This window comes from Cupressus sempervirens, chromosome 9 (assembly GCF_028749045.1).
Source record: "Cupressus sempervirens isolate cs-2001-9-10 chromosome 9, ASM2874904v1, whole genome shotgun sequence".
Taxonomy (NCBI): Eukaryota; Viridiplantae; Streptophyta; class Pinopsida; order Cupressales; family Cupressaceae; genus Cupressus; species Cupressus sempervirens.
In genome coordinates, this window is record NC_143126.1 from 794,306,646 (window position 1) to 794,378,734 (window position 72,089).

A 72,089-nucleotide genomic window follows, 5' to 3' on the forward strand; every position below is an offset into this window, starting at 1 on the left:
ACCATGTTATGTGAAAGGAAAAGGATGGATTGCATTAATTGATGGAATCAAATGTGACAATGCCTACTAGGTTGAAGTTCTAAGACACAATCTTCTGAGTGTGGCACAACTAAACAACATTGGATACAAGGTGGAATTCATGAATGGGAAAGCCAAGCTACTGGATAACAAAGGAAATCTAGTAGGGACTGGAAATCAGACTAAAGGTAATCTATTCTATGTAGATCTTACTCAAAGTTCATTTTTTTGGCACGAGTAGAGTAAAGTTGGGTACAACAACTTTGATAACTAGGTTACCATAAGCAAGAAAAAAAGAGTAAAAAGTATTCCAAATCTAAAGAAACCTGATATGGCCACGTGCAAACAATGTCAAATTGCAAAAATGGGCAAAACTAGTTTCAAAAGTAAAAACTACTATACAGAAGAAGTCTTGGAACTAGTCCATATAGATCTTTGTGGACCAATAGGTACAAAGAGCTATAGTTGAGACAAATGTTTCATTTTGTTTGTTGATGATTATTCTAGGATGATGACAATGATGTTCCTAAAAGAAAAATATGAAGCCTTTCAAAAGTTCAAGTGGTATCTAGCTAGAGTTGAAAAGGAAACAAGGAAGAATCTAAAATGACCGAGGTTAGATAGAGAAGGTGAATTCATCTCTAATGAATTCAATAAGTTTTGCAATGAGAGAGGGATCAAAAGACAAGTATTTTCACCTGGTACACCTTAGTAGAATGACATAGTAGGAAGAAGAAATAGATCCATCATGGATTGTGCAAGAACACTAATGATTAAGAAAAATGTTGCAACCAAATACTGGAAAGAAGCAATTGGTACAATAGTTTATACCCTGAACTGAGTTCAACTGAAGAAAGGTACAAATCAAACACCTTACAAATTATGGTATGGCTATAAACCTAATGTCTATTATTTCAAATTATTTGAAAGAAAATGTTATATCCTGAAAGAGGCAAGGAAAGGGAAGTTTGATGCAAAAAGTGATGAAGGCATATTCCTAGGCTACTCCAACAAGAGCAAAGCATATAAATGTTTTAATCTTGCTACTCACAAGGTTATAGAAAGTATACATGTGAAAATTAATGACTTTGTAGAAAAGAGTGAAGAACAAAGTAGCAAGGAACCTACAGACTACATAAACCTTGTTTACTATGAGCTTGAGACTTTCCCCAAGTTACAAGAAAATATGGTCAGACAACATCAGACTGTACCAACCAAGTCACCTAAGTCTGTAGTGCAAACCAAGTTGCAGCTAATACAACTTGGGCAACAATTAGTTCAAACTGAGTTACAAACAGAGGGAACTAAGTCACAAACAATGGAACTTGAGCAAAGATCAGAAGTTCACAAAGTCATTGAACATGGTGAACCAAGTGAAACAAGTCCAAAATCTAGAAGGAAGGTACCTATATTTGCTAAATATGTTAGAAGACATCATGCACCTAATCAAATAATTAGAGATCAGATAGGAGGCATATTGATAAGGAACAAACTAAAAGGTACATGTTTTCTTAGTGAGTTTGAGCCTAGAACTATAAAAGATGCTTTGAATAATGAAAGTCGGATAGAGGAAATGAATGAAGAAATTGACCAAATTGAAAGGAACAATACCTAGACTCTTGTTCCTAGACCCAAGGACAAAAATGTAATTGGTTGAAAGTGGGTTTTTAGAAACAAATTGAACAAAAAAGGTGAAGTGTCAAGGAATAAGGCAAGGTTAGTGTGTAAAGGATATGCTCAAGAAGAAGGAATTAACTATGGAGAAATATTTTCTCTTGTTGCAACACGTGAAGGAGTTAGAACACTACTTGCTTATGCTACACATAAAGGATTCAAAGTGTATCAAATGGATGTAAAAATAACCTTTTTGAATGGAATTCTAGAGGAAGAAGTATACACTAATCAACCTGAAGGTTTCATTGATCCAAATAAAAGAGACAAGGTTTGCAAAATAAACATAGCTTTATATGGTCTGAAACAAGCTCCTAGAGCATGGTATGTAAGGCTACGTGGATATCTAGAAAGGACTAGTTGTCAAAGAGCAAATGATAATAGTAGTCTATATATCAAAGAAGAACCACATAACAAGATATTACTAGCATAAATATTTGTGGATGATATCTTATTTACAAGACATGATGACTTATGTAAATCTTTCTCTAAATAAATGAGCAAAAAATTTGAAATGTCAATGTTTGAAGAGATACAATTATTTGTTGGCTTACAAGTTCATCAAATGAAGGATGACCTTTACATTTCTTAGTCAAATTAAATCAAGGAAATATTGAAGACCTTTGGAATGGAAGATTACAAACCACTTGGAACACCTATTTCTACTGGACACAAACTATCCAAGAATGATGATTCTAAGTAGGTAAATTAAACTACCTACAGATCCATGATTGGGATACTTCAATATGTGGTACCCACAAGACCTAATATTACATTAGTAGTTGGTATAGTTGCAAAGTTTTCTGCAAATCCTGGAGAAAATCATATGATTGTAGTCAAAAGAGTTATGAGACATCTAGAAGGCATTGAAGGCTATGGTTTATGGTACAAGAAAGGAGGAAACTTTGAGTTGAAATCCTTTACTAATGCAAATTAGGTTTGAAGGATTGATGATAGGAAAAGCACTAGTGGAGGAGCATTCTTTCTTGGAAAGAGGCTAGTATCGTGGACAAGAAAGAAGCATAATTGCATTTCTCAATCTAGAGTAGAGGCAAAATATATTGTTGCAATAGTTAATTTTTCCAACATAATTTGGATCAAGCAGCTATTGTCAGGAATGAAGGAAGAAATCAAGAAACTAGTGATTATCTATTGTGATAACACAACTGCAATCAATATATCTAAGAACCCAGTGATGCACATTAAAAAAAACACATTTCAATCAAGTATCATTTTCTAAGGGAATTAGTTCAAGACAAAGAGGTAAGATTGGAATATGTGAACACCAAAGAGCAAGTTGCAGACATATTCACCAAGCCATTACCTAAGGATGAATTTTTGTATCTTAGAGGTAAGATAGGGGTCATTCCTCTATCTAATGCTCACTAGAATATAGATTAGTGATGTATCAACTAAGCTTCATTGAAGAACTATCAAGTTGATGCAAGAATTTTAGAGCATGTTGCATATGAATCAATATACTCATAAGGTACATTGTAAATTCATTGTATAAAGTCTTTGGCATTTGGTGTTGAAGAGGGAGAGATTGATGTCATGTCAGAGAAAAGAATTAGAGGAAGGCATTTGTATAAGAAAAAGAGTTAGAATTTGATAAGACAAAATCTAACTTTAAGATGAGAGAGGGAGAATCTGAGAGGGAGTTCTCTTGGATGAAGAATCAGAATAAAACTAAGGATATTATAAAAAATCATAAATCATTCAGTTGCTCTAATTTTTATTTGCATAATGACATGTTGTGTTGCCATTAATTCCAAAGAGGGAGATTGTTGAAAAAAATCATTCAATTGTATATTGTCATTGATGTTACACAAATGTCAAGCTTTAACTGAGCATAGTATAAGCCAAGCTTAGTTGAGCATCAAAGAAGATTTCAGTATCAACCTAGAAGAAGTCAGTGTCAACTGAGCCTACTCAATCAATGAAGGAAATTAGTGTCAACCAAGCTTGGTCAATCAATGAAGAACAATTAGTGTTAACTGAGTTAGGTTGGTTATCAAAGAAAGTTTTGTATTAACTGAGTGATCAATCCAGTGTTAACCGACTATCAACAGATTGCTTTTGTTAATTAAATGGCTAATACAAGCTAACTAAATGGATGTTAAATGCTTGTATGAAAGGGTATTCAAGCCGACTTGGCATTGAGTTTCATATATATGAATGGTCAAGTTGTGGATTGAAATAAGTAATTGGAACAATGAGAAAAAAGTGAAATAAGAAGAGTATTTGATTAAATACAGAACATCTAAGGAGTTGCAAAGAATATTTTAATTAGGAAGGATCAAGAGGAGAAACTAGAACAACAATCTGAGTATGCAAAGTTAGTTGCTTCAATAATCAAGTCAATCATTGTTACTCTCTAAAAATTGTAGCAGTGAAGAAATCTCTTAATAGAGTTGCCTTAACAATCATTTTGTAAATCCTCTAACAAGGTGTCATCTCTATAGAAAAGTGTCCAAAAACCTCTAACAAGGCCACTCCTAATAGGATGATTCAAATCCTCTAACAGGGTCACACTTAACCGTGTGTTTTTGTAACCTTTAACAGGGTTGGCTCCTAACATGGCTCACTTAAAAGAGTGAAAAGTTGTAACTAGTTACACTGGTGGTTTTCCCAAATTGGGTTTCCACATTAAATCTCAGTGTCTCATGTGTTCATGTTATTTTCTTAATGCTTTATATCTCTACAACTAAGTTACTAAAGGTTTATACATATTAATATCTTAAGATTGCTCTGTTAACTGAGTTACAGTGAATATCTAGTTCTAACCGAGCAGAGAAAGGATTTGGTTTACTAAGTGAAAAGTTTGTATTGACATCCAAGGGACTTGGAATTGTTTTTGTGGTAATTGATTCACCCCTCCCCTCTTAGTTATTGCATTTCCAAAAACATTAGGATGACATATTGGTAACTATAGCTCCACATTAATTATGTACTTGTTCACGCATATTAGGGAATCATTACTTTTCATACTTTTGGATCCTTATTGAAACAAGTGGGATAGATTTATTACCTTACCAACTGTGTTATGCATGTTAATATTTATTCTAAATGATGATCTTATAAGTGATCTTATTAATATGAAACTTGGATACAATCATCCAAGAATCATCAAGACCCTTTTTCTATTAAGATGTTGTCATCCTTCATGCCTTTAGTAGCCACTTCTTGAGTTGTATATGTTTCCCACTACCATATACATCAATTTGATCTTCCACTATGAATGCATCAATCTAGTTCAGAAATGGGGGAGGACAAACATGCAGAAAGTGAAACAAGAAATCCAGGTTTTTGCGAAGGGTTGGAGTCTAATCAAGGAAACCCTCAATATTTTATGCTGCCAATATTACTTATCTAGAGGTAAAAAAATGCATTTAAGCTCTGTACAAAAATAGTCAAAGATTTAGATTTTCTCATATGTATTAATCGATAGATAAAAAGTTTATCCCTTTGTGAAAAATTTGTGTCCCCCAAATAAAACTTCAACAAATTATATCACTATTTTTAAAATTATAAATGTGCCCTGAAGTTTATTTTAACATTTAATATAATTTTTTCTCAAAATTTCTAATGTTCACTCTTGTTAATTTATTTAATCATCAAAATAGAAATATTAATTTTATTGTTCTTTCCATATGTACAACTTTTTTAAAAATTAAAAAAACTTTCCCTTTTTTGTATAATTATACCAATGAATTCATTGACATCGTTATTATAGTTAGGAACACCCGGTTCAAAATGGTCTCAATCCATTAAAACAATGAGCTTGGGCATGAAAAGATTTTTATTACGAGCATAAATTTACGACTCACATGTTGAATAACAAAATTCATTTCATTAGTATAACTTAATAATGTTACACCTCATCTAAGACCGAGGATCGGTCTGAGACTATGCTCTTAAGGCATCTCATCAATTCCATTATGGTTCTGTTGAAACATATAGGGATTTGGATTCAAGTCCACCCACATCCACACCAAACAAGTTCTATTCTCCTCCCACCAACTTGCTATTTACTTCTCTACATTATTGTTCACTCACACCCAGTTGAAGTTTTTTCTCTTTCTTTTTTCTCTTTGTTGAAAAACTTAGATGGACATGGTAAACACATACTAGTATTTGGTCTTACTTCCAATGAGGATGGCATGCAAGTTTTTGACTGAAAATTGCCTTTGCATTTGACAAAGCAATTGGCTTTAATGTTATTCAACACCTCTAACTCCTCTCTCCACTTCACTTCCATTCGCCTCCTTGCAGATGAATGCCGATTTATGTTCTACAACTCTTCCCTAGTTTACTCAACTTATCCTTTTCCAATTCAATGATGAAGAACATCACTTCTAGATGATCTTATTGAGTTACAAGTATAAGCATGTGGATCTTACATTCAATTCATCCTAGTCTAGTCACAATCAATCCACAAAAAATAGTTCACTACAAAGAGAAGATTCACACACCTATTTCAATAATTGTAAAGTGGAAACATATAAACATAGTTGCTTCCTTTTGATGGTCACTATGATCATCCATGTTGGAAACATGCATATGTATAGGCCTTCTACCTTGAATGAGTCAATTGAAAACTAGGATCTACACTAAACTTATTTATGTACTGCACTATTATAATATTATATAATATTTGTCTTTAATAATAACTAAAAATAATTAACTACAAAAAAATCAAATAAGTATGCTCACTTAACTACATAACTAGAAGCAAGTACTTAGGGCAAGTCCCCATGTAATTGCTTAGCTTAATTTGGCTAGTAGTTGTTGCTCAAATAATTTAGGAGCAATTTGTGAAGCTGGTAACCCTATGATCATCAAATTTTGTAGCATATATTTTAGCAGCCATTACAAATAGTATGTTTAAACAAAATTATTATTATTTTTTGATCGGTAAAAGGCAAATGCCCATTGACTATATTAAAAATTAAAATATTATAGTATGTTTTACCCCATTCAACTACAGACACCGGGGAAAAAAGAATAGGGTGATGAAAACCCCTGGTATTGCCCTGGACAGAAGTTCTGTATCAGAGTACAATTGCCCATGTTTGGGACTTTTGGGGGGACATACCCCCCTTTACATTAAGATAAAGAAGACATTCCCTCTATTACATTAACATATTCTGAATCCACTTATACATTCTTAGATTTATTGAATGGTTCCTACTTTAATGAGGGAGTGCCTTTTATGCGGTTTGTAATTTACATAATTCCTTCGTTTATCCTTGGAATCTTTTGTGAGAGGATCTTCTCTTCTCCTTCTTGGAAAATCATCTAGGTACAAAGCTTACATATACAAAAACAAGTGCAAAAGAACTACAATAAATGTTAGGTTCAACAAATCTATTTATTAATTTTGCGAACTTTCTTTTTCAATGATATGACATATTTTTAGGTTTGATTAAGGTTTTGGCTATTAGCTAGTGATGATGCTTGGAGTATGTTAGTGGCAAGTTTTTTGGTTGATGAAATTGACCATTCTAAGATACTTTTGTTGTTTAAAAGTAGTATAGTTTATATTTAGGCACTTTTGATGTCATGCCCAAAAAGTAAGGGCAAAAACACACACACAATTTTTTTTTTAAAATTTAAGATGATAGGGTCGACAAACGTTCATATGATTAACTAAAATTAAAATAACATAACATGGTCAAAAGGTTTTAAAGGTTCAACTATAATGGAACTAGTCATGAACATTTGCTACAACCTTAAGGATGGTCTAACAACTAGCCCCCCCCCCCCTTTTTTTTTTAATTGATAACTTGAACGTCATTATGATTTTTAATCATTTACTTTAGGCTTAGTGTCATTAATGAACTCTTCAGCTTCATTCTAATTACGTTTTAAAGTTTTAATCCAAAGCCTAAGCTAACCTAAAATTTTCTCCAACACACTTATAACCATCTAATTAATTAATTTATTGATTACCATTAAAATTGATGACAAGAATAAATTCAATAAATGTATATTTTAATCTAGATTTTATTGGACTATTAGAAATTTAAGTCCATATTAAAATCGATCTATAAAGTTCGCAATAGTATAAATCTAATTAGTAAACGGTAAAATCGTTCTAATTGAATTGCTTCTAGTTTCGCATTTCAAACCTTTAAAATTAAAACTAATTTAATATTTTAACATCTAAAACACTATTATATACTAACATCCATACCAAAATAAAAATATTTTATCTATCCTAATATTATCTAACGTCTACAATTCTAACTAAGTTTTAATACCACTCTTATTCAAAATTAAATATAAATATAAATCCTAACTAAATTAAATACTACTAAAATAAACTAACAAAATAAATAAATTCTAAACTAACATAATTTTAATACTAAACTAAAGATATGTCAAAGCTAAATTCAATTATAATTATAATAATAATACTAATTACACCACTATCTTCTAACATAACTAAACCCAATACTAACATTCTAACTAAAATCTATGACTAACTAAATTTAATATCACCTAACTACATACTACTAAACTTACTAATCTAAACTGCAACTTACATACTAAACAACAAAAAAAAACAATATATAAAAAAAACATTATACACTACCTACACCTACCCCCTATAACTACCAACCACACTGACCCCTCCCTAGGCCTACCCCCTCGCGCGGACCAAAGCCTGCGCGTGGCAGGCCTGTCCCCTATCCCGCGTGGGGAAGACGTCACGCAAATGGGGAGGGGACGAGAGAGTAAACACGTCTCTCTCCCATTAAAATAAATCATTACCTGCCCTCCCAACAAAAAACAAGGTCAGCGCAAGGGTGGAGAGAGAAATATGGGGGTGGGTTGGTGAGTTTCCATCCCCCCCCTTAAATACTTTGCTTAAAAAAAAAAAACTATCTCCTGCCCTCCTTCATGTGATGCGACCCCTGTACTTGCTGACAGGTGGTAGGGGTTTTCTTTTTAAATTATTAAAATATTTTATGTGATCCGACTTGTATCGTGCAAGTCTTATGGAATTAAATGCCAAAAAGTTTTATTGGTAAAAAAAATGTCAACAAGATTTTCTATATAATATTTTAAATTTCAAAAGTATTTGATATATATATTTTTAAAGATTTAATAATGATGTTTATTTGAAATGCAAGAGAATAATACAGAGAATATTCTCTATGACTAGGAAAATTAGAATTTCTTCCATACATTTTCTAGAGGGCCTTTTTAGACCTGGAGGTGCACATTTGTTTTTGAAAGCCAATTTTGACTAAGTGTTGGCATGTTTTCTTGCTAAAGTTCTTTGATATGCAAGATGAGTTTAAACATTTCTAGAGGCAATATGGAGTTATAATCCTCTTAATCAAATTGATACAAAAACATGCAAAGGATTATAATCCTCTTAATCATATTGATTTTGTTCTTTATGAAACTTAACAAGGAATTATGATCCTATATTCAGAATTCAAAAAGGTGATGAATAATTCTTATCAAAATTTAATTGTATTACTAATGAAGCTTAACAATGAATGTGATAACTTGGTGATCACAATGTAGGATTATTATTACATGCTAATATTCAAAACATCGAATTGAAAACTTCAAAACATCAATTGTCTTTCACTATCACAATTGAAACTTAAAATTTCCCAATTCAAGACATTATCTATCATTCTAATTTCTCACATACATATGCCAAAATTTGGAACCTCATGAGTGCATTGCAAGGAGAATTTCATAATCTTTTTTTTCACTATTATTCATCCTGGTTCAAGGCTCCATCGGGAAAGAACCAGTAAGAAAACTCGATGTCTTTGCCAACATCAAAATCAATTACAACTTACAAAATATTACAATTCAATGAGTTTTCTTCAAGGCTTGCACAAGAGAACTTTTATCAAATGTCTTCATTGCATCAAGGAAAAACATGGAAGAGACAAGAACCAACATGGAGATAACAACACAAGGAGATAAGCAAATAAAACATGCATTCCCACCCGGTTGCACAATAGGTCCAACAATGAACCAATATAGGGAAAAGGTGGATTTTCTCAATAGGAGAAGTCAATCACCATACCTTCACTTAGCCCTTTCGAGGCTAAAACTTCAAGAACTTCCATTCTTTCACAAGGCCCTTTCGAGGCTATATCCACAAGGATTTTTCATTCTTTTCCACATTCAAGAATTCTCAATAACAACAAGGTATGGGATGACCAGTAGGGCCCATACACCCTACCCTTTCTCCCTCCTCTCTTCATGAGAGGAGACTCTACACTATTGAGGTCCAACTAATGCCCTTTTCCCAAGCATGACCACTTCTTCCCTATCCAAGGGTGAGTGTTGCCAAAACATCCCCATGAAAGCCTCTCAAAACACAATCAAAACATCAAGAAGGCATATGAATAACATCAAAAGAAGACAAGATGAAATCCCTCCCAAATCCACCCCCAACACACAAGCAAGAAATGCATAACTACACAATGTCTCCAACATGATTCAAGCAAGATTCAAAACATGAACACACATAAAGAACCATTCATGGAGTGAAGAACTCCTACCTTCATAAAAGAGTTATGGCAATGGTGGTTTGAGAAGAGCTTCCCTTTCTTCCTTCAATCTTCAAGACTTCCTCCAAAACTAGAGGATTGGGTGACAAAAAACTAAACTCCCCCAAAAAGCCTCTAAGTATGGTCCTTGACTCCACTCAGCTTCAAGTAACTCAAGATGGAGGTTTGGTTTTACTAACCCAAGTAAAGAACAACCCATTTTCGAAATCAGCCTATAATAGGGTTTTTAAGAGACCCTAAGAGTCAACCTAGGAGGCTAAAGGGTTGGAAAGTACCCCCACCCATACCCTTACCCATAGGGGTACTTAAATTTAATGTTTCTAAGCCTTTAAAGACTTATTAGGAACAATTAAAAGTTAGGAGAATAGCAAGATCAAATTACAACCTTTAAAGAATTACAATATAAGGTTAGCACAAAATTAACAAGTAGTTTAGCTCCGCTTTTCCGTTGAGTTGTCTCGGCTAATTTTCCTGCACACTCATTGCACACATCAGTAGGTCCAAAACCACATGCATAATGTGAATTACATATTAGAGGAATTATATAAATTAAAGCATCCATTTCTCAATAAATAGTTGTTTATCTAATTCTACTCATATTTCTAACCTTTCAACTTGCATAACCAAATGTATTAGTGTTGCATACATTTTCTTCGTCGTTATACATATTTATAAGCATTAAATGACAAAATCAAATAACTGAAGTAAGCATCACACATCGTAAAAATAGCTTAACAATGTTCAATGTATCCAATGATGTTCTGACATAACAGCATGAGTATCAAAATAACAATGTATCATCGGTGCTAGGATGGTTCGGGGCGAGGCCTCACATTTGAATTATTCAAGATTACTATTTAAACAAAATTATTAATAAAATATATTTTAAGATAATATTTAGAGAAGAAATAGGAAGCAAATAAAAAGGAGGGAAATGAATATATGGAGCCAAGTGTGATTTTTTGCTAATTCTTCTCAATAAGCAGCTGGTACTTAATTTAGTCCCACTAAGAAACTAGCATAGAGACACTTTTATGCTCATTATTAAACACAAAAGAGACTTTAGCAACCACATATGTACATAAGCTAGCCACTCCATAACACGATGAAAACTAAAAGTCATCACAATACCACTCAACTACTAATAATAACATTTACACTAACCAAAATTCCATTGATAAGTAGGAGATGATTTCCACAGCTAGTCAAATTGTGATGTGAATATCAGGATTTAACTGTGTGATTTTGAGTCAAACTCGATGACCCATGTTTCATGAGTAGTGATTCAACATGAATCCATCTCTCATGAGAATAAATGGAACACTTAGCACTCATTGAATCTAGGTGATGCTCAGAGGAGTGAAGCACCGGGACTTCCCGGGAGGTCACCCATCCCAGTAAAATTCCATTGCCCATCTCATATTAATTGGTTGTTTTGTGCTGAAGCATTACTTATTTTTAGGAAGGTGGTTTTCCTTTACAAAGGGAGAACAGACTCTACTCTAAATTTTAATACAAGCTGAGGTTTATCAGAGGTTTTGGATACAATTTTTCGGTCCTAGCTGTGGTGCGGTACAATGGCGGACCCTTACTGGAGATTAGCAGCTACAGGTGAGAGCGGTTTTCTCTTCATGATAGAATATTAGGGTTTTCATCGCCATCTCTGGTAGAAAGGCATGGCTAGGGAAAAGTTCAATGCAATTTCGTCAGTACTCTTAACCTATATGGTTTTAACTTGTGCCTTCGATTCAATGGAATGAGTGATGATATAATTTGGTCAGTAATTTTTGTCTGGTTCAGCACCTTGCATTTCAGTTTTTCCTAAAGGAGATAGGAGATTTTGGACAATGGCTACAAAGCAAGGTCTCATAAATTAAATGTTCTGCGCGATTCACTGTCCAGAGCTTGTTGAGATTTAGTTGAGGATAGTAGTAACCAGAGAGGGCTCAACCTCATCCAATTAAAATTAAAATTTAGGGTTTACGATCACATTGTCAATTCTCATCCTTGCATCCCAGATAAATTATATGATCTTTTGGGTTGTTAGGTTTCTGAGATGCTTCAACACGGTGCCCATGGACTTCCTTCTAAAGAGTCTCCGGGGAATGCTTATGTGATGCGCAAGGATGTACATTGCTTTGAACTTCAGTAAGCCGCATAGTGCGAATCTGGATGCGTACAAATTCCTTTTCTGTTTTTCTATTTTTCCTTGTTATTAATTCTGGACAGTGATTCCCTAGTCGCATTATGGAGAGACTCAGCGTCCAGCACCATCTGATTAAAACTTCAAATTAGGCTTTGTGATCGCATAATTAATCGGAGAAAAATCCTATGAACTTTTGGGTTAGTAGTTTGCATAGTTACATCTGTGCAGAGCCCATGGGCTTTTCTTCTAATTAATATCTTTGGTTCTGGGAGATTTTATTGCGATGGATAAGGATGAACAAGCTTTGAAATTCGCTAAGCTGCATTGAGCCAATCTGAATATTTATAAACATTTTTTCAGGCGTCCAAGTCTTGCGAGACATCTTTTTTCTCAGTTCAGCTTTTACGACATATGAAGACTTTATTGCTCTTGTGAGACTACCAATTTTATTCGCTGTTTGTGTACCTCTGAACATTGGTATTGTTTCTTCGGTTTTGGGTTGCTTCGAGATATGTCTTTAATGGGAAGGATGCAACACCTGTGGCTTAGCTATGCGATAGTTTAAAATAAGTGGGCTTTATTCTTATCGTTCTTACTAACGTGACTGCTCTCACCGATTCATTGAGGATTATTGAACATTTAGGTAGCGTCTCTGTCTGACTTTCTTCTAGAAAGGGGTTTACATTTTGAGCTCATATGAATTTGTTGTTGTCTTGATGTGCAGGTGGTCTGCCACCAGCCGGAGGACTGGACACTCGTCGTGATTTTGCTGGTTATCTGCCTCATGAAAGCTCACAGCCAGCTGGTCGTGACATTCCTGGTTATCTACCTCATGAAAACTCACAACCAGCTGTTCGCGACCTTCCTGACTATCTATCTCGTGATACCTTTCGTGACCTTCCTGGTTATCTGCCTCGGGAAAGCTCACAGCCAGCTGTTCGTGACCTTCCTGGTTATCTACCCCGTGAAAACTCGCAGCCGGCTATTCGTGACCTTACTGGTTATCTGCCTCGTGAAAACTCACAATATGATGATAGAATTGGGCATTCGGCGTCTAGGGCACATGACCCACTAGGTCATCCTTCCGAATCTCTACGATACGGGGTAGTTGTCCTTGCGTTGCTACATTCCAGTTTCATGTTTCAATTGTTTCTCTTGTCTAATTTTCTTTAAAGCTAACATGCTCAAATCTAATGGCAGGTTTCTCCATATCGAGCTGCTGGCCAAAATGCCAGTGAGATTGGTGGCTCTGGAGTTGGTTTAGGTGGGGTAAGTGGTAGTTTAGGTCTGGGAAGTGGTTCTGGAATAAGTTTGGGTGGAATACCTGGATCTGCAGCATCAGCACGGATGATGGCACCGGCCTTTGAAGATCCAGTTCTGATGGCACAGAGGCAAAGTGTGGACCCTGCTCATGCTGGAAGGAGTGCCAGCTCAGAATATTACGCTGCAAGAAAAGATGCATCTTTGCGGTTGTTGGATGGTGCAAGGCCAGATGCATCTTCAAGGTTGCCCGAGGATCTTAGGCCTAATGCAACAACAAATACAATATTTGTTGAGGGACTTCCTCCTGATTGTACTCGAAGAGAAGTTGCTCGTATCCTTCATATGGTTGTATGATTTATTGGTTATGGCTTGTTTACCCTTTTAGTAAGTTATGGTAATTCAGGAATATAGAATACATTTAGTTTAGTTCACTTCGTGTTCATATTATTTTCTTGACCATTGATGACAGATATTTTTCGTCCTTTCATTGGGTTTAAGCAAATCAGAGTTATACATAAGGAACCCAGACGTGTAAGATTTCCGTATACTCCTGAAAACTGTATAAGTGATCAGATGCATTCTTTTGTTGTACATTGGCTATTAGCTGTGTTACCAGGTTGAAATTCAGTGAGGCTATTCATTGCACTTTTGTCATTCTAATTTGTTTCGAAAAATATAAACTATAATTCTCACATACAAATAATTATAAGATATAATATCTTTACAGGATGCATTAGAAGTTATCATCCATATATTTATAAAAGTTATATGTGTTGAAAATGGTAATGTTTGGATGTTCTATTGATCAACCAAAGAGTTGAACGCATGTAGTTGTTAGTAAATACATGATAGAACCTCCCCCATCTAGCTTCTTATGGGAAGTTTCACTATTATCTCTAACAATAAAACTGACATATTAACTATGACTTATCAACTATATGATTTAATATTTCCCAGAGTCTGCCCCGCCTCTCTATTAAATCACCTTTGAAGACTTGATTCAACTAGAAGATACTCTTAGGTCATATACACTAGAATCCATGTTGCATGATATCATTAGCCAGTACTGATCCCCAGTTGTGTAAATGTCTATTCTTGTGTTGAGACATTCACTATGAATAAGTAGTACTTTCAGCCCGTGAGTTGATATAACACACAAGTGCAACATTGCTTGTGAATTGAGTCATGCTTATCCATAAACATATTTGTTAAACTTGGACTTGGCACTTTTTTTGGCAGCATGAAGTTTTCACCTGGACTTAGGGTTTGACAAAAACTTGACAGCACTCTGCAAAATTAAAAATAATTGCACAAAAAACTGAAATTAATGCATATACATAACTGTCAAAGTAATTATGTAATGTTTTTAAATGGTCATTCAGTGTAGATCTTGCTTTTTTCGTAAATAGTTCTTATTTAGAATGTTTCTTTTCAGTCTTTCGTTTCTGTTTTAGAAATTCTGCACGTGATCTCTATTTTAAGGAGTATTCCTCTTCTTTGTTTAATGTTGAATATCAATTGATTATTATTTAATTGTATCAAAACCCATAGGTTATTTTTTTGCGAATACTTAAAATTTGTTGTTTGATTCTAGATTTTTAGAAGATATTTGCTGGTTTTATAATAAAAGTGAAGTTTTCAGAACAGATCAAAGGTTTTCTTATTTTCCGTTTTTCAGATTTAGCTGCAAATTGTTATTGAAGTTCGTTTTGAGAATTGGAGCTTGTAGTTTGTATTCTTTTTGGATTTTGCACAATTTTTATTAAATTGTGGTTCTTTGCAAGGTTGCACGGGTACTTGAGTACTTTGTGAGTACTTTGGGTACAGGTATGGGTATGTGTACAGCTGTTTTTTCAGGTTGCACAGGTACTTGGATACTTTGGGTACAGGTACGTGTATGGGTACAACTGTTTTCCAAAACAGGGGACAGGGTATGTGGGTATGCCTAATTTTTTAAAAATATAACTCTTGATATTATTAGAAAAATCTGAATATATGAGTCACAAGTCATGACATTGAGCTTTCAAAACAAGAAATCTGTAGATATGAGTCATGAATCGTAATATGTACGCTGAGTGTTTAAACTTTAGATGCATAAAAGAGGGCAAACTTCAAATATGAACAAGAAAAATCATAAGTCATATAATGACATATTGTAAATGATAAACTTCTAGTTCTAACTTGAACAGCGAAAATCAGAAAAACTTTGGTAGTTTACTGTTAGTCAATATTATATGAAAGTTTCAAGCTGATTAAATATTGAATTAAGCTTGATAAACAACAAGCTGATAAATGGAAAACTGAACAAAAGTCAGACATCTTAATCTATGTGGCAGTTTTGTGAGGGGGAAAAATTGTGAGCTGATGTGGCATTTCCTGCTGCAGGTTATGTACCCAGGCAAGTACCTGGTACGGGATATGCGTACTACTACCCAGAACGCATACCAGGGGTCTGGGTATGCATACCCATGCAACCTTGTTTTTTTCCTAAAAATCATGATTTGTTGTTTTTTGGTGAATTTTAGAGAATAGATATTGTGGCTTTTGCAACTTCCCTTTTAGATTTGCAAGGGTTTTTCATAAAAAATTGTGGCTAGTTTCTATTGGAGAGTTTTCTGTTTTTTCCCACAAAAAATCCCTGGATGGCTTTCCTGATTTTTTTTCACAAAAAAAATATTGGAAGGGTTTTTTGATTTTGTTTACAAAAATTCACGGAAGGGTTTCTTGAACTTTTTCCTTGATTTTTTTCTGTCGAAAACTCATGGAAGAGTTTTCTGAAGTTTTTCCTCAAAAAACCATGGTGAGTTTTTTCCAGATTTCTGGTTTCACGGGGTTACTGCTCTTTGACAAAACAAAGAAACGGTTTTCTGAGTTTTTCCAAAAAAAATTCATGGTGGGTTTTCTCTAGATTTTTGCATTTGGAATTTTACCATTTTCCGCAAAACAAAGGTTTTTGCTGATTTTTTTTCACAAAATCATGTGTGAATTCAACATCACATCACGAGTTTGGCGTTTTTCCACAAGGTCATAGTATCTTACCAATTTCCTTTTGATGATTTTTGGATAAAATCTTGGTTTCTTGCAGTTTGTTTTGGTCACACCCATGATTTCTAGGGTAAATGGTGTTTTGCACAGTTTTTGACATTTTTTTATGAAATTGGGTTTGCTGATGATTCCTGGCAAAATTGTTGTATTTTCTAAACTGTGAAGTTTTTGAAAGCTGATCTTCATGTCTCTCGATATAGGGAGGGATAGTTTTGTTACCGGACATCAGGTTTGAAGGATTATGGCAAACTTGGTCATATCCAGAAGTTTTGCACTACCTGGGAGGGTCTTAGTATTCATCTTTTAATGTATTCATGGCCAAATGACCTGTAGATTATGTCAAGTTTTTTGTAGGGTAGTTAGTAGAATGACCATTAAGGGAGAGTGTTAAGGTAATCATATAATACTTCTATAACAGTCACTCAATTAGGATCTTTCCTTTTCATAGTTTGTATTTAGAATGTTTCTTTTGGTCTTTCAGTTTTGTTTTATAAATCTGCATGTAGTCTTTGTTTAAGGAGTATTCCTCGCCTTCATTTAATATTTGAACATTAGTTGGTTATCATTTCAATAAGTCTATTTAGATTATTAGTTTATCGTAATTCGAATATTATATTTGTGATATGACCTTCAAACGACCAAATTTAGAAATCTCAAAGTTATAAAGTTCAAACAATATATTTTACTGCTACAAAATTATGAATTTAAATAACGTTAATTGTCAACAAATGTGACAAAATAGCCAGGCACAATCTACATCCTCATTTTTCTCTGCATCTAGTGCCATCATCAGGGTTGGAACTCACCGACATTGCCACTGCTTTTCTTTTCCTCTTCCTTACTATTTTCGTCCTATCAAAACTAATAAGGTAGGGCTTTTGTTTCTCTTTTGCCTTCTTTGGACACTTGCAGATGACCTTCATATCCCTGCTAGAAATTTGGGCAAGGTGGAAATCCTAACGTATTGATGCCTTTTGTCGTAGTGTAAATCTACAAGAATTGTAGGTCATTGTGCATTGAATAGAAAACTTAAGCAGGGTTTTGAGTCTTGACAAAAAAATTTGAAAACAATGAAAGAGAAAACATGAAAGAGTGAAATGGTAGCAGGGAGGGTTGGTAAATTAGAAAAAACAAAAGAATTTGGGAAGTATAACGACATAGAGAGTTGGGAAATAAGGAAAAATAAATATTATGGGCAACATAACAGGGGAAATTTAATTGTTTGACCTTTGGGATTTGTGAAAAAAGGAGAGTAGAAACAAAGAATACACACCTTTGTTAAGTGCACTTTAATGCTGATTTGACCTTAGCAGACCAACCTTAAGACTATTTTAATCACTCATCTGTGAACAATATCTTCATGTTGAAGAACAAATGAGCGAAAAATGATATTTTTTTATTTGAATGTCAATTACTAATATTTTACTCATAGAAGCATCATCATTAGATCAATACAAGCTCCTTACAAGAAAACTCACTAGAAATTAGCTATAGAAGGCTAAGAGGCACTTCATAGAAATCTACTTTTATTTAGAAACCATCTACGTGTTAGAAGTCAATTATGGAAGACTCAGAGTCACCACTTAGAATTCCATTTTTGAAGTTCCAAATTGAACTTGGATCTACACAATGAATATCCATCCGTTTTATCCAATTAAAGCTCAAGCCATTGATAAAAAATGATGGTTTAAAGCTGAAGTTTAGTTTTTTTTTCTTTTGGAAGGCATAGGCAGGTCATGACACAAAACTTGTTAGTTTGATTAGAAAACTTACCCCTTTTTGTGGTTCAATTGCATTCAAAATTTGCAAGGACTTGACTTTGTCTCAATTGCAAGTCATAGTTCAGCTTCTTAGTCATGAATTTGTGAGTCTACATGAATTGTGCAACTTCTCCATTTCTTTGTCAACAAGTACATGTGCAAATAGTGATGTTCACAACTATTTGCAAAACTAAGTAATTGGATCGAGCCTTACTACATCTTCAACGAACAATGAAAGTGTTTTTCGGTTGGTTTGGGGCTCATTTCACAACCTTCTCTTGAACCAATTTCTCTATTAAACCATTGATATAGTCTTTGGGCTCAGACTTGTGGTTGTAATCAAACCTATTGTGCTCATTCACTGGCCTTCAGATTTTGCTCCATTCAAGCATGATAATCAATATGGTCATGTGGAGCATAGTATGCAGCATAGAACTTTTTGAAGGTACTAGTGTGGGCCCTCTATGGAGATAAACTTCTCTCTCACAAGCATAAATAAGTTTTATGTGGATGTTGGGTAACAGCAATAATGCACCTATTACAATTAGAACAATAATGCTCCTGCAGGAGTGTTAAAATAATGAATACAAAAATTTTACATTTAGGTTTTTAATGGATATGAGATGAGTCAAAAAATACCTTCAAAACTTCTAGTTACACATCAGTATGGTTGTCAAGATTAAAAAAAACCCTTTGCAAGAATTGAATCTAGCCTTGTGGCTGCTCAATTGAATGTATTAAGAATATAACCTTACCAAATTGAAATGTTTTCTATGATAAAAATCCCAGTCTAGGTCCAATTTCCCTAGATGATCTCCTCAAATGAAACCTTTTTTCATTTATATCTTCCAGTATGAGGGACAAGTGACACCTCTTCATCATGTTTGCTCTTTGCAAGAGTTGCATCCTTTCACAATTAACATCCTTTGAAAGAGTACAACTCTTCAACCCTTCAAAACAATCAACCTTTCACAGTTATGATCTTTTGAAAGAGCACAACCCTTCATAATTTGTGCCATTTGTAGGAGTCACTTCCTCATTTTCTTCCCATTTCTTTTTTTCTTCCACTTGTTAAAGTAATTATGTAATGTTTCTCTAATGGTCTTTCAGTTAGGATCTATCATTTTTGTAGTAGTTCTTAATTAAAATGTTTCTTTTTTGTTCTTGTTTTAGAAACTTTACATTTATTCTCTAGCTCTTTTTTTTTTTGTAACTTAATCAATCAATTATCATTTCATGGTGTTGGATTAGATGTTGATTTTTGACATTTTTTTCCAATAAATTTCTGGTTTAATTACCTAGAAAATTGTTGAGTTTTTTTTATGGTTATTTTTTCTTCAACATGTGGTGACAATTTGGAGAAGATTTTTTGTTCATTTTTAAAATAAAACTGAGGGTTTTCAGTTTTTGGCGATTAAAAACAATTGTGGTTTTTCTTCATTGTGGTTTGCTGTATTTAGACATTTTAAAGAAAGTTGTGGGTTTTGTTTTTTCTTCAAAGCAAAAGTTTTTGACAATTTTATTATGAAATAATGCATTTTAGACTTAAGTAAAATGTTTTGATGATTTTATAGTAAATCATGGTTTCTTGCAGAGTGTTTTGGTTGCACCAAGGGTTTCTAGCTCAGATACCAATACTTGTGCTTAGATAGTGGAGGCTGAAGTGAATGTGTATAGGTACCTGGAGGCGGACAGGTGCCACCCGGATGCCACCCAGGAGCACCTGAATGCGTCCGGATGTGTGAAACAGACATTTAGATGCATTCGGGTGCCTGTGGGTGGCACCCGGGCACTTCCGGGCACATCCACAGGCTGATGCCCAGTTAAAGACAAAAAAATGCCTTTTTTCACTTAAAACACCAAAAAGACGTGCTTATTTGGCAATTTGCACATTTTATATTTTTTTGTGCCAAACCTTAAAATGTTCCTAATAGAAGGCCTTTCAACGATTCAATCTCCATTTTGTTTGCAGCTGGGTTTACTCTTCTCATTTGGCTTCCATTTTGGCATTTTGAAGGCAACTTGATTATTTCAAAGAGGAATGATCGTAGGGCGAGAGTTGGCTTCCACAAAGGAGTTTTAATTTGAAGTTTGAACTATTTAATTGACATATGAAATATCTTGAATCTTGAATCTTGATCAATGGTGAAGTAGCATATGATACTATCAAATGATGTATGTTTGTATATTTCTAAGTTTCTAACTCTTAAGTTCTCGTATGTATAAGTTTCTTAATTTTTTTGCATATATATATAGACGTTTCCAAATGCATGTGTATCCAGTTTTTTTTTCCCACATTTGAATCCCTCATCCGCTTCAGAATCCTCTTCCGAATTGACAACTTAGGTTTCTAGAGCCAATGACATGCCTGCAAGTGTAATAGAGTTTTTGATATTCTTTCACAAAATTGTGTGATCTCCACATTGCATGGAGGGTTTGATGATTTTTCTACAAAATCATGGTCTGTTTTGTAGCAGCTAGAATGATATTTTTTGGCAAAATTGTGGTTTCTGAGACATTTCATGATGTTTTAATCAATAAAAATTGAAGATTTTTAGAAGTTGATCCTGGTTTCTGTGTTTTTGGACGATGGGAAGGATTGCTCAGTTACATTACATCAGGTTGGAAGGGACTTGGTTTATTTTTGTACTTGGCCGTGTGGAAATGTTTTGTGAAAAGAGTTTGGTTGTTCAGAAGTGCAACCAGGTAGGGTCTCAAAAGCAAGCTCACATCCAAAGTTTTTTGAAGAGGAGGAATTGTGACTAAATGATCTGTACATTATATCTAGTCTTCTACAGGGTAGTTAGTAGAATGACCATTAAGGGATGGTGGCAAAGTAATTATGCAATGTTTTTATATGGTCCTTCAGTTAGAAACTTTAATTTTCGCAGTTAATTCTAATTTAGAATGTTTCTGTTTTGTCTTTTGTTTCTATTTTAGAAACTCTGCCTGTATTCATTGCTTAAGGAGCTTTCGTCTCCTGTGTAATATAATCAATCAATTATCATTTCGCTATTAACTTTTTCTCGATTCACATGCATTATTTGTTTTTCCATTCTCCGTATGGTGATATCCTTTTTCAAATGAACTCTTCTCCCGTTTATATCACATGTTTGAGAATTGCAACTCTTCATTTCATGCCTGTTTGACTCTTCGTTCAACTTAATTAAATTTTAATTACGCAAATTCTTTATTTTTATTTTAGGATTATTTATTATTAAATCCCATTTCAAAAAGGGTACATTATATCATCATATATTGCAGCTTAAAAACAAGCGTAATCATATTTCTGCTCCTGTTGTTCTAATCAGGTTTTTTGGGTCAGTTCTTCTAACATTATACTGATTCGTAGTAAGATGCTCAACTTAAGAGAAGCCAATGTTCTGATTGATGAAATGATCAACAAACAATTGCTAAATCTATCATCACACTGCTAAATCTATTGTCGCATCTCCAATCCTTTATGAACAGAGTCACGGTCAATCTGCCCTTTGTTTTAAATACTTTTAAGGTTCATATAAGGGATTCTACTAGATAGACCTAAATCTCTGGACACTGCTAAAGGTCTTTACTTTTTTGTTATATCCTCACTTAGAGCTGCTTTTGGTCTATTTTCTAACTTAAGACCCCTACCACCCAATGCTTTTCTAACAAACCCAATGCAACATCTTCCTCACAATGAACAATTCGCCCTACACTTATTTGACACTGAGCCACCGTGCTTTATATCCTTTCCCTTATCTTTGCTACCCTTGCTTACTATGCATTGACCAAAAAACCACCAGCACCTGCAAGAAACTCTCTCAGAAAAGGAAAACAGCCAACGAAACATTGTTCTCAAGCTGAAACTGATGTATTATACTGAGGCCCAACATCTCAAAATGCTGGAACACTTTTAATTCCCATGCAAATCTGTAACTCATATCGGGCCTGCAAGAGATGAATTATGCATCAATCCCTATGGACTAGTATAATTCACTGTTGCCATGGATAATTTCACCTTGATTCAGATCTCCATAAGGCAATGCATTAAATGTGAATCAAACACTCTGCTGTGAAACCTCAACAATACTAAAATGTGATCAGTACTAAGGTATGCCCTTCCTAATTAAGCATCAATCCCATATAGACTAGTGTAATTCATAATTACCATGCATTATTTGATGTTGATTGATATCTCCTTGAGACAATGCATTAAATTGGAGTGCACCGTAGTCTGCTGGAAAACCTTTAACAAGACTTAAAAGTTAAATGCTATCAATAATAAGGTATGCCATTTGTAATGAGCAGAGCGCTTTCAGAATTACTGGGTGATTGATATCTCCTTGAGACAATGCATTAAAATTGGAGTGAGACATTGTCTGCTGGAAAAATCTTTAACAAGATTAAAATGTGATCAATACTAAGATATGCCATTTTTAATGAGCAGAGCGCTTTCAGAATTATAGTGGGTGATGACTTAGATGCCTTTCTGGGTCTTTCAAAGTATTTTTTTGATGACTACCAAATATCTAAGGCAGTTTTCTTTCAGGCCTTGCACCTCTTCAACAAAGTGTTTAAAGCCTTAGCTAGGGCCTAGACCCTTTTTAAGAGCATTTTTCACTTTCAAAGTGTCTCCCACTGCTAACAACTTTTTGGAAAATTGAGTTGTTGCTGTCTCAATTCCTATTATTACTGCCTTTCATTCTGCCTCATTATTAGTTTAGAGATTTAGTGTTATAGAATAAGGATCATCACTTCCTACGGGAAGCTATCACCATAATCTCTTAAGAGTCAATCCAGAACCTACTTTGCTTAGTTTCTTTTCTATTTTGAATTTCAGACGTTTATAATAAATTATCGCTAAATATAATTTACTAAAAATCTCATTATGCCTTATTCAATTACACTTCTAATATCAATATGGGTGATTACAGAGGTTCACTGTTGTGATAGTTATCAGTATTACAATTATCTCAGCTTGGTTGTAGAATCCCGTCAAAATATCAAAATATTTTCTGAAAGTAGGAATAGAATTATAGAACAAACGAGTATCAATATTTTCTATGTATATTTTATGAATTTTTCTGTTCTCTGAAAAGCTAAAACAAGATGTCTATATTTACAGGCTGGAGGTGAGCCCTTTGTTCTATGTTTTGTGGAGTTTGCTGATGAAAAATGTGCAGCAACTGCACTAAAAGCTTTACAAGGTACACTGATCCTCTGTAGAATGATATCAATTTATATTTCTTGATATTCTTATCGATTTAAGATTAATTTCTTTGTGTGATCATATAGCTGTAATGGTGGGAAAGTAATGAGTGAGGTATTATTACACTTCCCTATCATGCAGCCACAAAAACACTACGTAACACATTTAATAAATTTAGGAACCTCCAACAATAACATATATGATCACAACAAGCCTCAAACTATTTTATTCATCTGCAACGATGAATAAATATTTATAATGATTATGGGCAACACAGGTCCCATTAGCAATATTGGCATTTAGGCCTTTACAAGTGCCTGGGCATCATAACTATCACAGAAACCTTCTTTTGTTGATCCTTTCTTCTTGTAATTTGCTGATTCTCTCCAATGCAAAACTTGTTCTATTAATTGGCTTCCAGAGTCTTCACGGTCTCCATGTATCTCTTTCTCAATTGGACAAAAGACCCTGGTCTATGTCTCTCTCTTCTTTGTGGTCAAAAGACCTTTGACACATATTTCTTCCTTTAGTATTCCACCAGTCGAGTTGTTGAATTGTTATGAACCTGAATCGTTGCTTTTCATCCTTTCTCTACTATCCACATGTCATCATTCAATTCATTTAACTGCTCATTTTGTATTTTCCTTGGCTCTCTGTCTTTTTGATCGTTTTGTGTTTCTTGTGAACTAACAAGTTTGCAAACTTTTGCCTAATACCATTTTTCCCCTTTTTTGTTAATTATTTTCTTTCTGTTCCTTCTTCTGCGAACTTGATGATGCATAACTTAGCTAGTTTAACTTGGAATTCTCATGAAACAAGTCAATTTGGACCAATCTAAAACACATAAAAAACTGAACTGGAAAAGAAGAATTGAATCTATTATGCATCAGACACGCTGAGTAGAATATTTGTGGGCTAATTTCTCCTGTACCTGGATGCTTCTGCATCAGCCACGCTGAGTAGAATATTTGTGGGCTTTGGCTCACAAAATGGGGTTAATTAGTAGCTAACTTTTGTATTTTGTAAATTGGGCTCACAAAATGGGGTTATTTAGTAGAACTACTCTTCTAGGTTGTAAATTGGGATTTAGTAGAACTACTCTTTTAGGTTGTAAACAACCTACAATAGACCCAAATACTGCTTTAGGTGCAATAGAAGTCTCCTTCGTTTGCCTCTTCTATCTTCTAATCAGTACATAGATCGCCCTTCTCCAGCAAGCTTGTGCTTTCCTCCTCTAATAGGTTGTGGCAACAATGCTCGCGATGCATGTTCACTAAGGGCCCGTTTGGTTGCTGGAATACAACCGGAATAGGAATAGAAAATTAGAATATGATTTGTATTCTTTGTTTGGTGCGTGGAATAGGAATAGGGAATAGGAATACGTATTCTCATTTTAGCCCCAAAATGAGCTTTTGTCCATTCCAAAAAATACCTGTAATTGGAATTGCTATTCTTGCATTCATTTTAACTTTCTCAAATTTGATTAAATTTTCAAATCTGCTTTGACCTGGGGTGAGCGCTGGAACTTTGTTTTCAATATTTTCAAATATTTCAGCAATTTTCCAATGGGGCCGATTGCATCTTCAGAAATATTTTCAAATGGCCCCGATTGCAAGTTAACCCTATTCCAATTTAAGCTTGCATAACCAAACAAGGGATAAACAAGATTGGATTGCATTTTTCCATTCCTATTCTTCATTCTCCATTCTCATTCAAATTTTCTATTCTAATTCTCAATTCCTATGCTTGCAACCAAACGGGCACTAAGTTCTTGAATTTAACAAATCTTTTTTTGATATGTATATTAAACAGATTTGGCTTGGCTTACATCTAAGCTTTCAATAGTTGTTGCCAGTTGGTCATCCTTCTCATTTATTTTAATTATGTGGTCTTTCTGTGATCAGGCAATCTCTTTTCCTTCCAATTGTTGTTGTCAGTAGCATATCACAGCACTAAGAGTCTGAGCAATTCATACAACTACTGTTTTGTGGTAGTGTTTTCTGTATTTTATTGTTGAGTATTTGCTGAATAGTCATGTTGCACTCTTTTTGTTTTTTCCAACTAGTTTTCCAGTCCAAATCATATAACTTCAGTTTATATGTTCTCTATCCCATATGTAGGTCCAGAATTTAGTTCAAGGTTCCTCACACATCAGCATATTACTACATGATTCGAATTTCTGGTCATTCTTTTGGTTTCTGGCATAGCGAGTCTAAATTGGATTTCAATAATAGGCTTCGTGTGGAGGGATATCATCTGGGATTCTAGATTGGATTTCAGTGATAGGGTTCATTTGGAGATATTCTTCTGCAGTTCACTTGTCTATGGATTCATTTAGTTGGGCATTAAATGTTAGGCTGTGAAACATTAGTTGGGTATAATGCACAGCCTCATTTGTCAGCTTGGGACAAATGGTCCATTTCTACACATTCTCAACAAGAACCTTGATGCTGATTTAACATTTATAAGAGTGGTTAGATATATTCAAGGTAGGTTAGCACCCTCCCAAATTAATTAAATTTAGTTGCAGAAGGCACAAAAAGATATGGTCTCTTAAGTATTAGCAGGGCCAGTCAGAAATATGTAGAGGCCTCACCTGGTTTGAATTTGACAAATCCATGTTTGTAAAATTCCGAAATTGCCTAGTAGCAGAAATCAATATGATGCTTAATCCATTCAAGGGGCTGTAGATTAGGTTTTGCGTCTAATTTGGGCCAGGTTTGTGTTAGAGGCATTTGTACATAAGCTGCTGTCCTATTTTCAGATTTTGTTGGGGATCTGTCATAATTCTAATAAATTGGACGAAGCCTTCCAGCTCTATGGAAGGGATTTTCTATTGCTGTTAACTATCATCTTTAGAGTATTGGTATCTAATTTGATGGACAAACTCAAGAAGTTGTTATGCTCATCAAACTCACAACCACTGATGATCAATTGTCACAGGTTCCTTCTGGCAAAACAACTGCAAAAAATTGTTTGCATCTAAAAGGTTTGCATGAAACCTTTGATAAAAGCCGTGCGGTCTTAAAGATCATGCTCTTCATGATCATGATGGATGAACAAGTGTCTCTGCAGGATTGTCTCAATAAAATCAAGGACATTCAAGATTAGTTAGAAGCAATTGGATGCAAAATGGAAGAAGACATGGTTTTGATCACCTTGAAACATCTTCCCATGAGCACTTTGTTGAGACTCAACATTGCTTCAACTAATGCTGAATTGAGGTTTATAGTCTCTGCACAAAGCTTTTACAACAAGACTGTTGGAAACAACAATTTGGCAGCGGTACCAGTTCATCTTCCAAAGAACAAGCCTTCAGAACCAAATCTCCATCTTCTTAATCTTCTTAGTAGACATGCTTTGCTTCTACATTAGAAGCCTCGAAGAACATTCAGTGCAACTATTGCCATAAGTTTGGTCATATGGAACTTGAGTTTCGTAAATGCTTGGCTGCACAACCCAAGCAAAGTGATTCACAACCTAAAGAAAATGTACCAGTTGATACTGACTAGATCGAGTCTACGTTTTATTATGCCTTCATGGCTAAAAGACTTGCAGACCATGTGAATTCTTCTGCCTAATATATTGATTCAAGTGCCTTACACCACTTCACTCAACATCTTGATTTCTTCATAGGCTTTTAGCCATTCAGAATTTTGTTATTTTTGGAGGGGAAGGGTACATCATTGTTAGAGAGAGTAATAAACAAATTCAGTCTGGTGGGAGGAAATTGCATTTCCTCAATGTATATTATGTTCTAGGAATGGAACTTAACTTTCTCTCGATAAGTCAATTCTCCTTGGCTAGATGTGACCTTCAGTTCACATCAGTGCACATTATCATTGTTTGGGAGACTTAGTCTATATTTGTCATGGGTCTTGAGGATCATGGGCTATTTATAGTTAAATTTTGGTGATTCAAAAAGAGCTAGCCATGGTAACCAAGTGCTCCTTTGTTAGTACACTCTAGCATCGGTGGTATGGGCACTTAAATGTGTACTATCTTTCTCAACTTGTTTAGGAAGATCTTTCACCAACAACCAAAGATCTAGGCCCAAAACCTTAGAGGTCCATTTTTAGATGGCGACTCCTGGAAAGTCTAACGTATTACAATTGGTTCATGCTAGTATCTGTAGACCTATGATTACTCCTATTACTATGTCTGGGAATTTTTCCTTTTTGTTAATGACTTTAGTCGTAAAATGTGGGTATGTTTCCTTCATAGAGGTGTTTTTTTGTTTCAAAAGTTCAAAGCATCTATAGGAAATAAGTTTAGTCAATATATTGTTGCTCTTAGAACTGACAATTGGGAAGAATTTTGTTCTTCTTCCTTCTCTAATTTCTGTGAACCACATGGAATAAAGCATCAATTAACAACACCACACCCATCAACAAAATGGTGTCCTTGAGTGGAGAAACTACACGATCACCAAAATGGCTCAATTTGTGCTTGAACACGAGTGTTTCAAAGAAATCTTGGATTGAAGCAGTCGACTCTATTACATATCTTCTCAACCACTCTTCTACAATGGTTGTCAAGAAAATGACTTCGAAAGAGGCATGGTTAGGTCGTAAGCCTAGAATTAGTCATCTAAAAGCTTTTGGCTCCAACTACTTTTGTTTGGATCCTTGATGCTAAGCACACCAATTTGGATGCTAAGAGCTAGAAATAAGGCCTACAATCTAATTAACATTGAAACATACTGCCATTTTCAGTCAAGATGTAGTTTTTGATGAGGAGCAAGGCCCATTTTGACTCTCTCCTCTAGTTATGTTTTCAGAGGATCAACCTCTCAAGGCTCAGGACTCAAGTGTTCATCTTCCATTAGGTCCACCTGATGGGAGGGCTTCATCTGTTCCCATGCCTGCACCTCTGCCCATTCCTTTTCCTATAGGATTACTTAGATATGCAATTGCACCACTTGATTTTCTGTGGGATTTATTTGATCTTTTGTTTGATGAACTTGATCCTATTGCACCTCCCACTTTTGATGTTTGCAATTCGACATCTTGACCTAAATGGTGGGCAAGAAGATTGGTGATCTTCATGATGATGAACTCATTGAGGATAGCACTGCACAAAAGAAGTGCAAACCTTTTGACATTTTGCTCTCATGGCCAATAGTTAAAATGTGTGTAAGCCTCAAATATGCATAGAGGCGAAAGGGATACCTGAATGGGAATAAGCTATAACAACTGAGCATTACAACCTTTCAAAAAAACAACACTTGCGTTTTATTAGATCTTTCTCTAGAGAAGAAACCCATTGGAAGCAAATGTGTTTAAGGTTAAATACAAGGCTAATGGTTCTTTGGATAAGTACAAGGCTCATCTTGTTGCTAAAGGCTTCACTTAGCATGAAGGAATTGATTAGGAGGAGACCTTTGCTCCTGCAATAAAGATGAATACCATCAAATTAGTCCTAGCAATGGGAGCTCAGTGTGGTTGGAAGTTTCATCAAATGGACGTCAATAGTTCCTTATGAAATGGCGATTTACAAGAAGAGATCTATACCATACAACCTTTTGGATTCAAGGCAAAGAACATTAGGCATCCAAATTGGTGAAAGCACCTATGGCCTAAAACAAACTCCTTAGGCATGGTACTTGAAAATTGATAAGTGTCTCACATATTAGTGTTTCTAGATTGCTTTTGATTCAAATCCACAAGTCAATGCTATTGGTAGTGATATCATCTTTTTGGTTATATATGTTGATGATTTGGTAACCATTGGAACTTTGTCATTTCTGATTCGAAGAATTAAACAAAATTTATGTCAGTCTTTTGATATGATCGACCTTGGGCTTCACTATTGCTGCCTAGGTGTTGAGGTTTGACAATATCTCTTGGCATCTTCAAAAATATCTCTTGGCATCTTCATCTCTTAGTCTATGTATGCGTGAGCTCTACTAGACAAATTTAGAATGTAAACATGCATATACACTGATGGAGTTTGGACTAAATTTATTAGCCCAAACTTGGTCTCTTGTTGAAAATAAATCCACATTCAGGTAGGTAGTAGGTAGTTTAATCTATCTCACCGCCTCTAGACGTGGTCTTAACTTTGTAGTGAGTTACATATCCTGCTTCATAATAGCTCATACTTTAGATCATTGGGCTACAATGAAGTGCATCTTGCACTATGTCAAGGGCACTTCAGACTTTGGTATTCTCTATAGACGGATCAAAGATACCATACTCATCAATTACATAGATTCAAATTGGAGAGGCTTTGTTGATGACAAAAAGTCCACTTCCAGGTATGTCTTCAGTTTGTGCATAGGTGTTATCACTTGTACTAGTAAGAAGTAGCTAGTCATATCCCTTTCCTTGATGGAAATCAAATATCGAGGAACAATCAAAGCAACTTTCGAGGTACTTTGGCTTTGAAGGAGGCTTTTAGACATCCATGTGTTTGAAACAGATCCTTAACCCCTCTTTTGCAACAATCAAGAGGTGGTCAAACTTGCCAAAAATCCACGCTTCCATGAACAAACCAAGCATGTTGACCTTTATCACTCCACTGGTTGAAGATGGATAAATGGATTTGTGGTAGTGCTCCTATAACAGGCTAATAGCAAATATTCTCACCAAATCCCTATTCTAGATAAGTTTGTTAAGTTCATGGGGCTTCTTAGTGTTGTAGATAGATTGACCATTAAGGGAAGGTATTGGAATAATATCTTTCTATTTTTGTTTAATGATCAATAGTGTAAATCTTGTATATATTAGAATGTCTCTAGTTCTTACAATGTCAAGGACACTTCAAACTTTAGCATTTTCTATAAACAAAACAAAGATACCATACTCATCGGTTACATAGGTTCAGATTGGGGAGCCTTTGTTGATGACAAGAAGTCCACTTCTAGGTATTCTTCAGTTTGGGCATATGTGTTATCACTTGGACCAATAAGAAGCAACAGATCACATCTCTTTCCGTGATAGAAGTTGAATATCAAGGATTATTCAAAGTCGTTTGTGAGGTAGCTTGGCTTTGAAGGATGCTTTTAGACATCCATATGTCTCAAGCAGGCCCTTCACCCCTCTTGTGCGACAATGAAGGGGTCCTCAAACTTGCTAAGAACCTAGTCTTCCATGAGGGCACCAAGCACATTGACCTTCATTATCACTTCATACATCTAGATAAGTTTGTTAAGTTCAGGGGGCTCCTTAGTGTTGTAGATAGATTGACCATTAAGGGAGGGTATTGGAATAATATCTTTATAGATATCTTTCTATTTTTGTTTAATGGTCAATATTGTTAATCTTCTATATATTAGAATGTCTCTAATTCTTACAATTGTTTTATTATAGAAACATTGTTTCTTTGTAAACTATAAATGAATTTCTTGATCATTTCTTAATTCATTCAAATATTTTATCAATACCCATGTAATAGGGACTTGGGGAAATGTCTCCTTGATGTCCGACCACCTTTTTCAAAGAGTTGATGACACGTTGATGTGAATTTTGTTCCATTGCAAATGCATAATCAAATACTTATTACCTGAGGGTAAAACACCAAATACTAAATCGTCTTGAATAAGGATGCTCATATGCTAAACAATGTATTTGGATTGTGTGATCAAATGAGACAACCTCAAGGTTCCTTCTTATTGTGGACTTTTACATCAATATTAATGACTTGATATTTTGGTTATCACAAAGGGACGTATGCTGTTCAATCAGTGAATATGAACTTAACTTTACTTCTTCAATTACTTCCAACTTAATAAGTTGCAAAGAGAGAAAGTATAGAAATTCTATCCAACTCTAAGAATGACAGGTTGAGCCTTTAACCTTTCCTTGCTTTGTTGTGTCAACTAGCATAGGAGGGTGCTATCTTTTACAAATGCGGGAATGATTTTCACATTATCAAAATTCATCCAAATATCTTATGAAGGCACAATCTAAATAAACATCTCCAATAGAAGTTAAACACTTGCTATGTAGGCCCAGATCTAACCTTACACTGTCACTTACAATCACCAAGTACCAAAAGGTATGTACATTATGTTCACCATTAATCACAATTCATCAATCTTCCATTCATTTACATTTACTTCTACTTAACATGAAATGAAATCCTTAGTGAGGAATTGAAGAAACCATGCAATACTTAAAAGCAACATTAAGTAATCCACCATGAAGACCAACAATGTATCAGCAATTTCTTTAACAACATTATGACAACAATTTCATCAAGTCTCCTCTCCTACTCTACTTCTACTACTAACTTCTTCATAATGAATCTAAAATCTAATCCCTAGGAATGAGGAGGCCTCGCCCTTTTATAGTTTTTCCATTACAATGAAGGCTCAAGATCAATTCAATGTCAAGGGCCAAGATGAACCCATTTCGAACTCTAATTAGGATTGCCATGCTACCATCCAATTACATGAAGCACCACCTTGTGGGCCAAAAAGAAAAATCAGAATGCTTTTGAGAGCCAATGAGAAAATTGTACCCTTGGCATAATATGATTGCATGTGCTTGAACATGTGTGATTGGAATTTTTTGATTGGTTGAAGACAAGTGGGTACCACCTCATCATCCTTATCTCATAAATTTGATCAATCCTTTGGCTGTGAGAAAATATCTCTTGATACTTAGCATTATGAAGCCTTCAACTGTGATGGCATATTCCCAAATTGCTTCATCTTCTCAAAATTATGCCATCTTTCTTGGAAATTTTCTCATTGCCATGATTTGAACTTGATTGCACTTGTACTTGAAGCTTGATTTTTTTGAAGTGATGCAATCTCCATGCACTTGGATCCTTTAAAATGAACTTGGATTTCAGGAGGAAATTCAAGTTGATAAGTTTTCTCTGATTATGCAAATTTGTTCTTTCTTGACTCCATCTTGATCTCATTCTTGAATATGGACTTCGATAATCTGACTTTGAACCTCCTCATTCGAAGTCCTTGAGCTTGACCTTGCTTGAAGCTTTATCATTCGTCTTCCAAGCCTCTCCTTGCTCTTTATTAACTTGTAAAAATGGGAGAAAAATGTATTAAGCTCACAAAATTGATAACTTTAACAAAATGAAGAAAACCTGAGAGCTTGCATGAAATTAAGATGCATCTAGATTCAACTTTTTCTTGTTAATGATTTGTAGCAATCGATGCAATCTAATACATATGTTATCTATTGATCTTGAGAAAATGATATCTATCATTATTCTGTATTCTGATCAAAATAATTGTCATGAATATTACCAAACATTTTACATGATTAATAATTATAAAGTTAAGCCTCATGTGTGTGTGTGTGTGTGCATATAATCTAACACAATATATATTGAGTATCGACATATCAAATCTGAATATATACATTGATGTATTTATTATATGTAATTGACAGTAATTATCAATCTGTATATTTTCATTTGTATATTACATTATGATTACTGACTTGCATGTTGTGAATCATAACAACATCAAATTAATCTTGTTTGTGAATCTGTTCAAACTTGGGATATGTCTCACGTAGAGACATCTCACTTGGAGAAATTTCATGTAGAGACATGTCTCTATGTGGACTTTGATCCATCTAGGGATATGCCTCTACATGCTTGTCTTGTCATTAGAATATATATATATATGTTGACTGGCAAGTATCTTGAAATGTACAAAAATAAAAGTAGTGCAATCACATGATACAGCAGCAATATAAGTATACCTTCTCAAGGTTGCAGAAAACTATACATACACAATAAACTTGTTTTTCCATCATACTCTGTAATATTGTATTGATAACAAAATTAGAATCTTTGTTAATCAAGGATAAAACATTTTGAATCATTATTCTAGTTCTACTATTGGATTGAGAACAATACAAACTTGAAATAAAATTTAAAATCACCTACAATTTATATCTGATAAGACTTAACATTTTTCCCTATTAAAACATTTTGATTGTGAATTTAACTTTCCTAAGATCTGATTTTCTTGTTACAAGCCAAACTTTGTTTTTTAGCACACTTCAAACTCTGATCTTTCCTTATTTCTCAGTTCAGATTGCTTTCCGCCAGTACTTAACTCTTCTGATTTTGAAGAAAATCAGTGGTGTTCTCACCTCCTAAAATCCTCCCAGAGTCTCAAATCACTGCCTATGAGAAAATGTTTTGGTGCTTTGGATGAGACAATTCACTGCCTATACGAGGAGAAACCGCTGTCTATAGCAGAGGTGAAGCTGTTTTACATTTCTTGTTGCAACGAGTCTTTATCTCTCCCTTTATATAGAGTCCAGACAACCTCAACCTTGAATATGCAGGTCTACATTGGGCCGACTTGGTCTTTTCTAGGCCAATCAAAATCCTTTAGTGGAAGCTTTACTTTTCATCATGGAATGGCAGGGGACAAGGGGATCAGTTTCCAGGGTGACAATTTTTTTATGCCAAGTTTGGGGATGGCAAGGGGATGACTATATAAAATATTTGAAAAATTTAAAATATATACGGAAATTTACATATACACATTACATTAATAAGAAAGCATTGATAAAGCATGCCATTTAAACATCATATAACCTAATGTACAACATTTCATCGTTTCAATGCATAGTAAATAGTCAACTGATACAATACTCAACATGCATTCATGATTTGGAATTCATCGTCAATATGCTGCTCATTTTGATTTTCTTTGTGATTGAAGTCTGAACAATGAATAGTAATACTGAAACAATGCAAGAATGTTAAAAAAAGGACTCTTTCAAGCTTCAAGCTTTGAAAAAACAATGAAAAATAAAAAAAAAAAGCATTGGGAAACATGGAATGCAACTTACCTCTCTTCCTTCCATCACTTGCACCATTGCACTCTCCTCTTCTTTCAAACCCTCTTTGCTGGTGCTTCAAATGACAGACCCTCTTTGCTTGTAATGAGCCCCAAAACAAGACAATGCCTTTTTGGGCAAATCAGAGAGGAGGGGTCCACATAAAGATCTTAAACAATTTGCATTTGTTTTACTGCTGTTGCTCTTTTCCTTTGGGGATGGCTGTCTGTCCTGGGGAGAGTCGAGGGATAACTAAGGTGTCAGGCTGTCAGCCGGCTGGCCCCCAAAATTATTAGCGACATTCCCGGGTTTTTGTTGGCATAACTGATTAATGATGACGATTGGAGAGATTGATTTATAAGTATGATTTTGCAGAGATGTTGTATGATGAGTTGATGAAGATTGGAACAAGATTTGATGACAGGTAAATCAGTTATATTGGTTGTTATTGATGTCAACTATTTGACTAAGTGTTTCAGCATGTTACCACATATACATATTCATTGGAGAAAAGGATGCGTTGCAGTATGAACTAAGTTTTGCTATCCTACAGGAAGGTTAAGTGATGAGTCATGATGTTATTTCTATGATAACACTGATTTGAAGAATTCAGTAAGTTATGTGTAATATAATCAAACCAGGTAATTGTAAAGACAATCAATGATGAACAGTTAAATGATTTGAATGTTACTTCAAATTTGTAAAGAATTAATTGGATCGATCATTGGATATAGTTTAGGATGATGTCAAGATGATATGGTTAAGATAGCACCTCAAAATACATATAGGTAAATGTTGTTTGATGATCAAGAAATGATGCTGATAGGAACAGGCAAACAGGTAAATTGGAGTAAACACGTGAACTAGCTAAACAAACGAACTGGATGAACATGTACAAAGGATGAACAGGTAAATAGGTGAACAAAGAGGCTTATCGGTAAACTAAGAACAATTTGTATAGATTTGAGGTGTGATCGTTAATTTAAATTGTTATTGGGATTGATGATGATTTGCAAAGTGCTGGAAGGTTGATGCTTGAATAATGGAAGGAATTGATTACACATTAGTCGAGGTAATATGTTTGAGGAAGATTCTTCAAGAACTTTCTACATGGTCAAAACAACTTATGGAGTTGGAACAAATTCCAAGGTACAAATCGAATGTGAGTTGACGCAGTTAGGAGAAACTAAAGAATGAATGGTTAGGTTTGATTTGTGATAACAAAATTAATTGTAATCGTTGGATTTAGGTTTTGTTAAGGCGGTGGAATTGAATTTCTACTTAAGGACAAACAAAGAAAGGACTAATTTTGCCGATTGCATTGGAGAGCAAAGTTGGAGAAGGTTGCGATCACAAAGGAAGTTACAAAATCGAGTGTGATCAAGCAAGAGAGCAGTGTATGGTATGTTGGTGAGTTACAAAGCTTAATTGGATTTGATCGAGCAGAGGTAGTAGAAATTCCATATCATTTTCTATCCATTACTTTAGCAATTTTAGTAGAAAAATTCCTTAATTGGGTGGATCCTAACTGGTCCCTTTGTAGAATCCTCTAACTAGGTGAAATTCTAAAGAGAGTTCAAAATCCTCTAACCAGGTGGTGACATTCTAAAGAGAGTTCAAAATCCTCTAACCAAGTGACATTCTAAAGAGAGTTCAAAATCCTCTAACCAAGTGACATTCTAAAGAGAGTTCAAAATTCTCTAACAAGGTTACTCTTAGCAGGGTATAGACTCTAATAGGCCTTGAGGGAAGTCCCTTGATAGGGTAGCATCTAATAATGCTTTTGTAACCCTTAACCGGGCAAGCTCCTAATAGAGCGTATTCCAGAAAAGTACACAATTTTGAGCATCATTCTCACACTTTGGTTTTCACCCTAATTGGGTTTCCATGAGATGTATCTGGTATCATACTTGTGTGGATGATTTTTATGTGTTTGCATGTTATGTGTAGTTTATATTACCTATTGTGTTGATTGAATGTTTAAGAGGTTAAAGTGTTAATCAATTTGATCAATTTGAGTGGGTGTTCAAGTTTGAATTGGTGATTACTGATTCGCCTGCCCTCTCAATAATCATTTCTATATTAACAGTTTCCAGGACGTCCCCTGCCCTTTTTCAAGATTAGGGATGGGGTGGGGATGCCCCTTGCCTTTTTTTTGAGATTGGAGATGGGGTGGGGACTTCCCCTAGCCTTCACCATCTTGGAAATGTCCCCATAATGGGGATGATATTTGACCAATGTTAGGTGATTGTTGTTTCTTGACATTCAACTTTGGCCAATAGTTGATGATTTATATGGTGGAGTATTTTTCTATGTTATTCGACTATTGAATAATTAATTTGGCGGTGTACTTTGAACTTGATTACTTCTGAAATATTACTTCTTTATTACTTATAGTTATGAACCAAAAACGAATACAACTCCAAGTGTTTTTTTAATCAAACATGTGAACCAAACTCTCAAACTTGAAACATAAGGAATACCAGGACTAGTAAGTGAGCTTGATATGTAATCTGCTCCCGTGTACAGAAAATTTTCTTATTGAGAGTATGCTTGCTCTTATTTATATGTACATATGTTGTTATCTGGTATATTGTGGTTGCTGCTTAATTTTTTGCATTGTCATCCTATCAAAGTTTAAATTGGAATTTAGTATTTTATTGGGAAGATTCAAGGATCTTTTGAAGGCTACGTAATCATCTGGTAAGCATAAACGTACAGAATTGTATTTGGAACTTCCATTTATTTGGTCAAAATCAAAGATCTATGACATAAATTTGGAAATTAATCTGTGTGACATAACTTTGAAAATTATCATGGAAAATAACCCGGACTGCAATTAGGATGTCAAAATCTTTGCTTAGTTCAAATAATATGTACCTTGTGAAGTTGGGTTAAGTTCTTCAAAAATACAAAAACAAGAGAGCACATGATACAAGAATTTTATCCTGGAAAATACCCTCCTGCTCGAGGGAAACAACCCAGCCCGCAAGAAATGATGGATCCTATATTCTGATTTCATAACCATTACAAAAAAATTGCTTATGATTAACAACTTCAACCAGACAATCAATAAGCCTACCTTTTGTTTTTGACAAATGTTTCACAGTCGTCTGCTAAAAGTTTAATACAACTGATTACAAACACCTTGATTTACGGATTCAAATTTATGATCATACTCAGATCGAAGACAATATTGCATTGCAAAATGTAATATATGACTCAGCAGTACTACACTTAGTGCGATAATAACATGGAACTCCACACCGTTGAAATTACAATCACAGACAAAACAAAAACGGCTCATGTATAGAGAGAATGCAACACTTTAATCACTAGTAATGCTGCTCATAGAACAAAAGCCACACAGGCTCCTATTAGTCTCAATACAGTAGAATGAATCGAGATATCACACAAAACTGAAGATGACCGCCGAGAATACCAAACAACTACCATTATGCAGCATACAGAGCAGAATTTAATGACTGACGCCTTCATAAATTGAATCATCGATCACAAAAGAGAACCGACAACGTCCATAAAGAAATGAACATCTACAAATGAAACTGCCAGCATAATTGATGACATATGCATGTTGCCAAGTCAGCATCCTGTCAATGCCAAGCATAATATATACGCTCCCTTTTCAAACTCCATATAGCTCGATAGCAGAAAGTTATAATAAAATCCATACAGATAAAGTAGAACTAACAGTAAAACCTTCGCAGGTAAATATGATTTCTCCTGCAGCTACTTAAAACATTTAACAAGTTGAACATATTAAGACTCCTAGAAATTGTGTCTATTTTGTGGGCATAAGGAGAAAGTTATTTTTCTCATTAAGTAGCTTCAATAATTATCAATCATGTTTCTAATATTGATTGAAAATTTATGTTCATTCGGGTAGCTTATGCGAATGATCTGTCATTGAGCACCTTGGTATATATATGTGTTGCCTAATCATTCACTACTTCAATCTATGCATAAAATCTAATTTTGATGGATTTGACTCATTTGTATGAGTTGCTCCACCATTCATGACTGCAAACTATGTAGAACTCACTGTTCTTTTTTAATCTTTGTGATTATACGAAAGTTTGTTTTTTATGACTGCTTTGGTTTAATGTAAAAGTTACTGATTAGAGAGGCTCGCTGGTCACTGTATATTTATGTGAATACTTTGCTGAAATTTGAGTGGAATTTCATTTATGCACAGGGTACAAGTTTGATGACGATGATCATGATTCAAGTCCTTTGAAGCTGCAATTCGCATATTTTCCTGGTTCACGTCCAATCACTGCTCCTGTTGCCAGTGAATTGCCTCGTGGAGTATTGTGAAGCTTCAGAATTATCACACTAGTACTCATGATTTATATTTGGACATAGATAACAGGTATGCATCACTGATCTATAAAATAAATGAATAATACTACTGTTATGATTAACTGTAATTTTATTGTGTGTCGACATGCTCTGTTCCTCTTGTCAGTCCCAAAATTATCTAATAGACTAGCCTGATGCTTTCCGGTTCTGAAATTAACTCACTATAAACCGACTTCATGTTTATTCTCTGACTGGGTATTCTGATTCAGCTCTATATGGTTTTACTTGGTCCACATACAATTTACATGTGAGCTTTCATTGGTTTTGATTGTAGTAGTGTCACTTTCTATTTATTTAAGCTAGTTTACCTGTGTTGCCAATTTTTGTAACACACCTGCTTCACATATAAAATTAATATAAATAATCAGATGATTTGTTGTTTTGTAGAAACTGGTTTCTTGGGAGGGTGCTGCTATTGGATGAAATTACCAACTACTTGTGTTTTGAGGAGTATATTATAATGCTAAGCAGATCCAATAACATGTCCTTGGGTCTCTTTTTTTGCAAGTGGTCATTCATATTTATCCAGGGGCATGAGGTGTCAATTAGAATTGCTTTTTTCCAGCTATTTAGGGATATTTACACCGTTTTTTAGCAATTCCAATGTTATGGAATGTGTCTGGATGTTTGAGATCTACAACATATTGATCACATTTGACACTGAAATAGGGTGGATCATTTGTCAAGGTCAAATCATTTGGAGATTTATATAATTTAATGTTTGAATATTTTCAGTGTGGACTGCGTCCAGAGCAGGATTTTTCCTAGCATTGACATTGTACTTAAGTTTTGGGAACCTTATTGTTCTTTTTTACTTTTGACGTTTGATACTGGATTAGTTGGAATTATGCTGATGTAGAATTTTTTTTTTTGGTTTATGCATCATACAACCTATTGATTATTGTGAGCTATTTCTTCAGATACAGTGAGGTATTCACATCCTTTGTGATCAACATGGAGTGTACATTAATTTATTCAATGTTATTTTGGAACATCTTACAGTGGCTATTTGCTATATGAAGATGGTATTTTCCATACATTTTAACATTTAATGGTGTCGTAGAAAATATATAAAGTTATCTTGCAATGATGTGCTAAAAAATTATAGTGACCACCTTGTGTGCTACAACAGAAATGCTTCATGCCATGTGCTGTTGTCACCACAAACACATGGTCAAAGTCCCATGATGTCTCATTCTGTTCTGCACTGCTCTGACAATGCTGCATCTGTTTTGCATGGTTGTTACAGAGTTCCTGAAAGAGGTGCTGGTAAACTCCATACAAAATGCACTGAAGATAAATTCCTTTTTTTTCAGATTGATGAAAACACAAGGAATACAGATCAGGAAGAAGAAACGCTGAAAACATCATGAAAATCTAGTTTGTTTTCCATTTTTCAAATTTGGTTAAAGGTGCATTTTGTATGGAGCTTAGCGGCATCCCCCAAAAGGTAACAGATCAGAGAATCTCCTAGAACCTGTTAGATGTCACATCAAAAAGGGGCTTTGTGACGATATTGGCAATCTTCACAGATATGGAATCCAATACCACAATATAGTTCAAACAATTTTCACTATGATTTGTCTTGGCATCATAAACTGGAATATGAGCAAAATTTGAATCCAACAGCCTTTTAGAGAAGCAGTACATGATATAGTGCAATCAAACTTGAATATGATCTGCCTCAACACTTTGAACTGGATTGCTAGCAATCTGATAAACATTGATTACTTTTATGGAGAAGAATTGTCCACTCTTGAGGAAAACAAAGATGATGTAGCAACTGTTAATCCAAGTTGTGTATGTTCTGATCACTGTTTCTCTATATTTTGCTTCAGTGAAAGATAATACGATTTCCATATGATTCTTGATATAGGAGTGAAAGTGCGGTGAAACTTACACGAGACTCTTTTTTAGAAGTAAAATTACTTTCATCCCAATCTCATGCCCATTTTACTCTAGCATTTCACCAGGTGTTATTGATGTGAGTATTGTGACGCCCCAGCGTGTAAGAGATGGTACTAAGCATCCAATCCTCTCTTGGACAAGGAAACTCCAAATGGTAAACAATGAAAAGTTTGTGTGATCAAGTGAAGTGAGCCTAAGTTTTATAATGCATACTTGCAACTTAATGTTGGACAACTCAATTTAATAGTGTGATATGTTGGTTATCACAAAGGGACTTAACATTGTTCATTCATTGGAATATCAACATTTTAAATGCAAATGGTTTGGCAATGAAGTGCTTCAACTACTAATTAGCATTTTGAAACAAAACACAAAAGAGATTTGGGTTTCAGAATCTGAGCTATATTTATCTCAAATGCAATATTGACGACGAGGTAAAACTAATGCAATATTGATGGTGATGTGAAACTAAACCAATCCTTGCTTTGCTATATTAAACACCTATGCAAAGAAGAGTGTTATCTTCTAAGAATGTGTGTATGGTTTCCAAATTTCTTATATACATTAGAACCATATAATATACAAATCAATGGGCATGAAGCAATTGAAGTTAAGTGTTTGCAATGAGTTCAATCCAACCTTGCTCAACAAGTGTCAAGAAGTACAAGTTTCACCATGAACCAACAATGATTATCCTTTCTACTATTTAACATGAATGACTTTTACCCAACATAATCAAGTCTTATCCAAGAGAGACGTAAAAAACATTGGACACTCCAAAGTAGCACAAGTATTCAATGTGAAAGAACAATGAATTTGCAATTACTTCGGTGGAATTTCAGCTTAATTTCTCCAAAATCTCCCTTCACAAAAGAGAGGAGGGTTTATATAGGAGTCTCAATTACAAGCAACAATCCAAACAGATTTGGAATCAATAGTCAAGATCATCCCAAAATTGGGGTTCATTACACATCATTAAATTCAATGCAACATAAGGATAATATTATCCATATATATATTTTTTGACGAAAGAGAACCAATAGGAAAATTCAATGCTATCAAATCATATAACAATCCATCTTCTAGAATGTGCACACCCTTTTTCATTTTTCTTGTGGCATATTTAACGAATTTGGACACCACTAAATTAAGCACCTCAATTGTGACACTTGGCAAGCTGTTATGTTGCAGTTTTATTCTATCGAAGTCTGCTGAACAAGCATCAAGGACAACTTCCTAATCTGCTATATATTACTGTGAATTGCTGATGTAAACTCCGAGATAAATAAGATCATCCAGCTGCTGCTTCTGGATTCTAGCCTTAGAAAATAAACTACTCTTGACCTTTCTTTTAATTCTTTTAAGTTAAAACCATTGGAAATAGTAACCCCTTGACGTTATATTTCTTTAACAGATGTAAGGATCATTGATTATATTTCCAGAATTGATCCTTTCATATCAATATTATCTTCCTTTGCATGATCAATTGTTGATTACCTTGCTACCAAATAACAACACGAACAATTGGAATCATATGCACTCCCTTCAATTGCTTTCTTCTGAATCAATGTTGATGTAGGATACCTCTTCAATACCATAAGGTGTGGATTTGTGTTGGCTTGAACTGGTAGGAAATTTTACCATATTCATTTGAAGTAGTGTAACTTATTCATGAGAATCATTATCTTATCATAAAATTGGACAATTTTAGTTGGGAATCCTTTTGCTTGTTTCAAATACTTTCAATATATTCCCTCACCTCTTCATGCATGTTCTTCATTGCCTCATAGTTATTGAGTGATTCTTGAAGAACACGAATAGGTGGAGCAAATCCTTGTCTTATTGGCTTCATAAGGCTTTGTATGTACATCAATCTTTTGTTTTCCAGCTGCAATCTTCCTTCTTCTCTTTGACCTTATCTAGCCTTGCCTCAATTGCCTTGGTGGTATCATTCAGCCCTTGAAATTCTTCCTTTTTGATTGATAGTCCAACATCAATTTTTGTCACTTGCTATTCTATGGGATTGATTTCCTTGTTAACCTTATCAACTATTAGAACAACAATTTATAAATGTAGGCTCTTAATCTATCTCTAGTGATTTGAAATAATTTCTTAGCATTCTTTTTTGGCTATATAGCATTGCCAATTTAGGCTAGGCAACCATATTTGTTTTCAATCGGCAAACTTTTACTTTATTATTCACATTATCCTTCAACCTATTAGAAATTGTGGATAATTCCACATCCTCTAGCTTATTGTCATCATTTCCTCTTAAGGTTGAAATAATGTCCCATCTTCCTCATTGTCAGGATTGAAATCTCCTAGATCTTCTCCTAAATCGGCCTCAAGGCGTATAGTAGGGGATGGTGATTGTTATCCTTCAACCTCATGCTTTGTTGATTGAGATGATGAATATTCATCTTGATCCCCTTGAGATCTAATTTTGGTATTAAAATCTTGTCTTGACTCATCATCTCATCCAACATGTCAACCTCCTTAACAAATGTACTCATGGTGGTTTGGACAATATTAGACTTATGCCTCTTATGCTTGAATTCCTCACTAGTGACCTCTTTATTACTTGTGATCTCACATGTCTGTTTCTTATCCTTTTGTAAAAACTTGACCTTTCTCATTATTCCATCCTCAAGTTGATTGTCATTGATTCCTCTCAAGGCTGAAATGATGTCTCTATTTTCCTCATTGTTAGGATTGAAATCTCAAAAAACTTCTTTCTAAATCAACCTCAAGGTGTATAGTACAAGATGCTGGTTGCTATCCTTCAACCTCATGCTTTGTTCATTCGGATGATGACTATTCATCTTGATCCCTTTGAGATAGAACTTCGGTATTAAAATCCTGTCTTGATTAATGATCTTAACTAGCATGTTAATCACCTTAATGAATGGAGCAATTATGGTGGATTGAACAATATTAAGACTATTGCCTCTTATGCTTGGGTTCTTCACTAGTGGCTCTTTATTCTTTATTTATGATCTCTTACTCATCTCTAATCTTTCCTAAAAATTTGACCTTCCTTATTATTCATCTTTGTATTGTTTATTGTTCTTTTGTCTTCGTTGGAAGAAGACTACTCATTTTGTATCCTTCCATAAGTCAAAGTGACATCTTGTTTCCTTGGCTTGTTGATTCATTTGTCTATCCACTCTCTTTTGTCTATAAAATTGCAACTCTATATTATTAGTCATTTTTGCTATATCTAGTGGGGTGCATCTCCAACATTTTCCAAAGTGTGATAGGAAAAATTAAACCTTGCCTACACTTTTCCTTTTGAATGTGATCAAACCCAAACAATTGCCCTACTACCTCAAGCAATAACAATTTGTTTGTAGATGCTTGGGAAGCTTATAAAGCTGAAAGGTGCACCCATGCATCCTTATGTATGTAAAGATTGAGGACTAGATAAATTCTCTATTAATGCCATTACTTCCTTGGATAGCCTTTTCTATGATCCCAATTGTAGTAAATGAGTAAGATATATCGAAAACATGTCATTCACCCTCTTGTAATGTGCCTTTACATGCCACTCCAGTTGAGAATAACAATCATATACCTTTAGCTGAGATTTCATGTTTTCCACGTCAACTTTGCATATCAATCTCATGTATTTGATATTCCTTTCCAACATAAAACCATATAGGATCTCATGTAGAAGGCCTATGTTCTTTCCAAGTTTCATCTAGATGTCCAAGTTATTATCTTTGCCTAATTTATCATTACTGACCCAAGTGATACCTTCTCTATGAAGTAAAACATCCACACAAAAAAGATCAATCCTTGAGGAGTTCCTACGATCTCGCGTAATAGGAATATCATGTCTTCATATTTTTCTTTGAAATATGTACTTATGAGTTTCTTAGATAACTTGAAATGCTATTGCCTTGTCTTAATGAAGCACTGATTATTGATGAAGGTTATTCATGTATCTGGCCTTTTTGTGAACATAGCTTGAGTTTCTTCCTTCATTCTAGTTTGCATTCCTAGATAGTTAGGGATTCAAATGCTTTCCTTGTTGCATCTTTGGTAATGAATGTAGGCACCACCCCCTCAGATGTCTTGATTGTACTTGATTGAGGATCGTAATGTTTTGCATATTCAATCAATACTTAAATGCACTATATTGTTGGAGGAAAACTTGTTGCATGATATATTCCATTCTTCATCATGTTGACCACCAAATAAGGCATTTGATTTTGGGTCCCATAAAATCTATGTTTAATTATCCCCATGTGTTTAAAGTTGGTATCCCCAACTTTCTTCCACTAGGAAGGCATGCAATGTTAATCTCAAATTGGTTTTGACAAGGTAGTGACAAAACACTTAGTTATTATCTATCAATATTACAGTGCAAGCTGAGTGATCAAAGCAAACCGAACAATCAGTGCGAGCCGAGTGATCAAAGTATGTCGAGCATCAATTGCCAGACAATACATGTCGAGTAATATACCTAGTCAGTATTGAGCACCAGTATGTGTCGGGAAAATAGTTTGTGCCGAGTTATTTAGAAGTCGAGTTACAACATTGAAGATATAGTGAATGCCGAGCATCAGAGACTTCAATTGCCGAGTGAACAGTTTTGGACATAGTTGTTTGTAATGGCACAAACTTCTATGTAAACCATTTTTGAGCTGACTTAATGATTGTTTTACGATTCTAGAAGATGTATACAGATATATTACGAATCCCTATGCAGTATATGCAACCAATCAAATTGAAGGATTTTCTAAGCGGCAAAATTGATCAACCTCAGTCGTTGATTCTAACCTAACCCTAGCCCACTTGTGTTTACTTAAGGAGACAAACCCTAAACAGTTTGTATGCCTGAAGGAAGAGGAGACACGAGAGACGAATGCTAAGTGTAGAGAGAGCATTCATTGTGGCTATGGAGGTTGTGATAATGTTATGAATTGTAGAATCAATTAGAGAGAACACAGGAAAGCAGAGAGATGACATATGAGACATATCTGATTAGAAGGATCAAGTACACATTATAAAAAAAAATATGACATCTAACAACAAAGTGCTCCCCGAAGGATCATGGTGCTGAATCATTATAACAGGTGATGCAGAACAAATCTCCTAATAGAGTAGTCTTAATAGGCTTATGTAAATCTCTTAATCGAGTGCTTGTTTTATTGCAAGTTTAAGTCCTCTAACAAGGTACACTTTTAGCATGGTGTTTAAATCCTTTAACAGGGTGAGACCTAACAATCTTTGCAAGCCATTAATAGGCTAGACCTTTCACAGGGTAGATTATAGTTTATGGTCAAACTTCTTGTAAAGATTTGTGGGTGTCATCCCTACCCCAGTTTTACATTCTCATTGGAGGGTTTCTGGGTAACAAATTTATTGTGTTATTTGTTTCATGCTATGGATGAACATGTGTAGTTAAGCTATTTCAGTTTACATGCTAAATTGTGAGATGGATGTGGGTGAATGTTTCATGGTCAAAGTTTTGAAGCACTGATTCACCCCCCCTACCCCCCTTAGAGTTTACTTTCCCATTGTTATTTTCAACAATTGGTAGTAGAGCTAGGTTGTTTGGAAAGGAAAGCTTTACAACTTTGAGGAAAGATCTTGAAGATGGAAGTCTACAAGTTGGGAAAGACTATTGAGAACTAGAAGATTGAAATCCAGCTTGCCCTACACCAACTCATGGAAGCAAGAGAAGAATTGGAGCATTCATTGAGGACAAGGAAAGAGATAGCTATTGAGAAAAATGACACTCGTTACCAAGAGGAAGACACTACTGAATTGTTTGAGAATGGAAACTCGAGTGAGTTTGATGTAGAAGTTGTAGCTCTGATGGAAAAAAATGGTGCCCTAACTGAAGAGGTCAGAAATCTTAAGATAGAACAAAAAGTCCAATCTATATTGCTATGTCAGGTGTTTGAGCAAAAAAAAAGGTTGAGAAAGACACAGTCCTAATTGAGGATGCAAAAGAACACTGATAAACAAACTAGAAGAGAAGACATCAGATGTGAAAAAGATTGCTAACATGCAACTAGATACAGTGAATTAATTGATGATTGCAAACCATGAATTGAATAGAAAGGACATCGAGATCACAATCCTGAAGTCACATAATGAACAATTGAGGAATGAACTGAGAAAAGAAAAGGAATTTGCTAAAAGTTTAAACAAACCTAGTAAAGCCATCAAATACTTTGAGAAACTAATGAGATCTCCTAGATCCAACAATGATACTGTTGGATTGGGTTACACCAGTATCGAGAAAGGAGAATCATCTAAATGTTATGAACAAAGAATCATCTCAGATTGGTTTTGACAAGGCAGTGACAAAACACAGTCATTATCTATCAGTATTACAGTGCAAGCAGAGTGATTAGAGCAAGCTGAGCAATTAGTGTGAGCCGAGTGGTCAAAGCATGCCGAGGATTAGTTGCCAGACAATACATGTCGAGTAATATGCCTAGTTAGTACTGAGCACCATTATATGCCAGGCAGATAATGCCGATTTACAACATTGAAGATATAGTGAATGCTAAGCATCAGAGATTTCAATTGCTGAGGGAATAGTTTTGGACATATTTGTATATAATGGCACAAACCTCTATGTAAACTATTTTTGGGCCAACTTAACGATTGTTTTACGATTCTAGAAGATGCATACATATGTATATTATGAATCCCTATGGAGTACATGCAACCACTCAAATTGAGGGATGTTCTAAGCGGCAAAATGGATCAACCTCAGTCATTGATTCTAACCTAACCCTAGCCCACTTGTGTTTACTTAAGGAGACAAACCTTAAATAGTTTGTATGCGTGAAGGAAGAGAAGGAGATGTAAGAAAGACAAATGGTAAGTGCAGGGAGAGCATTCATGGTGGCTATGGAGGTTGTGATAGTGTTATGAATTGTAGAATCAATTAGAGAGAACATAGGAAAGCAGAGAGAGAGGACATATGAGACATATCTGATCAGAAGGATCAAGTACACATTATAAAAGAGAAGATCTGACAACTAACAACATAGTGCTAACAAAACAATCATGAATCTAATAGGTGATGTAGAGCAAATCTCCTAACAGAGTAGTTTTAACAGGCTTATGTAAATCTCTTAATCGAGTGCTTGTTTTATTGCAAGTTTAAGTCCTCCAACAAGGCACACTTTTAGCATGGTGTTTAAATCCTTTAATAGGGTGAGACTTAACAGTCTTTGTAAGTCTTTAATAGGGCAAACCTTTCATAGGGTAGATCATAGTTTATGGTCAAACTTCTTGTAACCTTAATTGGCCACACTTACAGCTATAGTAGTGAAAATATGTGGGTGTCTTGCCCACCCCAATTTTACCTTCTCATTGGAGGGTTTCTGGGTAACAATTCTTTTGTGTTGTGTTATTTGTTTCATGCTATGGATGAACATGTGTAGTTAAGCTATTTCAATTTACATGCTAAATTGTGAGATGGATGTGTGGTGAATGTGTTATGGTCAAAGTTTTGAAGCACCAATTCACCCCCCCTGTCAGACTTTACTTTCCCATTGTTTATTTCCACAATGTGAGACTCTAGATGATGTACCTTGAACATCCTCTTCATTTGAGTATTCTTAGCAACTATCTCGGTCTTTGCCTTAGACATGATCTTACACAAAGCTTGTAGTCAATCATCTTTAAAATAATTAATAATGTTAATTGCAAAATTCATCAATTTCTGATTTGACTTGGGAATTTCAAACATTTCACATTTCTAAAATTAGATTATCAACAAAGCAAAATTTTGAATTGCTAGATCTAAAAATTAAGTTTAATAAGCTATCATCTCTAAAACTTGATTTTCAAACCCTAACCAAGTGTGATTACAAAGTTTAAAATTGTGAATGAATTTTGAAAATGACCTTTTGAGTATGAAGTTGATCCTCTTCTTCTGTTAGGTGTATCCCTTCTTATTCTAGGTGTTCAATTTTCTATTTTTTCAAGAAAATTGCTAAGTCTTGATGCAGTCTCGGGTATAAGGGTAATTTTGCATCACCCAAAAATATTTTTATTTTGTCTTATGCAATAAGGGCTATCTTGGTGCAAAGTGGCTATTTTAGGAAGCTTATTATTTTTCAGTAAGATCGTATTCAGAATGCTCTGATTCATCCCTAGAGGCCCATTTCAGCTATATCGACCTGCTAGTAATTTTGGTAGCAAGGAATAAAAATTTGTGAAGTTATCATGTCTATTAGTGAAGTTATTGAATTTTTTTGATGTTGGTAGTAGGGTATAAAAATTTTAAACTCAATTTTGAAGGCTTTAGAGGCCCAAAAGGGGTCAAACCTCAACTGATTAGAGTTTGCACTATTAATCATTGCAGATCAGGTCATGACCTTTCCAAAATGAGCTCATAATGGTCAATCAGAACAACTGGTAATGAATTATGGTGTTTGGAAATCACATCACGTGAAATGGGCAAAGTGAAATTTCTTCAATTTATTTTTTTGAGTTACAAAATTTGTTGGACCTATCTAATGCAATCAAACATGAATAATAATAATGTAGGGTTGGTTGACCTTAGGGTCTAGTGCTAAATTTTTCAAACCTTCTTGGGCGGTATAAAATCACTTATATAAAGAAGGCTCGTATGATTGTCTAGGACAGTTTTGGGATATTGATGGTGGCTCTGGCTTACAAAACATTCCATGTGGTTGTACATGTTTTATTTCTAAAATTTATAATTTCATACTTTTTGAGATAATAAGAAGCTAACTCCTATTCTTACAACTTGCTTTTATTTCTCTATTTTTGTTATATGTTTGTGTTGTTAAGGGGAGTACCCTTCATTAGGTCTCTACTATAATTCACACTTCATTGTGCATGATTATAATTTTTATCTGTCTAATTTTGAGGTTTGCAACCCCTATAACAAGGATAAAATCAAATTTACGAGTTTATTGTGTAGATTTTACACATTTTAGATGTTAATAATCATTCACAGTTGCCATATGATTTCTTCTAATTCTTTATTTTATCTCCATATAGTCAATTGATGCTTGAATTGATGTCAAAATGATTGTGTTTGATACTCTATTATAGGTTTCTCATGAAGAGTCATCTCTCTTGAATGTATTAGACCGAACCTATGTTTTTTTGGTTTCATAATGCTTTGTCTTGAGACAACTTTGCATTGGGCTCCCTTGTACTTTATTTCAATTCCCTCACTTTTACGAAAAACACTGCTCCAAGTGGAAAATCAACTAGCATGGGGACTTAATTAAATTAATTTTTCTTTGGTTTTGTTTACCATATATAGTAGTATAAAATCGATGCCTACAGAGACAACAAGAGCCCTTAATTTTGTCCTGAAAAGATTCACTTAATTTTGCAAGTGGAAAATAAATGCGTATAGGTACAAAATAATTCCATTAGAGTTTAATCCAACCCCACATGTTTTTCACTTGGTGGACATTCAAAGCAACAAGGAAAACATAATCCCTATTTGTAGTCAACTTGTCCTTATACAATTTATTTTTCGTTGCAAATTATATAGCACGAGGTTATTGACCCTTGTACGAACTAGTTTAAACTTTGCACATTTGATCATCAAGTGGAAATTTGGCCTTCATAGGGAGAAAGAGAAAAAGCTAAACACCATATAGACAACATAGTCCCTATATTTTGTCCTTACTTTCATTGCAACATCCCATAAGTACTTCGTTTTTGGCTCTGAGTGGAAGATTGAGTCTCATAAAACTTCCCAATTCCCAACTTGTGTCCCAACTTTTGATAAATATTTTGACATTTGAAGTGAATGTGGAAAATTGACCATCATTAGGACTTACTAGTTTTTACTTGATTTCTTAGTGGGAGTTTGATCCCCAGAATGATTTTGTGTATTTTTGACTTCAATTCAATGGTAATTTTAGTGGTAAATGTTCACCAATTGGAAAAATACAGGGTTTGATGGATCAATAAATTAGTGAATGATATGGATGAACCACCTAGTTTTTATGTGATATGATGTAGTTAAGGATTTTTCCATAAGGAGATTTCAAACCTTGTAGATAGAGTCAACATAGTGGAAATAAACTAGCTTAGATTCTAAACAATATAGATAACAAGCTATGCTGATATTTCCATTGACAAAAAAACTTAGAATTTACATCAAATTGGCCTACAAATATGTAATATTACATTTTAGGTGTACAAGACTGACTATTACAATAACCAACTACTAGCCTTCAAGCTATCATCAAACACCCTAGGTGAATAAGAGGTTTTCCATAAGAGGAACTTATGAGCATATGACATGATTCACAATATAAATTCCATGCTCATTCTTGAGCCAAATATCCTCTGCATATGGATAATCCTAGTGTTGTTTTATCCAAATCTTTCAAACAAAGTAGTATACCTTTCCCTATTAGGTAACATTCTTCTACTGCTTCCAACTTCCTTACTCTGATCGCTAAATTCATGTAACTTGCCTTTGCCTTTGGTTTTCAATTGATTACCTATCACCATTTGCTTCTTTTACTACAACACCACCTTGTTGCCATAAAGTCTCCCTAACTTCTCAAGCTTAGATTTAATCACTAGATCCTTATCCAACTCTAAAACCTTAGACACCTCCTCAACCACCTAGTATACATCTTCTCCATCTAATCAATAGTAGTAAGATTCTCAAAGGTGTAAGTCTTCATTTTACATAAGTTCTATATACTCATTCCTTCATCCTTAAAAGGAATTAAAGTGAATCTTCTCGCATCCTTTACAATAGAAACTATATTCCTTCTGCAATTATGAATATTACCTCTATCATATTGCCAAGGTATGCCCAAAAATAATGAAAAGCACCCACGATAACCATATAACAAGAACTCATGTTAACAACATCACATAACACCTCATTATGGTAAGGTCCAATATAAAATTTATTTATACATTTCTCTTTATCTTTAACCATATGATCATTCTAACACAAACTTATTCCTTAAGAACAAAGCTATACAAGTCTCCTTAATCCAAGCTTCTATACCATCTTCTTTGATACAAGGTTAACTGCACTACCACCATCCATAATAATCTTACAACACTTGCTTTTGGACTTGCATATATCCTAAACAAAATTATCCTTTTAATAGGCTCAGACTCCTTCTCGCTAAACATGACTCTTCTAAATATTAGATGTTCTCCCATCTGAAGTGTAGTTGTACCTTCATATGGTTCATCCACAACTTTCTTCTTATGTGCTACAAGGTTTTGTTCACCATTTTCTTTTCTAGAATAATTTGAACATTAGAAATCTCTATGTTGAACATTCCCACATTTGAAAGAAGTTCCACAAACTCTTTGCTTCTAGTACCTCTCCTAAGATTCCTTTGATCAAGTTCCTCTTCAATTAGCTACGTCTATTCACCTTTGTCACCAATTTGTTTATCTCTCTACCTAGGGTTGATTTATCTTCTCTTCAACTTATATTTTTACTCTAGGGCATACTGATAAGAACCCTCAACTACATTGATCCTCAACATGCTTTAATCACGACAATTGTTTAATCTCAAACCATTTTTTGTATCTAGCCACCCTCTCCTTAGATGACTCTTAGTGTTAAGATCTAATTGTAATCTTGTAGAACTCCTTGGTATACTCTTTTACACTCAAAGCCTTTTTATTTAGGTTCTGCACCATCTTGAACAATTCCAATTCATAATCCTTCGATATGAACTTGGCTCCAAGAAACAACTCATCTTTTAAGAAAGAAGGCTCCACCACTTGTACTTCTTTCGTCATCCACATTATCTGCCCAATCAATGTCAGTAAAGACATGCAAAGTAAAATCATCAAATCTATCATACCATAAACCATAATCCAATTCTCCTTTCGAATATCTAAATATTCTCTTTACAACTTCCAAATGAGTCTCTTTAGATTCTACTTGAAACTTTGCAATAATTTCAAGTACACTAGATATATTTGGTCTTGTATGAGCTAGATACTGTAATCCACCAATCATTGAACTATACCTTATTTGAAAAGTGTCTAGCAAATCATCAGTAGAATATAGCTTGCAACTTGCAACCATAGGTGTTCCTACTAGTTTACACCTCTCCATTCCAAACTTTTTCAACAAATCTTAAGATACCTTATTTGATATATAAAATTTTTCATCTTTACTTTGAGTGATTTGCAAATCTAGGAAAAATCTCATTGAATTCTCAAATCCATATTTCATCTCATTAGCAAACTCGTTACTCATTTCATCATTTTCACCAAATATAATATCATCAACAAATATTTCAATTTCAATGATTAAAATACCATCTTAGTTTTAAATATAGAATACTATCTGCATCTCCTTTCTTAAAACCAAGATGTAACCACTACTTGCTCAACCTAGTGTACCATGCCCTTGGTGCTTGCTTTAATCGATACCATATCTTCTCAATTAGTCAATACGAATCCATCTGGTTGTTCTATTGAAACTTTCGTTTCAAGATTTCCATTCAAATTTTATACATTTATCATTTATTAGATACACTTTGAAGTCCTTTTGAACTACAAAAGAAATAAACAATCTATTTGCCTCAAGTCTAGAAACATAAGAAAAAGTTTCACCAAAGTTACTACCTTCTTTTCTTGAATAACTTTACAAACAAATTATTCTCTATTCCTTACAACTTCTACTTTCCCATTCATCTTATTTCCAAAAATCCATTTAGTTCCTATAAATTTTTATTCTTGGGTCTTCGAACCAATTCCTAAATGTTATATTTATTAACTTAATACTTTTCAACCAAATAGCCTTTGAAAGATAAGTCATGGAAAATAAGATGAACAAGATATAAACCAACACATTAAGACACAAAATTCTAGTTCTCAAGGAAAACCTTGTAAGGGTAAACATTTGGTGGGAATGATACCCACAAGATCACATACTAGTATAATAATGTTCTTGTTTGAATACCTAACTCTGTTAGGAGTTGATACAACACATCTATTATATTAGTCCATGTTAAAGGACATAAACCATGTTAAAAGGTCCTTCAAACCTATTAGGAGTTGATGAAAACAGAAAGATCATTATCTGAACATACTACTCAAAGGGTGAAGGTTAAATCCACCTTTAAAGACTCATTGTCTAAAAGGACAAGGTTAAATCCATTTTACATGAATTGACCGATGAGAACTCAATTGCCTTTATAGTTCCATTGAAGTGAACATAGAATAATCATAGATTCCATTCACATCTCTATCAAAGCATCTTGTCAATCTTCAACTCTGCCCTGATATCCAACATTAAGGATCACATATATATTTGCATTCCTTACATATATTACAATAAGGAATTACTTTTCTTTATACAACTTACAACAAGCAATTAAGTCAACCTATTAGGACTTCTCAGATGTAAAGATAATTACATCAATCAATACTAGGGTACAAACGTTATCTAATATATGTATAACAATTACAATCATAAAAACGTGTGTCATGATCCTTAATCAATGCTCACCAATCCATAGCACACACTACACCACCTAGTCGAATGTTAAGAGTAAATATGCAATTGTTACATGCTAACATTCAATACAATATGAACCAAACAAGTCATGAAGCCACAACACATTTTAATCCAAGTCTTCTACCATGCATGATGCTTGCATACCAATAATTCAGCTCACAACCAATTTATACGTAAAACATAGTAAGCATCTCTAACATATTTCCTTGCCACTGGCTTGCAACTAGTCTTCACTGTGACTCAAACATATCAAAATATTAGACCATGCAATGCTAGAAATTTCACTCAACATAATAAAATTGTGCTCACATACTTAGGAGTGTCATACATTGTTCGTACTACTTTGACCAATTGACTATGACCAGAATCATAGTCTGTCTAAAGCAAGCATCACATAATTGAAACACATGTTAACGTCAATTCCAAAACCTAAATGTCAACATCCTGAACAAAAAATTTTCAACCAGTATCTTGTTGGAATACATTATTGTTGATTGTCTTGAAGATAATCATATGTTTGATGATTGTTTAGTTAGTAATTGTGTTTTCATTGATGTCAACTCGAAGGTTGAAGATCAAAGTGGTTATGTACTAGATTGTGCAAGTTATAAACCAAGTGCGTGTCCAATTTGTGTGTTGAATTGGAGGGCACAATTGATATGGGAGACTCAAATATGTCTTTAGATATTTTTTTAATGTAATTTCATATGCCATACATAAATATTGAGAGTTATGATTGATTGAAGTGAAACAATACAACCAAGTTGAATAGTTTATGACATACAATTAATGATTTGTTTGGTCTACCAAATCTATGATGTTTTAAAAGATGAAATTTAAGTTTTATGATGTTTACTTAGTTATGTGTATGATTCGATGATTATGCATGATTTGGTTTATAGGAAGGCATGTTTTGAATTAATTGAAGGAAGTATAAGAAGAAAAATCGAAAAACAACTTGAATGTTTGTGTTTGATCTTTAGCCACTAACATGGAGGTTATTTCTCATAGATCTTTCATGTTGTAAAATTGGTTGATGACGTGGAAATGAGGTGGAGCCAATTTGTTGTGATGAATTAGTTATACATTGGTAGTTGTGATTATAGTTATTGGAAGTTGTGTATGTTCATTAGAAAAAGTGAACAAGCTAGATTTTCTTTGTTGGATTGATATGCAATTCAAAAGGATAATCATGTGATATCAACTAATGATGGAATAGGGTTCGGTAATACATTTTGGTCAACCTAAGATATATTTTAGGTGTAACACATTTAGATTAAGGCATTGGATTAACCTGGTGATGAGATTTCTATTTATATGGAAACATGTTTATTTTCACAAGTGTGAGTGTGTGAGAGCTAGATCAAAAAGGGTTTTGCAATCAAGCTAGTAGATGAATATCTGCAAGAAAATGCATATGGTGAACTAAATAGGATTTGTACAAACAATAGTAAAGTGGTAATTCTAGATTAGTCTTCTTGGTGAATCCTAAAAACTTCTTAATTATAAAGCCTCTAAAAAGGTCATTTTAATAGGGTTAGCACAATTTAACAATTTTAAAGTTATTTCATTTTAATAGAGTGGCTCACTAATTTGAGTTAGAAAATCCTTTAAAAGGTTACTCCTAACAGGGTAACCTCCTAGTAGGGATAGAGGTAAATCATTTAACTAGGTGACTTCTACCATGGTCTAGTCCTAACTAGGAATTATTGCAAGCTCCTAACATGGCCAAACCTTTAACATGTGCGAAATACATTTGATATCAATTCTCACCATGGTTTTCCCCTTTGACCAAGGGTTTTCACGATAAAAATCTTGGTGTTGTGTTACTTGTGTGGTTTTTTTGTTAGATGTTACATTGATAAGTTCACAAGTTAAAATGAAATGAATGAATGGTTAAGTGTTATATCAAATACTGGTTAGTCAAGTACTATGAAATTTGGTTAAAGTTTCAATACAATTCAAATCTAATTCACCCCCTTCTCAATAATCTAGGACCTTAAGTATATTAAAATATCCAACAAGAAATGATATGACCTAGTAGCTTTCCCTTGTGAGCTTGAATATGCATTTCTTAGAGTTGAGGGGGATTCCATGTTGGCAACATCTCACTTGTGGGGTCGGTAGGATGTTCACACCTTTCCCAAGAGAATATTGTCAAATCATTCATGTAGGTGTTTATAGACTTGTTGACTCGGTAGAAGGCCATTTTACAATATGAAGGTACCCCATTTGATGGTGATGGGTGTCTTGACCAGAGCTTTGAATGTAATCATGACCTATTTATATCCAAAGAATCCATCCAATAAGGAAATCATTTGAGATCCATTGGCTATTTGAAGAACATCATCAAGCGAGGATAAGGGGTGACTATTCCTCTTTGATGCCTTATTCAGGTTTTGAAAGTTCACACACACTAATATTTCTCCACTCTTCTTCTAAATGGTTACCAAGTTAGCCACCTAGATGATATGCTTGATCGAGAAGATTATCCTCATGGATAGTAGTTTTTGGATTTCTTGATAAATTAGGAGTTTAATCAGGGAGTTGACTAGTCCCTTCTTTTGTTGGAATTTCTTAGTATATGAGTTTAGTGGTATTATTTACATCATGATGGAACTTTTGTTAAGTCTATAGGTCCTCATATCTCTAGACAATGACATCAATATGCTCCCAGAGAATTTAGAGGATTGTTTCTTGTTCTTCACGTGATCACATGACACCTATGTACATTTTTTTCTCTTCTCCATTTGGTCCCAAGTTTACCTTTTTTATATTTCCCCCTCCAAAGGGTTGGGAGAGTTTCTCCTTAACCTGAGGATCTGTGCCAAAGATGCATTCAAGTGCAACCATTCCCTTCAATATGGTATTGTTTGGAAGCTTGAGGATGACATCCTCCTCCTCTTCCTATCTCATATCATCGCGTTCTTCCTACTCTATAACTTGGTCTTTGAAGACACCAATATTTTTCAAAATAACTAAGATGTGTCTATCATCATTGAAGACTTGGAAGTCCATTACATTATATGGGATGAATAATGGAGTGGCTAGTTCAACAAAAAAATGTTGGAGTCATGATCTTGACATAAGCTCTAGGATACATGTAGACACAACTAGAACATCCAAGATGTAATTATGCCTCTCGAGTATTACTTCATGCATTGTCTAAAAATGGTAGGGTGAATCAATTATGTGCTTAAAACAATTCTCACTATTGCTATTAGTTCTAAAATATATAAATAATAGAAGCAATAACTATAGAAATATAACCATGCAGAATAACACTAGATATGTTAATTAGGGAAACCCTTGATTAGAGGGAAAGCCCTGATGGGAATGATGCCCAAAAGATGATGCACTAACATAAAAGTTCCTTGTGAAAGGATAGACACTGTTAGGAGTCAATGAAATATAGTTAGTACATAGAGTCCCTATTAGGAGGCTTTGCATATCTATTAGAAGATTTCAACCTTTTTAGGAGCTATGCCAACACTATTAGGAGTTGAAAGAGGAAACTAAACCCATTGTCCAAATAGCCACATAAATAGTCTTCACTAGAAAATCTTTTGGATAAGAACATCAAAGATCTCTTAACTGACTAAACAACAACTCCTTTGCCAAAACAGTTCATTTGAAGATCATAGTACATCAATCTATATCAATCTCTTCTCTGATCAAAGATATTGACATTCAAGTTCACACAATGATCTCATTGATCAAAACTACATAGTTCACACTTTACGACAAGGAAATGACCTTTCCTGTATACCAGTTCCTAAAGAAAAGTATTGATTTGACCCAAAGTCTTTACCAATTTAATTATGACATCTTTTAGATATTACATTACATGTTACATTACAAGTAAACTCTTTACATAATGATTATTACAATAGTCAGCTCATAGGAAACAATACTCTAAACAATCTTCAATAAGTCGACCAAAACTTCATATTTGATTTCACTATCTCAACCATAGCATCCTCAATATGTTATGACCTTCCTCCAGGCTTGCTTAACTAGATTTCATCTCTGTTAAGGATACAACTGATTACCAACAACTGCTTGTTAGAAATTGTCTCTGAAAGCAACCTCAAGAAAACTTCATATAAGTCTACCAAAACTGCAAATCTCTTTTCACAAACATAGGCATAGCATCAGGACAGGCTCTTGAAGCTACCTTCAAGTGTGCATAACATACTTTGTTGATCATTGACTACGCTAAACAATTATTCCTCTGTAACTCTGGGATTCTTTAACAAAATGAAGTGTATGTTGACATCAATGACAAACTTTATAATGAATGCAACACATAAGCTCTAAATAATGTCTTCCAACATTGCTAACGTACTCCCCCATAGGAATACCATCAAAATTCAAGCTAAAAATCTCCCCCTTTGGCATTGATGACAACATAAATGAAAACATCAAAGATCCATGATCACCAAATATATTTCTTCCTCCATGATCACCAAATATATTTCTTCCTCATCTACCTTTGCTCCCCCATTCATGTTGCCCATGAATGTAGACATACATCTCAGTCTCAGACAATACATTCTTGCATCCTTTACAACTTGTCATACTCGCATCAAGTAATCAAAATGCACAAGGAAGGTGTTAATTTTCCCCATACATCAATCATATATTACTCTCTTCCAAACATTTTTTTATAAATGAGTGCATCTCTCTCCCAAAGGATGTTTAATATTTTTGATGTATTACTTTCTCTCCCCCATTGACATCAATGACAAAGGTATCATTATGTCAATTCTCTACGTTCAGTCATTTCCAAAATAATCTATTCAATCTCAAATGTCTAAAGACACTGTTAAATACAAATACCAAGAGTCCTCAATTACTCATCTCAAACACAGATACTTTCCCATAGGAGAAGCATCGAGCATCCAATCCAAATGAAGAAATAGTGCTCTGCTACCAACTGGATTGATGCAATCTTTGCATCAAATAATCTATAATATGTTGGGTCATAACCCCAAGCATCCCTCTTAAATATTCAAATGTGTCCTTTGCCAAATGTTTTGTAAATATATCTACTATCTTCTCCTTTGTGCTAACATATTCTAGTCCAATTTATTTCTCTACAACTTTCTCCCTCAAAAATTAATACTTAATATATACATGCTTTGTCTTTGAATGTAAAACTGAATTTTTTGATAGACTCACTATAATTGTATTATCACAATGTATGATAATAGGTTCAGTAAACTCTAATCCAATGTCTCAAAGAATCTTCTTCATCCAAATAATTTGATTACAATTATTTGGTGCTGCTATATACTCTGCTTTTGCTGTACTCTGTGTAATGCAACTCCATTTCTCACTCAGCTAAGAAACTAATCTTACTCCCAAGAAGAATGCTCCATCCCTGGTGCTCTTTCTGTCATTTACATTTCCTGCCCAATCAACATCTATGTATGCACATAATGTGTATTCTTGTGATCTATCATACCATTAACCATAATCAGGTGCGCCTTTCAAATATTTGAAAATTCTTTTTACTGCAAGATGTGTTTCTTTAGGACCTACTTAAAATATTTCCACAATTCCAATTGCATTAGCTATACCATTCTAGTATGTGTCAAATACTATAATCCACCAATCATAGATCTATATATATATATTTTCTGCACCAGGGGATTCATCTTTACTAGATAACTTATATGCAATTACCGTAGGTGTTCCAATAGGTTTACAACTTTCCAATCCAAATATTTTCAACAAATCTCTAAGATACCTAGCTTGTGATACGAAGATTCCATCTTTATTTTGTACAATCTTCCATCTGAAGAAGTATTTCATCTCTCCAATCATACTCCTCTCAAATTCCTTTCGTTTCTTCTAAATGTCTTACTAGCTTTATCATTACCTCCAAAAATAATGTCATCCACAAATACTACAACAATCAACAAATAATTATCATTCTTTCTCAGATACAAGTTTCTATCAACATTATCTTTCACATATCCCAAATTTGTCAAATGTTTATCCAATCTTGCATACTAGGCTCTAGGTTCTTGTTATAGTCCATATAATTCCTTCTTCAATATGCAAACCATATCCTTCTCATCTATCAAAGGGTATCCATTAGGTTGTTAAATGTATACCTCTTCTTCAACTTCCCCATTTAGAAAAGACTACTTGACATGCATTTGATAAAATTTAAAGTTATTGTTAATTGCATATGCCAAAAACATTCACTACTTCTAAGCTAGAAACATGTAAAAATGTTTCTTCAAAATCAATTCCTCCTTGCTGTGAATATCCTTTACATACCAATCTTGCTTCTCACAACTTCACCTTGTTCATTCATCTTGTTTCAAAATACCCATTTAGTTCCAATAATATTCTTACCTTTAGGTATATGAATGAATTCCCATGTCTTGTTCTTTTCAATATGCTCTACTTCATTTTTCATAGCTTTAATCCAATAATCATATTTAAAAGATTCATAAGCATTCTTAAGCTCAAATTAAGAAATCAAACACAGTTCTCCACTTACCTTGTTTCTTTTCATAACTTCTTTGTTTACACTTCCAATGATATCTTCAATAGGGTAATTCTTTGCCACATTTCTATTAGGTGTCACTTGTTCAACTCTGATTTATGCTCTAGGTTCAGATCTAGGTGCGTCTCTCTATATTTCAGTGCCTTGTCTGATCTACACTCTATCAAACGTCATTTCTATAGCTACTTTTGTCAGTGATCTACACTCTATCAAACATCATTTCTCTAGCTGCTTCTGTCATTGATTTGTTCCTTCTTTCTGCTACTCCATTCTGTTGTGAAGTTTTAGGGGCTCAAAGCTGTCTCTTTATACCATTATCCTCACTAAATTTTTTAAACTCATTTGAAATGAGTTCTCATCCTCTATTAGATCTCAAGCATTTAATTTTTAGACCATATTCATTCTCAACTGTATTCTTGAATTTCTGACAAGATTCAGATTTATCTCTATGAAATGCAACTCACATCATTTTAGTGAAATCGTCAATAATAAGCATGAAATACCTTTCACCATAAAATGCTCTTGTTCTTGTAGGACCACTCAGATCTATGTGTACAATCTCTGACTTCACTAAAGTAGTCAATGTCTTACTTGGAAATGAACTTTTCTTTTGCTTTTCCATTATACATTCTCTGTACATCATGTTAGTAGGTCTCACAATCTTAGGCAAATCTCTAACTGCAAATGTAGTACTGAACTTCACAATTTATCAAAGTTGATAGGACAAAATCTCTTATTCCATAACCAACTATCATCCTTTATCAACTAAACATGACATTTTAGTAGGGTTCAACTGAAATATATTACCTCTTGTCCTTGTACTAGTACCGATCAGTTTGATAATTTTCTCTTTTGGGATTGATTGTGTGATAGTTTTTAGCATCAACATTTTAGATCATACTAGATGATCCATCATCATGGTGCAAAAGAGAGAAAATGATGATATTGCTAAATCTTATTATGAAGATGATGACATTTTAGATTAGGACACAAATGATATTGATCTAGATATAAAGTGACAGAATCGTGATGTTTTCCACCAATACGTTTTGTTTGATGAGGAGGATTTGGATGATGTATCTTGTAATGCAAAATCTAACAAGGACCCCTTAAATTTAAGGAGGCCATCCATAGAAGAAATTGATAGAATTACTGTAGGCATGGTTGTTCAGGTAATGAGTAATTACCACTTTAGAAATACAAAAGTAAATGAAGATGTAGGTATACTTGCAAGTATTTTTATCAAGGGATCAACTAGCAAAGCACATGCTGCAAATAAGTCCAATTTTAATAGTGTTGTTAAGATAAAATATATGAAAGACAAAAAAAATGGGAACCAAACAAGGCTAAAGTCACCAAGGTTCCTGGGATGCAAGAGCTTGGGAGGAAAAGGAGATCTGATAAGACTTATGTTCTTGATACAAAGGTTGAAGGACCTAAGGTATCATATGCATCTAAAGAAAAGGAGGAGTTCAAAGAAGAAAAACGTATGGAACTTTAGCTACCTTCTTTTTCTCCTATTGACATAATTCCTTGTTCCAAATCAATGTCAAAGTCCCTTTAGCTAAAATGTTGAGAGAGAAGGAGCATAAGCTAATGAGAATATGATTGTTGTTAATTTTTTTCTAATGAGTCAATAAAAGAGTCAAGGAGAGCTAGAAGAAATGAAAGGTTAGTCTCTCGAATCTCACAAATATGCCTTGACAATTCTTCCAATGCATAATTGGGTAAATTGATCCATTTTTCCTCAATATTATAATGAATGGTAGAATTGCATGATAGACTCACGAGCATCAAACACTGTGATGCCTTATAAGGTAATGGAATCACTAGCTCTCAAGGTAGATGTTGTGCTTTGAATTCTAGGGATGTTCCTGTGATTGAAACTATCAAAGCTCTTCCTTATAAACTTGTAGCTTATCCTAAGAAAGACTTGACCATGAGAGTGTTGGTAGTGGATATCCCACCTCATTATGGTATGCTATTGTGTAGGAAATGGAGTGCAGCTATGGGGGGAAGTTGACAGTGTGATTTTCCATTTTCTACCTTCCACATTGATGATCTATTTATGAAGGTGGAAAGAGAGCCTAGGGTGCCCCACACGATAGAGTAGAATGTAGACAATGATATTAATTTGTTTTTATACTGATATGAATTCTTTTAGAGCTAAAGTTGATATCATGGAGAAATAAGTTGTACCCACACCATTGTCAATTGAGATGAGTAAAAAGTCTGAAGAAGGAGGCCCGTGGACCATGTTATTTGATAGTGCAAATTCCAAGGAAGGTTCAGGTGCAGGTGTCTTGTTGATATCCCCAAAAGGAAACACTTTTAGATTTTCTTTTACTCTAAGTTTTACTTGCACTAACAACATTACAAAGTATGAGGCATTGTTACTTGGTTTGAAATTGGATGTGAAACATGGGAAATTTTTTTACATGTTGTAGGAGACTTTGAGTTAGTTGTGTCACACGTTAGATCATCTTATGCATCAAAGAATCAAGCAATATATGAATGCGGTATGGGACAAGATTGATATCTTTGTTTTTTTGGTATCATATGGATGGATAGATCAAATAGCAAGATGTTAGATCTTCTTGCAAATGTAGCTATAAAAATTGACGATGTGACCTTTGCTGGGTATCTAAGGTAGAAGTTTTGACAAAAGCTACCATAGTTGAAAATGTTGAAAACTGGCAGTTTTTTGAGGATGATTTGAACATCCTCAAATTTTTGAATTGTGAAAGTAAATATCATGGTCAAGAAATGAATTGCAATGCACTGGTTGAAACTATTGATGGAAAGGAAACCATTTTTGGAAGTAAGGTGATCCAACTAAAGAATAACAAAGTCTATAAGGGCCCATTTGGTTGCGGGAATACAATTGGGAATAGGAATTGCTATTCTGGAATAGAAAATGGGGTACATATTCCTAATCATGTTTGGTTCAGTCAAAATTTGATGGGGAATTTATGGACCCAAAAATTTATGTTTTCTAAAATAAATAAAATTGGAATAAGAATACATATTCCATTCCATCTATTTAGGTGGAATTGCAAATGCTCATTTTTGGGCCAAAATTGGAATACGTATTCCTATTCATAATTCTGATTTGGTGCACCCAAACGATGAATTCAAAATTTTAAGAATTTACATGTGTCTATTCCACTCATATTCCTGCTACCAAATGGGCCTTAAAGGGGTGATGGTCCTAGAAAACATTTTTAACAACCAAGATAGGATTAAGCAAGATGTGAAAAACATGAAAACTAAAGAATTAGAAGTATACTTAGGAACATAGGAATCTCCTAAGAGGGTGTATATAGGAAGAGGAATTCAACTAATGTGAGAAAGTTTTTGATTGAATTGTTGAGGAAGTACATGAGTGCATTTGGTTGGTCTTATGAGGACTTGAAAGCTTTTAGAAAAGATTTGTTCCAACATGTTATTCATCTCAAGGAAGATGTCAAGCCATTTAGACAAAATTAGATGCCTATTGATCTAACTTTGGCTCCAAAGATGCAAAAAAAGTTGATGAAACTTAGAGATGCAAGTATAATTAAAGCGATTAGACATTCTTCTTGGGTCTCAAACTTGATGCTTGTTAGACAGAAAAATGGAGATATCTGACATTGTGTAGATTTCAAGAATCTGAATATTTCATCAATAAAGGAAAATTATTGTTTACCTAATATGAAGCTATGCTGCAAAGGGTGACTGAATCTGCATTAATATCTATGATGGATAGTTTCTAAGGATATAACCAAGTTGGGGTTAAGGAATCATAACAATATAGGATTGCTTTAGCAATGCCATGGGGAACCTATGTTTATGTCAGGATTCCTTTTGGCCTAACAAATGCACGGAATACCTTTTAGAGGGCTATGAATGTGGCATTTGCATATTTCATTGATAAATTTCTTTCAATTTATCAAGATGACCTTATGGTTTACTCAAAGGAGGAAGACCATTGTATCCACTTGAAAAAAATCTTTGGTGAAGCTTTGGAATACTATGTATTATTGAACCCAAGAAAGTGCTCTTTTGGTGTGACATAAGGAAGATTGCTTACACACCATGTGTCAAAAGATGAAGTTAAGAATTGATGCAAGGAGGAGAATGAACAACTAGGGCTAGAGGCACACCTAACTATCCAAACACCTTGCTGAGTAAACACAACAGAATCAAACACATAGTGAACAACACTAAGGAGAGAGAGAACAAAACACTTTTATTGATTCATCAAAGTATCAACATACATGCCCAACTGTAAGACCTTCTGGGTTATGACCAAATACAAAATATAACTTCAAGATCCATGTCCAACTTCAAATTCGTAATTCGAGAAACATCTTCTCTGAACTCTCTAAATCTCTCCCTCTAAACTAAACCAAATACCTCTACTTATACTTGCCAAATTGACTTACATAAGATTCTAGTACATAATAGAAAGGCGGACCTTAAAATGGTCTGCACTCATCCCAATATAAGATCCTATCATTAAATCCATGATCCAAATTAAATACATAAGTCAGCTCAAACTAAGAACCAATCACAAACAAACTTGGTCAAAAAAAAACCAAGCATCAACAAATATCAAGTTCACTCGACATATGAAGGAACACTTGTTCAACATTGAAACTTGATTAACACTGGAACTCAGTTAACACTGCTAGTTAACGCTAACTTGGTTAACACTAAACTCAGTTAACACTGCTGGTTAACACTACCTTGTTGAAATCTGATTGAAAAGACCATTGGAAAAGAGATTGTTAAGAAGGAGATTGTTGAAGAAGATTATGTGTTTCAATCATTGTTTTATCACTGATGTCAAACCTATTATTTACTGGTAAGACAATTGCTTATAAGATTCAAGTACTATCACTTAGTTGATTGATGAAGAGGATTTGATCAACAAGATGTAACAAAAGCACCTAGAGGAAATGTTGAGTTATGATTATGTAATGAAGTACAAGGATCAGTTAAGACAATGATGACATGATGTACTGATGATCTACTTAAGGTTACAAAATGGCTGGCTACACTTAAAAAGTTTTGAAGAATAAGTTAAACAAAGTTTGTTTGCCAAGCTTGACCGAGTGGATAGTATGTGCCGAGCGAGGTTAGTGCAAGCTGAGCAAAAGGTCAATTTGAGCCAAATGAAAGAAAATTCTAGTGGATGCCAAACAAGATAGTTGATGATGAGTAAATTTCAGTTGATGCCAAACACTAGTAAAATCTAGTTGATGCTGAGTGATTTTACAATTGATGCCGAGTAATGTAGTATGTGCCGAGCATCAGAAGGTTGATAATGTTGAGCTACTGAATTATGATAAAGATCGAGGATTTGCCAATTCTGAGCCGACAAGTTTATTTTCTTGGAACTTGCGAACCAAGAGGAAGATAAGGTTGATGAGCTGGTGGCACAGAATTTGATGTAAACCGTTTTTAGGCAAATTCAAATGGATTCTAGGAGAAGTTTCTAGAATAGTAAATATATGGGGTAGATACATTGTATCCTACCCAATCCATCCAAAACCCTAATTTAGATGATGAATAATGAGCAGGAAATATATTCTAATTTCCTTTATATAGGAATGTCTAGTCATGAAGCAAAAAGGTTAGAGAGGTTGGTGTCATGTGTGATAACCTAAGGAGGAGAAGGAATCAAGTGTTTTGCTTCATCAAGTGACCCAAGAGAAGAGTTTGCAATGGCATACTAAGCAAGAAGGCTTAAGAAGATGAATGCTTGAAGGGTGAACAAGTTGTCAGAGCTGCAAAGTTGAAAGCCAAGAAGAATTGAGGGCTGAACAAAGATTTGTAATCTGAAAGTGAGGTTGTAAGTTGTATTAGATCAAAGCTCTACTGTTACTCTCTAACAATTGTATCATTCTAGGGTAAATCCTTTGGATTAAGGTTGACCTAATAGTCATTGGAAAATCCTTTAACAGGGTGGCATTCCAAGTGAATGGCCTAAAGTCCTCTAACAAGGCTCACTTTTAACAGTGTGATTGAAATCCCTTAATCGGGTCACATTTAACAGTGTGTATTGTAACCTTTAATAGGGTTGGCCTTTCACAGGGCATCACTTCAGAAGAGTGAAAAGGAGTAGCATGTTACTAGTGTTTTTTTTTCCAAATTGGGTTTCCACGTAAATCATTGTGTCAAGTGTGTTGGTGAATGTGTTGTGTTTCATGCTTTACATTTCTACAAATTGATTTGACAGTAACATACAAGTTTTAGTAAATACAAAATGAAAGCATGCATGGGTATGAATGTTTTATGGGTTCACTGAATTGTGAAAAAGTTTTATTTTATACATCTGGACCTTGAATAAATGATTAACCCCCCTCTCTCAGTTATTCTAAAGTAATTCCAACAATTGGCATAAGATCCATCTGCTTAACAAGACTAGTTTCAAGGTACTAGAAGCACAAAGATCAAGATATCTAAAAGAGAAGTACCCAAGCTCAATAGAGATAATTTTTTTGCATGGAAAAGTTTAATGAAGCTAAATCTTAAAGGACTTGGAGATCATGCACAATCTACCATTACAGTGGAACATGTAGATCTAGTTGGAGTCCTAACTGTTGAAGATATGAAGAAGAAAAAGGAACACAATCAGGTGATGTTGAAGATTGCCTCTACTCTAAGCTATGCCGAATTTGATGATATCAAAAGCTATAACACTGCAAAGAAGATGTGGGATGCCCTGACCACCATCTATGGAGGAGACAAAAATGTTCAAAGAGCCAAATCTGAGAGCCTCTAAAGTAGGTTTGATGATATGAGAATGGAAGAAGGTGAAAATATTGCTCAATATGTTGCTAGGATAAAAGAAGTTAGTTCAATAAGAGGAGGTACTAGTCATATAGATGATGATATTGTGCTAAGTAAAGTCTTGAGAACATTACTGCCTATCTATGCTATTAGAGTTTTTGCAATCCAAGAGTTGAGATGTATTCTAGGAAATGATCTAGCCCTTGATGTAGACTCATTGCCTTCGAGCTATCAAATTTTGACAATTAGAAACTAGAGAGTCTTGAATCTACTTTCAAAGTTAAGTTGTTATTGAAGGATTTTGAGGAGGTAAAGCATAAGAAGAAGAAAAGAAAGATACATTATGCATCAAGTGACAGTAATACAGACGAGGAAGCTATTGAACAATTGGAAGCACTACTGGCAAGGAGATTTCACAGAGGTAAAGGCAGTTCAAAGGTAAGTTACCCATAATTTGTTTCAATTGCAATGAAGTTGGTCATATTGTTGCAAGATGTACATAGAAGAAGAACTATAGAGAAGGCAACAAATACAAAAATAGAAGAGAAGATGACAACAAAAAATACAAAGATGCAGGCAAGAAGTCATGCTACGTTGCTGATGAACATGACTCTGATGAACATGATGATGAAGTAGTACATATTGTAATGAAGGATGAATTTGATGAAGATGAGGCAACTACACTTGTGACTTGTGTAAACAAGAATGATAGATGGATCATTGAGAGTGGATGCTCACATCACGTGACTGGAGACAAAAGTAAGTTTATTACCTTAACTTGTTATGATGGAAATAGTGTAAGATTTGGTAATGATGCACCATGTTTGATAAAAGGAAAATGGTCTATCAAACTCACAGACAAGATTTCATGTGACAATGCTCACTATGTTGAAGGATTGAATTATAACTTATTGTGTCACAATTGAATAATCTGGGATGCAAGGTTGAATTTGATAATATAATATGCAAATAATGTCAGCTAGGCAAAATGTCAAAGTCAAGCCTTAGGAGTAAAACTTATACCTCTAAAGAAATATTAGAGATTGTTCATACTGACTTATGTGGACCAATTGAAGTGCGGAGCTACAAAGGAGATAAGTACATAATGTTATTTGTTGATGATTACTCTAGGATGATGGTAATCATGTTTTTGAAACATAAATTTGATACTTTTCAAATGTTTAAGTGGTACTTAGCAAGAGTCGAGAAAGAAATAGGTAAGAGTTTGAAATGTTTGAGATCAGATAGAGGAGGAGAATTCACTTCAAATGAGTTTGAGATGTTCTATAATGACAAAGGAATCAAAAGATAGACATCTACAACCAGGACCCCTCCACAAAATGGAATTGTCGAAAGAAGAAATAGGTCTATAATGGACTATGCTTGAACACTTATGATGAAGAAGAATGTTGCTTTGAAATACTAGAGAGAAGTTGTAAGTACTATTGTATATACTTTGAACCAAGTGCAAGTCATGAAAGGTACTCATTCAATACCTTTTGAACTATGGTATGACTATCCACCTAATGTAAAATACTTTAAGGTATTTGGAAGTAAATGTTGCATTCTTAAAGAGGTTAGAAATGGAAAGTTTGATGCAAAGAGTGAAGAAGACATATTCCTTGGATACTCCATAAGAAGGAAAGCTATAAGTGTTTAAATACTAACACTAAAAAAATTGTGGAAAGTGCAAATGTGAACTTTGATGAATTTAAAGAAGTACATGAGGCTGAGCTTATTAAAGAATCAGAAGAATACAAATCATTTGTATACTTCTATGAAGGAATGCCTATTGAAGAAGATGCTGCAAATCAAGTTGTAGAATGAAGAAAATGCACATTTTGATTCTGAGATCAGTACAGATGAAAGAGATGCTAAGATGCCTTACAAAGATGTACACAATGAATCTGAAGCTATAAGAAAAAATGTAGAAACAAAAACTGAGCCAAGATAGTCCAAATATGTCAAAAGACATCATCCTATTGATCAAATCATTGGAAACAAAGATGCTAGGCTAATGACAAGAAATAGATTGAGAAGTGAATCATGTTTGTTAAGTATGAAGGAGTGCAAAATAGTGAAAGATGCATTAGAAGATGAAGACTGGTATAAGGCCATGGAAGAAGAGATTCAATAGATAGAGAAGAACAAAACATGGAGTCTGGTTCCTACACCAAAAGACAAGAATATGATTGGCACCAAGTGGGTATTCAGAAACAAGCTAGATGAGAATGGTGAAGTGACAAGAAATAAAGTAAGATTGGTTTGCAAGGGATATGCACATGAAGAAGGAATTGACTATGAGGAAACATTTTCTCCTGTTGCAAGAATGGAAGGAGTAAGAACTCTACTTGCTTATGTTGCTTACAAAGGTTTGAAAGTTTATCAGATGGATGTTAAATCTGCATTTCTGAATGACATACTAGAAGAGGAAGTTTACATAGAACAATTGGAAGGATTTTTTGATGATAACAACAAGAACATGGCATGTAGATTGAAAAAATCCTTATATGGATTGAAACAAGCACCAAGAGCATGGTATGAGAGACTTTACATTTATCTTGTGAAGATTGGATTTGAAAGGACTAATGATAATAACAATCTATACATAAAGGCAGAAAAAGAAAAAGGTATTTTGCTATCTATGAGGCCTCACTCCGATCCGTCATAGCATGGATATTTTATTTACATTTTGATATTGGAGACCTTAGTATTTTGATAGTTATTTGAGACTTAGATGGATAGTGTGGATTGCTTTATCTATTGATATTGATACTTTAGTAGTGCTTTACATTGTTATATGCACCAAGAACCTATTATTGTGTAAGAAATGTTCGAACATATATGTCTGCAACTTTATGACATGATATTATCAGATTTTGATGCAATGCAAAATGTTAATTTGATTTTGATGATTTCTGATTTATAGATAAATGTTAATTTGATTATGATGCTTTATGACATGTAGATGAATGGTTAGGATATGCAGATAGATGTTAATTTGATAATGATGACTTATGACATACAGATTTTGATATCTTAACATTTCGAATGGAATAATTGAAAAGACTAGGAAAGGAAATCTAATTCGAATTATGTTAATATGGATATTATTATTATTTGCACTTATGTTGTATATGTTTATTTGACCCTCTTGGACTATTGATGCTCGAGTTTGATGTGCAGGAAAAAGAACCATGGAATTTAACGGGGAAACAAGGTATAAACACATGTTTAAATGACTCTGCCAAGGTGAATCTTTGTAAGATTTGTAAACCTCATTGTGATGTGTTTATTTTGTAAATGTGAGATGTATGTGTGTGGTATGTATTTCATGTGTAGATTCAGAACATGTCAAGTGTGATGCATAGTGTATTTTGTGTGTGTCACTCAACACTTGTACTCGTTATGTGAAATGACATGTTCTTTGATGATGGATAATGTGACCACCTTACTTTGAGTTAAATGCCTTAATTGAGAAATTTGATTTATTGCCCTAAGTTAGTAAAGAGAACAAGGTTATCACCATGGGAAAATTTGAAATTTGAAATTTGAAATACCTGGCATTGAGAGGGCCATAAAGTAACTCTAAGATGAGTTTGTGACAAAAATAAACCCTACTCATGTTAGTACTTCAAGTTAGGGGACTAATAATGACCTCTAAGGTGCCTAGTAGACCTAGGAGACCCCAAAAAGAATGCATTTTTTATTGAATCCGAAAATGAGAGTGATAAATAGAGGCTTGGCCAAACTAGAAACTCACTTGGCCGCTCTCTATCTTTAGAGACAACTAGGGTTTGGAGGAAAAGGATAATGAGCTCTACTACAACTTTTCATTGCCATTGCTTGGAGTGAGGTTGGTACCCATGATCCATGGAGTTCTTCATTTGCATGCAGAGTTGATATGGTGTTCCTTCTTTCATAGAAAATTTTGGTATATTGTAGATGTGGGTGGGAATAAGGATCTTCTTGTATGAGTGTTGTATGTGAGAGTTTATGTGATTTCCTCTTGAATTTTGTTTTGGGTTATGTTGTGTGTGTTTGTGTAACAGGTGTGAAGCATCACTCACCACTGGGAGGGAAGATATGCTTGGGTGAAGGGGTTAGTTGGGCTCACACATGTAGTTGAGGAACTCTCCCATGTGTGGAGATGAATTTTATATGTTTGATAGAATGTGGTCTTCTTGTTTACTTGCATTTTGGGAGGCATAAGGAGGTGTGTGGAGAGGAAGTTGTTGTAAGCCCCGGAAGGGCATGTTGATAATGAGAAAATTTGTATATTGTGAATCATAGCTTTGGAAATCCTCCTCATGGTGAGAGCCCACCTTCACCTTATACTTGATTCATTTGTTGAATCTTTGTGCAAGCCTTGGGTTGGGTTGTCATGTAATGTATTGTGTAGAGTTGTGTTACTTTGTTGTGATCATGCTTGATATTTGATTGTGTAGCATGCAACCATTTGTGCCTTGTTTCCCTGAGCTTGGTGGGTGGCCTCTTTTAGGCCTAGGTTGGGAGGTGAGCCTCCATGGCTCTACATTTGTCTTTTGTTGCATGTTCTTGCTTGAGGCCTTGGACA

General features: G+C 34.4%; 1 protein-coding gene and 1 long non-coding RNA gene across 9 annotated transcripts; both read left to right on the top strand.

The window, feature by feature from the left end:
• Positions 1-11,755: 11,755 nt before the first annotated feature.
• Positions 11,756-49,466, top strand: LOC149541104 (uncharacterized). 8 transcript variants are annotated; one of them, XM_089802103.1, is made up of 8 exons: positions 11,756-11,855; positions 13,115-13,494; positions 13,591-13,984; positions 14,123-14,184; positions 21,066-21,164; positions 23,566-23,647; positions 38,644-38,820; positions 49,060-49,194. In XM_089802103.1, the coding sequence occupies exons 1-7, from the start codon at positions 11,822-11,824 to the stop codon at positions 38,763-38,765; spliced, it is 1,173 nt and encodes a 390-aa protein (XP_089658229.1). In that variant the 5' UTR covers positions 11,756-11,821; the 3' UTR covers positions 38,766-38,820; positions 49,060-49,194. The 8 variants fall into 8 exon arrangements, with proteins under 8 accessions (XP_089658229.1, XP_089658227.1, XP_089658226.1 ...); XM_089802101.1 differs by lacking the exon at positions 49,060-49,194 and adding an exon at positions 39,179-39,538; XM_089802100.1 differs by lacking the exon at positions 49,060-49,194 and adding an exon at positions 39,198-39,538.
• LOC149541105 (uncharacterized) lies at positions 15,346-16,294 on the top strand. Its single transcript, XR_016356472.1, has 2 exons — positions 15,346-15,542; positions 16,039-16,294. It is a non-coding gene; the product is annotated as an uncharacterized LOC149541105 (long non-coding RNA).
• Positions 49,467-72,089: the final 22,623 nt, after the last annotated feature.

Coding starts and splice junctions, on each gene's coding strand:
- LOC149541104 (XM_089802103.1), top strand. CDS start 11,822: ATGGCGGACCCTTACTGGAGATTAGCAGCTACAG. Junction 13,495..13,590: donor CCGAATCTCTACGATACGGG/GTAGTTGTCCTT, acceptor ATCTAATGGCAG/GTTTCTCCATATCGAGCTGC. Junction 13,985..14,122: donor TACTCGAAGAGAAGTTGCTC/GTATCCTTCATA, acceptor CATTGATGACAG/ATATTTTTCGTCCTTTCATT.